General features: G+C 39.4%; 2 protein-coding genes across 3 annotated transcripts; one reads left to right on the top strand and one right to left on the bottom strand.

The window, feature by feature from the left end:
• Positions 1–38,856: 38,856 nt before the first annotated feature.
• Positions 38,857–47,427, bottom strand: LOC149011019 (uncharacterized). 2 transcript variants are annotated; one of them, XM_089161171.1, is made up of 4 exons: positions 47,180–47,427; positions 40,716–40,849; positions 40,453–40,529; positions 38,857–40,306 (listed from the first exon to the last, which is right to left on the bottom strand). In XM_089161171.1, the coding sequence occupies exons 1-4, from the start codon at positions 47,272–47,274 to the stop codon at positions 40,235–40,237; spliced, it is 378 nt and encodes a 125-aa protein (XP_089017297.1). In that variant the 5' UTR covers positions 47,275–47,427; the 3' UTR covers positions 38,857–40,234. The 2 variants fall into 2 exon arrangements, with proteins under 2 accessions (XP_089017297.1, XP_089017298.1); XM_089161172.1 differs by lacking the exon at positions 40,453–40,529.
• A 14,423-nt stretch (positions 47,428–61,850) lies between these two features.
• LOC149011018 (glutathione S-transferase omega-like 2) lies at positions 61,851–69,817 on the top strand. The gene is made up of 3 exons (XM_089162546.1): positions 61,851–62,012; positions 62,781–62,838; positions 69,719–69,817. The coding sequence occupies exons 1-3, from the start codon at positions 61,876–61,878 to the stop codon at positions 69,815–69,817; spliced, it is 294 nt and encodes a 97-aa protein (XP_089018672.1). The 5' UTR covers positions 61,851–61,875.
• Positions 69,818–72,089: the final 2,272 nt, after the last annotated feature.

Genomic DNA, 72,089 nt, shown 5'->3' with positions numbered 1-72,089 from the left:
AGCATATGAAGATCTTCTTGACTCATGTTGATGAGGTCAAGACATTTGATCAAGCTGCCAAGCACCTTGAGCTAGAGGAGGATCGGATGTTGGCCGATGTCCCTCACACTGAAGTTCTTGCTGCTGAAGCAAGTACTAGTAAGGGTGCAGGCTTCGAGTGCAAGGAGAGAGCTCAACCTCAGCGGTCTAGGCAAAGTAACAGAGGTGGAAACAAAAATAAGAGTGGTTTATGAGACATGGTTTTAGATTTTTATTTGAAAACAATTCTTTGGTTTTGTATCTAGGTGATACAGTTTATGGTTATGGTTTTCTTAATAATGGTTTCATTGTATTGGATACAATTGATTATTCATTTAATTCTAGTAGTGCTTTTGTTTGCCAAAATACTGTGTGTATTGATTCTAATTTGTGGCATTCTAGACTAGGACATATTGGCTAGATAGGATGAATAGGTTGGCAAGAGAAGGTCTCTTAGGCCAAGGTTCACTATCTGATTTGCTAACCTGTGAGTCATGTCTAGCAGGAAAAGCAACTTGAAAACCATTTAAAAAGGCTTTGAGAGCCTCTCTTCCTTTAGAACTTATCCATTCAGATGTGTGTTGACCCATGAATGTGCATACTAGAAAAGGACAGTCTTATTTCATCATATTCATAGATTACTATACACGGTATGGTCACATTTATCTAATTTCTCATAAGTCAGAAGCTCTAGAATGTTTTAAGAAATTCATGAGCTTAGTTGAGAATCAGTTAGATAAAAGGATTAAAACTCTTAGAACGAATAGAGGTAGAGAGTATCTCTGCGATATGTTCAAAGGGTTATGTGATGAAAAGGGGATATCTAGACAACTTACTATTCCGGGGACTCCCACAAAAAATGGGGTTGCCGAGAGGAGGAATAGAACCTTGCTAGACATGGTGAGATCCATGATGGCGCAGGAAAATCTACCCATCTCTTATTGGGGAGATGCTTTGCTGACTGTGGCCTATATCCTCAACAGAATTCAAACCAAATCGGTTCCTTCCACACCATAGGAGTTGTGGACCGGAAGGAAGCTAGATTTGAGTTACTTGTGCGCATGGGGATGTGCAGCATATGTTCACTCTACTTCTCACCAATATGGAAAGCTTGGACCTAGAGGATAAAAGTGTATCTTTGTGAGATTTTCTGAAACCTCAAAAGGCCATGTCTTCATTGGACTAGATGAGAATGAGAGGAGAACGGAACTTGAGTCTAGGGATGCAACATTCTTGGAGAATGATTTTCCATCTCTTTTAGAAGTTAACAAAGAATCATCGGAATTCTTTGAGATACAAGATAGTGGTCTTGTCACTCCAGGGATTCAGATTTTGGATAATGAATCTGGGGTTCATCCAGAAGATCTTAGTGGGAGTGGGAGTGCAAATGTGATAGCTACCTCAAAAGGTGAGCAATCTGACATGCACTTGCGCCGTAGTGGGCGCGAGCAAGTTCCTCGTCGACGTTTCGACATAAAGGATGAAGCCTACATGGTAACTCCTAAAGAGATCGACTATGACATGACTTCAGTCGATGAGCATGAACCGAAGAGCGTGCAGGAAGCTCTTGCGGGGTCAAGCTCAAAGGAATGGTTGAAAGCAATAGTGGAAGAGTTGGAGTCGATGAAAGTTAATCATGTCTGGGACTTGGTTGACTTGTGCCGGGCCGAAAGGCAATTGGGAACAAGTGGGTTCTCAAGATCAAGAGAAAGGCGGATGGATCTATTGAGAGATACAAGGCTCGTTTAGTGGCTAAGGCTACACCCAATGAGAGGGCCTTGATTATGAGGAAACTTTTTCCCCTGTGGTTAGGCTTGCCTCAATTCGCCTCATACTAGCTATTGTTGCTTAGTTGGACTTGGAACTTTATCAGATGGATGTAAAAACTGCTTTTCTCAATGGAGAACTTGAGGAAGAGATTTATATGGATCAACCTCAAGGCTTTGAAGCTAATGGACTTGAGTGCAAAGTGTGCAAGCTTAAGAAGTCCATATATGGCTTAAAGCAAGCATCTAGACAGTGGAATGTGCGCTTCCACCAAGCTATGATGGAAAATGGTTTTTCCATGCTTGAGGAAGACCACTGTGTTTACACCAAGAGATCTGATAATAATTATGTCATTTTGACACTTTATGTAGATGACATACTTATGGCTAGCAATAGCAAGGAGCTATTGGAAACCATTAAGAAATGATTGTCCTCCGTATTTGATATGAAGGACATGGGTGAAGCAAGCTATGTGCTTGGTGTTAAGATTGTCAAAAATAGGCAAAAGAGATTACTGGGTTTATCTCAAGAGACCTATATTGACAATGTCTTGACGAGATACCAGATGCACAACTGCAAACCAATTGATACTCCAGTGGAGAAGGGTTTGCATTTGAGCCTTGATATGGGTCCTAAGACTCTAGAGGAGAAAACCAAGATGGAAAGAGTTCCATATTCCTGTGCAGTTGGTAGCCTTATGTACACTATGATTTGTACTAGGCCGGATGTTTGTTATGCAGTGGGTTTGGTTAGTCGGTACCAATCAAACCCAGGCATAGAGCATTGGAAAGCAGTCAAGAGGATATTGAGATATCTTAGAGGAACGAGTAACTACATGTTGTGTTACCAAGGATTGGATTTGCTCTTAGTTGGCTATAGTGATGCCAACTGGGCTGGAGACATTGATGAGCGCAAATCAACCTCTGGATATGCTTTCTTGCTGAATGACGCTGCCATTTCGTGGTGTAGCAAGAAGCAGGCTTGTATATCCCTCTCGACCATGGAAGCAAAGTATGTGGCATGCTCAACTGTGGTTCAAGAGGCTATTTGGTTGAGGAGATTCCTTCGACATACTGGGATTGTGATGACATCCAAAGAGGATGCCCTTGTCTACCTTGATAGTACGGCAGCTCTTAGCTATGTCAAGGACCCCAAGTATCACGGCAAGACCAAACATATACAGTTGATATATCACTTTGTTAGAGACATTACATCAAGGAAGAAAGTTGTACTTAAGCATATATCTACTAGTCAGATGGTAGCTGACCCTCTTACAAAACCTATAGCCAAGGATGTTTTTATTTCTCATGTAAAATCCTTGGGCTTGCGTAGATTGTGACTTATTTTTGTACTGAGAATTTCTTATTATTGAGTAATATGAGTTCATTCCAGCATTTATTTTATTCACTTTCTGTGTGATTGTGTTCTTATAGCATAAAACAAGATATGTCAATAGGCAAGAGAATGTCTCACTCACACGAGCATTCGCCTCTGGCGCCTTGGAGGTGAGCAGAGATGAGACGGATTGTGAATGACTTTGTGTAGGTCAATTCATAATCATGGTGTCGCCTTGATTTGGAACCAGGATGATTTTCTCTATTGTGAAGAGAATCGACATGAATGTTCCCACTATTCATGTTGCCTATAGGAGCTAGGTGCGAGTACTTTATGTGGCGCTAGGGTGGCGACAGTAAAGAAACTCGGGTTAGGTGCAAGGGGTTGCGACTGGACTAAGACCTGTATGGTGTTGAGATGGACATACATTCTATTGTATATAGAATGCTCCACCATAGCACGTATATCATACTATGTGTGCTTAGCGATCATTGGAAATGAGAGGATGGATCCCTGCTCCTCTCATTGTGTGAGTCCTGGACCTTATGGTCCATTAGTGTTCTTAGTAACTTTCGATGACATCATGAAACGAAGGGTTGATGTGGCTACTTTGGGGTGTTACCTATGGTCATGATTGATTCGACCTAAAGGGGCACTACCGGCAAAGGAGTCAATCCTAAGTGTAGTGATGGTCTATGGCGAAAGGAAAGGTTTGATTCAACTGTACCCTAAAAAGTGTTTGCGGGCGCCAACTGTATGTGTTACAGTAGTGAACATTTTAAGGACAAGAAGGTGATCTCATAGAGGGATCAAGATACCTTTAGTCTGGTGAGTTTGAATAAACCTAGGACATTGTGTTATACTAATGCTTATTTGATTTGTTTCTTTGAGTGATGTGCCATTTTGGCCTTCTGGGAAGGTTTCTAGTTTGGGGCTCACGCGTGCAGGTATATCATCGGTTGTACAACCCATTTTGCTAGTATGACTTGTGGATGTTAGTGTCTGGGACACAGATGGTCTATGTATCTGGAATTCATAGCAAAGAGATCAATATATATATATATATATATATATATATATATATATATGTATATCTGGTATATACATGTGTGTTTGGGACACAAGAGGTCTATGTATCTGGGATACATAGCAGAGAGATTGAATGTGTATATCTAGGATATACATGTGTGTCTGGGACACATTGAGAGATTAACACTTGCCCTTGTGCAAGTGGGAGCTGTTGGAATTTATTAATATGATTAATAGTTTAAATGCCCAAGGACAATATTGGAAACTCACTATTAGGGCGGTTACAAAATAGGGTTATATATTTTGGTAACCACTGGATAAGTGAAAGTGTGATTCATTCGTACGAGATTTATCTTAGAGAAACGGCGGCTCCATCTCTCTCTCCCTCTCTCCTAGAATCTCAGGCCAAGGAAGTTTTTTTTTTCTTTCCTTTCCTAGCTTTTGATCTTCATTCCATTAATCCACGGCATTTGGGTTGTGGATATTATTCCCTTTCCTAGTGATTGTGGAATCGCCCCGGTAGAGATTTGGTGGTGGAACGAGAACGTGGATCCAGACTTACTTCCGCTGCGAACACTTCATAAAAGGGAAAGCGAATCCAAGTAAGGAATCTTTTCCCCGTCAATTAAACAATATTGATATATATATATATATATATATGGAGAATTACCTACATTGCACAGTGGATGGAATATTCTTCCGTCCGATTTCAGAGGAGCTTGAATGGATTTCAAGAAACGTATAGAGAGAGAGTGGTCTTCCATAATCCCCAAGATTGTTGTGGAGTTTAATTTCCATAAATTCCCCCAAAATTGTTACCAAGCTGGGTAGCTACTTTAGAGTTGTACATTGCTAGATGAAGGTGTAGAGCTAAACACCACATGGCAAAAGTATTGAACCAGATTCTTTCAATTGGGATTTCTTGATCCCAATTTTGAATGATTAGCAAGTGATTTCAAACTAGTCATAGACCATTGTGTACATGATCATGGCGAATTTCCTCTTGATTTTCAGGCTAGATTAGAAACAAATGCCTTCCCACTTGTTTGACCTCCAATTCTCTAGATAGACTCCAGCCAGAAAACAGGGTGTTTCACACAGTAGGGGCGTTGATAAGTTTATTTGTAATTACCTTGCCAATAACAACAAAATCTCTGCCCAGATGATTCTGAAGCAACAGCGATGTGAAATCAAGAAGATCATACTCTGTTAGGATTATACTGGAGGAAAAACGCTACAGCGTCCTGGAGAGCAGCAATCGCTGAAGTATTTACTTCCGGTAAGGCTTCTCTTTCCTTAAATCTAAAGGGTATTTTGTATTTTAAAAAATCAAGGCATGTGGTTCTCTTCTCTGTAATGTGATTTTATGAAAACCAAAGCACCCAATGGTTCTGAATATATGAATTAGTTTAGGGCCTGTTTGGTTACATGAATCCAGAGATTTCAAATCTCTGGATTCATGAATGTGAGATTTATACCCATTTGGTTGTGAAAATCTCTAGATTCATGAAATCTAGAGATTCATCTTTTTACACTAAAAATGTGAATCTGTAGATTTATGGGTATAGGGTGAAATCCATAGATTTCATGTCTATTATAAAAACGCTAAACATTTGTGCATTCACAAAAATTACAGATAAATCCACAAATTTCATTCCACATATTCAATTAATCAAACAGTTAATTTTATAAATTATGATTCCATAAATTTGAAATCTATAGATTTGAAATCTCTAGATATTTGAAATCTTCAGACTCATGGAACCAAACAGGCCCTTACCACTTTAAAAGGTAAAGTGTGAATTAGCCTTCAAAAAAGCGAAAAATTCCGATCGCATCCGCTATTCAGAAAACTGAGGGAGTTCCCATCTAATTGATTTTGCAATCTACGTACGGTTGGGAGCAATGGAAACACTAAAATATCTTCATTAAAATAGTTCCTCAAACTCGAAGAAAAATAATGGCTATTAAAAGAGAAGACGAATGTATGACGCACCTTATGGTTAGATTACTCAAAAGGAATTTGAAGACAATATTACCTCACAAGGGAATTTGATCACCTCATTATTATTCGGAGGGTTGATTTGGCATTCATGATTTGATCTGCACGATGGCTTTTTGATCAAGATTCCCTTGACGGCACTAATTGTTGATATGAAATCCTGCTCGTCCTTCCTTATTACATTCCTGCAAAACACGTGCTCGACCTTGGGGGTCGAGATACGTCTCCAACGAGCAAGTCAATCAATACTAATGAGATATGATCACAACTACTCAATAGAGAATTCAAGTAATTGATCACACAGAATATGAATACTTACTTTGTTATACCTGTCTAAGGCGTTTATATAGTGTAAACTAATGAAAATTGACTTGGAATATAACTCTGAGAAGAGTTGTATTAGGAACATGACTCTAGAAAGAGTCTTTTACCTGACTTATCCTTTTTAGGAAGTTGGCAGATGATAAAAGTTTATCTTGATTGGGTACTCTTGACACGATGGTCGGACCGTCCATTAACACTATGGTCGAGACAACTGTATTGAACCCGTTGGTTGATCCGGTCAGGGTAGAATGAATATTTTAGTCATTAACAAACTTTATTCATTGAAATTTTCAATATTCATGGATTATTTTCAAACCAAATGTCACTTATCATTGTTGTAGTTCTGATCAAATGACTGATGCATTTTACCATCTTGATTAAGAGACTGCAGAATGAATTGGCAATACTTTGTGCCTTCAATATTCCGTTAAAAGGAAGGAGAATTTCTGATTGTAGAGCATCTTTTATTATCAACTTTCTTGCAGGGTGTCATTAATGTAGGTTTTTAGAAATATATTAATAAAATATATTAAACGTAATATGGAATTTCCTCCACATTCATATTAGGAATAAACTTCTGAGAATGGGAAATAGGGGAAGTTGTCCATAATGCTTTGATGTTCAGACCTTTTTTGTGACCCTTGCATGTAGGGATCTGTTCTGATCAAACTCACCATTGAAATGAGAAGCATATTTTTTTAGTTTAGCCATGTGTTAGGTTATGAAGGGTCATTTTCTGTTTTACATTTTTGCCCTCTAGTTTTACATTTCAATTTTGTCTTTGGAATAAAATAAAGGATGTTTTTTTTTTCAAATGAAGTGTTTTGATGTACTTTATTCATTTACATTTTCATTAAAGCAGTCGTTGAATTTGAAAAGCCTGTGCGTGCTCTTGGTGAGCCCATGTATATCATAACAGCTTACAACTTTGTTTTGAAGAAATCAATAGCCCATAATGGGCTTGCTTGAGGGCTCCATGAAGGTGCTAAGGTTATTGAGAAGCATGCAGCACAGCTCTGTGTGAGGGCTGAAAACTGCGACCAACCAGATTATGTAAAACTGGTCAGAGCACTTTGTGTAGACTGTTGGGGTTAATCTGTTTTGGTTTGGTTCGGGTTGAGCCATTTCTTTGAACCAGTTTCGGTTCATGCTGTATGTATATATCATTTTTGGTTCAGTTGGTTTGATCATAAGTTGTATGCAAAATCAGATTGGGGTTTTGGGGTTTCGCCTGAGGGTTTTCTGTTCTTCTTTGTTCTTCGTTCCCTGGCTTGCAATCTTGCTCGGAGGAAGTGATCGTTGCTGCAAATCGAAGGCATCCCCGGCGTGACAGAGTGCATACGAAGGCTGTAATGGAGGCTTGCTTCGGTTCTCTTTGATTACCCTCTCTATGCTATCGATTTCCTCTCAGATTTGTAAGTTTATAAAGGATTCCCATATTGGATTGGACTCATACCTGAGTTCCGAAGACGTAGGTCTTAGGACCGAACTCCGTCATCAAACTATTGTCTCTTCTTGCTTTACCTATGCAATTCTCAGTCATAGTCACATTTGCGATATCAATTTGGCATTGGAGCTTATGTTGCAGTGACTTTGATGGAACAAAATTAGGGTTCTTGTTAGTTTTCTTTCTAATTCAGTTTGTTTATATCTCATATGGAATATAGGTTTTATTATTGTTCAAATCTTGGTCAATTAATGTTTCTGTAGTTTACCATATGGTATTTAGTTCTCTATTTTTTTACCTATTTTTGATTCGGTAATGGGTTATCTTATTTATGGGATTGTGTTCTATTAGATTAATTACTGAATGAATCTTTGGGTATAAGATGTGCTAGAAATCTAATATATGTTTGCAATTCCTATTCGTTATTGTTAGCCAGGCACTTTATTTGGTTTGTATTGGCCATGTGTGTTAACAATTGTGTATAGTTTGATATTGTTGTCAATTGTACATGCTTAGCCAACAGTTTGTGGTTATATTAATTCTTGTAATTATTTTTTCAGAATTGTTTATATCAGTATTCTTGTATTCTTTCTTGTATATACTGATTGGTGAGATTTTCCAGAGTCAAAGTGGAGTTAAGTAAGGAGGTGTGTCTGCCTAGGGAGGGTTCTCCTCCCAATGTGGTTACTACAAGCTCTAGTAGAGCTGTAGGTCTGGGTAAAAACCTAAGTACCTAGATTTGGGAGCCCCAATGGGGATTTTAGGGTAGACATTGAAAAGTTTGATGGGACTAGGGATTTTGGGATATGGAAGAAGAAGATTAGAGCTCTTATGGCCCAAACAAAGACTTCTAAGAGCTATTGATGATCCTAATGCTTTCTTTGAAAGCATGGACTCCAGTATTGAGGACTGAAGTGATGGAGAATGCAATTAGTTGCATGCTCTAGAACATCACTGATGGTGTTATTAGGTGCTTAGATGAAGAGGATAAGACCCCCATAAGAGTGTGGACAAAACTTAAACAAATTTATCAAAAAAAGAACTTAGGTAACATGATTTATTTGAAGGAAATATTGTATGGTAAAAAAATGGATCCTACTATCAATCTAGACCAAAATCTAGATGTGTTCAAGAAATTAGTTCAAGATTTGGTTAGCACTAGGGAGAAAAGTAAATTAGATGACCAAGACTTGTCTATTATCTTGTTAAATTCCCTTCACAATGATTATTTTGTTGTTAAGAATTCTATTAAATATGCTTGTTAAAATATTACTCTTGACCAATGTATTGATGCTTTAAAGAATAAGGAGTTAAAGTTGTTGGCTTCTGGTAAGGCTAAGGGAAGTGGGGAGAACCTATTTTGTTAAAGGCAAGGGCTCTTACAATTGGGGGAAACCCAAGGGGAAGGGGAAGGGTAAGGGAAATGACAATCATACTGATAACAATAAGAATAATAATGGGAATAATAGATTTGATTCTAGGACCAAGTGATGTTTTTTTCTATAAGAAAGTGGGCCACATTAAGAAAAATTGCTTTGCATTAAAAGGAAAATTGAAAGAAAATGAGACACCTAATTTTGATGTGCCTACTTCTAGTAATGGTCAAGCAAATGTGTATGAAGATATTTGTGAAGTGCTGACTATTTCTAATAGTGATGGGCATGATGGATGGATTATTGATTCTAGTTGTACCTGCCATATGTGCCCTCATTTACATTGGTTTACACACTTTACTGAGATAGAAAATGCTAAAGTTATGATGGGAAACAATGATGTGTGTGATGTGATTGGCATTGACACAGTTAAATTGATCACTCATATTAAGTCTGTTTTCACATTGCATGATGTTAGATATATACCTGGTTAAAGAAAAACTTGATTTCAATAAGTAGCATTGATAGTGCTTGATTTGATACAATTATTTTTGAGGGTATTCTTACAATTTCTAAAGACTCACATGCATGTTTGAAAGGTAAATCTCAGTCTGGTTTTTATATGTTGGATGGTAGTACATACTTTGATGGTGTCTCTAGCATTTCTTGTTTATCTAGTGAGTCTTGCATCATAGGCAAGCAACACAAGTTGAGTTTTGGTGTTGAGTCCCATTTATCTTGTGCTATATTGAAGCATGTTCATGCTGATTTGAGGGGACCAACACTAGTCATGTCTTATGGAGGTAACTCCTATCTTTATCCCTAGTTGATGACTACACTAGGAGTACTTGGATTTTCTAATTGAAGTCCAAGTATGGGAACCTTTGAGAACCCAAGTGCTTTCTTTGGAAGCATAGACCTTACTTTGAAGACCTAGTTATTTGGGTTGCCATTGGGTGTACACTTTGGTTTATCCTATTTTGTTCTTTTTATAAAATGGGGAGTGATTTATCTTATTTTTAAGGTGTTATGCTTGTGTAAGGAAGTTGATTATTAAATAAATTTGACACAACATGTTCAGTGTCTTGTCTTCTATTAGTATTGTTTAAGCTATGCTTTATGGTGTGTGAAGTCTTGACCAATTATGATAGTGTTGGCATGTTGATTGATTATTGTTTTAATGTACTCTCATATATGCTCATATTTGCATTGGTATACTTGCTTGATTAAATTTTGGAATGCTAGAGTGATAATAGGTGGTGTTGACATGGGTGAGATTTTTTTTTTTTGCACAGTTGGTTGCACACACATGATGGTTCCTATTTCACTTGGTATGGCATTAGGTGTATCCTAGGTGTTTAGAGAGGTTTGGTCTCAAGTTCAGCTTAGATAGTGCTGGTCTTGATATATGTGTTGTCAAGAGGGTGTCCTCACATGTTGTTGGGGTTCACATGAGATTTAGGGGGTATGGTTCTGTCAGCTTGTATGGTGTGAGTGGGAGTATTTACTTTTAAGGTTATATCTCAAATTTATGTTGTTGTCTAGTAGGTTGGTTTGCACCAATGTGTTTGCTAGGTAATGTCATGTTTGCAGTTGGACTTTTATAGCTTGTGTGCATTGTGATTAGGCATTATCATATTTAGTTGGAATTTGGTTCATTATTTCGTGTTTCTTAAGTTTGGTCTTGTGGGATCAATGTTGTTGAGTCTTATGAAATTTACTTCTTTTCTTTATCTTTGGTTGATATCTACTCTAGGTGACTTGGGTTTGGCTAGAAGTTGACTTGTGCTCTCCTCGTGGTGAGTGGGTGGAGAGGTCTTGATTGAGTAGTAGTAGTAGTAGACTTGTGATAGAGTTAGGAGTGTGATTACCTTTTGGGTTTGTCTTGATAATTTTCATATTGTTATTAAATGTAAGTCTATAAGAGTGTTTGCTATGTTGAGTTACTTCCTTCATTATTTTATTGGATAATTGGATACTTGTTGTCTTTCTTTACACTAATGTAAATGAAAGAATTATTTGCAACTTCTTTAGGCATTTTAACAACTGAATTGAAAATATGACTTGTTAATGAATCCTATTATGGTTTTATGTGTACTCCATTGGTATTGGTATATAAGACTTGATGTTTGAGTTTAGCATTGTGTTTTGCATTAATAGGTTTGATAGTTGCCTCTAGTTTCTCATTTCTTTTTATGTGTATTATATCTACCATTATGTGGTTTACATATTGGTTGCATTTCCTATTTCTTTGGGAAAATTTAAAATCAGAATTTTGAAATGGAAGTACTTAGATCTGTTAAGAGTTTCTTAGGTTTTGGGATCTACCTGATTGAGGGGGAGAGGTTTATTCGTATTTGTCTAAGTTTATTATTTGACAAAGATCATTATAAATTTAACATGTTGGATTCCATTCAGTTAAAGTTTATTTAGGTGTTAAATATTCATTGATCATTGTCATGGTTTTTATATATTTAAAGGTTGAATTGTTCAAATCTCTCTTCTCTAGTTGTTGAGTTGGCTTATATATTGTGAGCATTTGTATAGATTCATGGGCTATTTTGGCAATATCTATTTTTTGGGGGGGGGGGGGGGGGGGCGGGGGGGGCCCCCCCCCCCCCGGGGGGGGGGGGGGGGGGCGCCCCGGGGCCCGGGGGGGCGGGGGGGGAACCCCCCCCCTGTGATTCAGGTTGTTCCTTTATGATGGTTGTGAGGCTTCGTCTGTCCTTCCCTTTTCTTCCTTGTCGGTCTGGCCATTTGTTAACCTAGTTTGTTTTTTTATTATCATCATGTTCTGCTTTGAAAGATTACAGTTGCTTTGTTTTAAGTCTCACTTGTTTTAAATTATATTGTTATGCTTCTATTGGCATGAGTAAGTCTATGTGATGGTTCAACACATCTTGTGGGAGTGTATTCTTTGTTTTTCCATTTATCTTTGGTATGGTGATGGCCAGGTATGTTTTGTGTGTTTTATCAGGTTTTGCATATGTTGCATTGTTTAGGAAAGATGTTGTCCAATTTTTTACAACTTTTTTTTTTAATGAAATGTATGCCTAGTTTGTGCATGATTACTCTCCATGGATTTCATGCCTAGTTTGTGCATGATTACTCTCCATGGTTGTTTGGTTGAGTTGTGAACATCTTGAGTTGTAGTTTAAGGCTTCTTTAGTTGTTGTATGGTGTGCCTGCAAGGAGTCCTTTATTGTTGCATGTGTTTAGGTATTTTGCATATTTGTATTTGCTTTGTACTGTTGGTTTATTTTCTTTTTGTCTTGCAAGAACATTTGGACGATGACGGTTGCAATCCAATCTCTTTATGGGAATTTTATGCTTACAAATTAATGGGAAGATTTGTTGAGGTTAATCTATTTCGGTTCGGTTCGGGTTGAGCCATTTCTTTGAACCGGTTTCGGTTCATGCTGTATGTATATATCATTTTTGGTTCAGTTGGTTTTGATCGTAAGGTGTATGCAAAATTAAATTGAGGTTTTGGGGTTTCACCTGAGGGTTTTATGTTCTTCTCTATTCTTCGTTCCTTGGCTTGCAATCTTGTTCGGAGTAAGTGATTGTCGCTGCAAATCAAAGGCATCTTCGGCGTGATGGAGTGCATACGAAGGCTATAATGGAGGCTTGCTTCGGTTCTCTTTGATTACCGTCTCTATGCTATGTATTTCCTCTCAGATCTGTAAGTTTATCAAACAATTCCCATATTGGATTGTACTCGTACTTGAGTCCCAAAGACGTAGGTCTTAGGACCAAACTCCGTCATCAAACTATTGTGTCTTCTTGCTTTACCTATGCAATTCTCAATCATAGTCACGTTTGCGATATCGACCATAAAACATGAGCCCGGCATCAGTACCCAATGCCAAAACTCTTGGTGAATGGGCTAATCCAGTCCCATGTTTTACATCAGTTTGTTTGACTGCAGAGGCAACAACCTGCAGAAGCTTCTCAACATTGGTGGTGGAACTTGAGGCTATTAGAGATGACATCTTGAGGGCTAGATCTCAAAACATTCTCCGGTTTGTTCTGTTTTCAAATTGTAAGAGTGTTGACGCTCTTCTTGAATAGCAAGGAGCTCTTAATTGGTTGAGTTTTGGTTTAGTTGAAGAGATTAGGAGACTTGGGCTTGCTTTTACGTATTCAGCTTTCCCATATGTTTGTAGATCTGCACTTGCTTCTGCAGATTTTGTAGCTTGAGGATCTAGAGTTCTTTTTCGAATCAGGTGGTGTTTCATACTTCAGATCATCAACGTTCGAACTGTTGGGTTTGGGTGTCTTGTATTTTGTGGGTCCATGTAATTATGGTTTTGGTTGTATTTGTAATTGAAACAGGGTTTGGGTCAATTACTAATACTGTGATAAAATTGTAATTACATTGGGATTAAGGTTTTAGGTTTCCCTATAAATGGTCTCTGTGGGATAACCTATAGGCATCAATCCTTGTAGGAGATTGGAGGAAATCAATCTCTGTAGGAGATTGGGGAATCAATCACTATAGGGGATTGGAGAACCCATCTTGAGGATAATGATTGGGGGCAAGCAAAGGATAACACTTTGTGGGTGTGAGAGTGGTGTGTAGTTTTTTGGAAATAGTGAAACTCTTTTTCTCTCTGGTGGAAGTAGGTAGGGTTTTGCCGAACCACGTTAAATTTTCCTTGTGTGCTTTGCTTGTGTTCTTCTATGTTTGTAGTTGTGCATCCATTATCCCTAACACAGACTTCAGATCCATCTAAAATGTAACCAAACAGGCAAATAAAATAATGGAAAGACACCCTTCGCCTTCCCCTTCTCGATTTGTTTTCTATCTCTTTGTGATCATCCACTCAACTAGGACTGTTGTAGGCTGTTCGTCATCTGAAGACACCCTTCGCCTTTGCTTTCCCCTTCAAAGATCTGTCTGTTTCCTTCTTGCACAAGAAGTCAGAAGACGAAATGCACTGAGCTTTCCCTCTATGTTGGGATTTTGAAATTTTAGAGGGTAGATTCGGTACTGTAGAATTAGGTTGGGTTGGATTATTTGAATCGTAGAACAGTTTAGCTTCACTTAAATGACTTGAAGTGCATGTGTTACAATTAAACAGCCAGAATTGAGCGAGATGTCATGGCTAAACAGCAAAACAAGGTTAGAACCTATAGTGGAAAGTTGCACCCCTAGCTTGGCAAAATGTGTTCCGAGTTTTTACATGTCATATTCTTCATTTTCATTCTTCTTTCTCTCTTTTCTTTTCTTTCTTTTTATTTATTTATTTTTTTTTTTTTTATGTTTTTTTATTTATTTATTATAATGTTTTCTAATTTATGGAGGGGATTGGGGGGGGGGGGCATTTAAAACATGTCATAATATTGTTGCTGCATCGTAACTTGCAAACCAAGCTCAGCGAGAACATTTGACCCAATAACCCCTTCATGTGTCCGATCTACACGTTACGCAGACATGCCTTTTACTAATTATTTAGCACTATATGGATCTAAGCACTGACGTATGATCATTTCAAATAGTCAAAGTCTTTCTTGGTTTCGCAGGATTTCAAATAATCAAAGTCAACAATAGTCCTAATTGAATTGAATAAACAAGTAATGAAACTTGGACAAACTCCACCATAAATATCCCCAACAATAACATCACAACCACTTCATCCACATTTGCAAATCCTTACCAACCTGAGATAAAATTCTGAAGATGGGTTTTCTCTTTAAACGATGTGCAGAGATATTTCCACCCATTCCATTTCGGTTCTGGGGGTCTTTGTCATGTTCAACTTAGTCAAGGTGGTGTTGACGTGCGTGAGAGATATTGGCTCAAGATTTTACAAGTCTAGATCATCCAATGAAAGATCCTTCGATTTATGAGAAGGCCAAATCAAGTATGGGTTGTTGGCTTGGTCGATTGTCATCAGGGCCAAGTCCTCCTGGTGGTGGAAACTAGTACACTGTACATGCAACATATAAATTTGAAATAAGGTTTGATGTCCATTGGGTTTTTGGAAGTGAATTCATCCGTAGGAAATGCATGATGGAATGTCATTCACAAAAAAGGCGAAGAGAGACAAACACTTCTATATGCATGAAGGATTGTAGGCAACTAGAAAAATTGTACATCGAGATCAAGTTTTGTTGAATTGTAAATATATTTAGGGTAAATATCACTTACCTCCCCTCTTAGCTGGACAAATAGCACTTACACCCCCTCTTAATTGGATAATATCACTTACCTCCCCTCTTACCTAGCAAACATATCAAACACCTCCCCTCTGTTAACTTTCTCCGTTAAATTAAACTTTTACCGTTAAATATTTTTCTAAAACCCCAAAATATCCTTGGTTAAAATTTTTTTTTTTAAATTTTAAACCCTAAATTATTGTAATCATCCTAGTTAAAATATTAAATTACCTTCAATTAAAATAATTGTTAAAAATCAAAACACCATAGCTAAAATTCAAATTATCTTTAATTATTAAAAGCCCAACACACTTCCTCCATTTTTGCAAATATTATCAAACAATTAAAAAAACCCAAAATAGTAGTATGTGTTTAATTTTATCAATATACCCTTTCTTTAATTGCATTTTTTATTTTACTTGTTTCTAATACGTATTTTTTAATTGTTTCATAATTTTTTTTTAAAAAAATGGGTATGTTGGGATTTTAATAATTAAAGATAATTTAAATTTTAACTATGGTGTTTTGATTTTTAATAATTATTTTAATTAAGGGTAATTTAGTAGTTTAACTTTTTAGCCAAGGGTATTTTGGGGTTTTAGAAAAATATTTAACGGTAAAAGTTAAATTTAACCGAAAAATTAGTAGAGGGGAGGTGTTAGATATATTTGCTAGGTAAGAGGGGAGGTAAGTGATATTATCCAACTAAGAGGGGGTGTAAGTGCATAAGGATTGTAGGCAACTAGAAAAGAGGGGAGGTAAGTGATATTTACCCATATATTTATTATTCTTTTAATTTATAAATTAGTTATATATTCATAGTAAATTTATGATGTAAAGAAACTTGGTTATCAATAAAATTACGAAATTGTCTATGTTCCGATAAAGAATTCTACCCAGAAAATGTACTTAATTAGAAGAAATCATAAGGACTCATGTATTTGTGAAACGTATTTTACTTGCTAGCAGTACTCCATCTATTTATTTGAAAGGGTAAAACTGCAAAAGAATCATTTCAAAGGAGAGTTAACAAATCAAACAACTAGATGAAGAGGAAAATGAATCCGTATTTCCAGAGGAGATTGGAAGAGAACTAAGCTCAATGGTGTTGCTTTTATGTCTGAGGCTCTGATGGCTGGTCAGAATCAGCCATCCAGGCATAAATGAAGCTTTACAGCTTTAATTGTTGAGGTGTAAGTCTGACCATAAAAAAAGGTGGTTCACACAAACATCAGAAACTTAGCATTGTGCTAGTGTTGTGCATTTGACTTTGTGGTGCCTGTGGTGCTCACTGTTGGATACACGTCACGTGAATTTTAATAAATCCTAACTACTCCAAATACCAAGTGCATATTTATCCAACTTAACTGAAACAAAATCCTTTTTTTTTTTTAAATGAACCGAACCATGTTTTAACTGGTTAGAGTTTAATAAAACCCACATGACAAGCATTCAATGGTGAGGCACCACCACATCAAAAAGAAGTTTACATGGAATAATCAGCAAGATGGTCCTAGAAGAATTGAAGGAAGGCTGGATAGATTCCTCGTTAATACTCCATGCATCAATGTCCTTCCTGATACTCATGTTCGCCATATATTTACTACTTCTAATCATGATGCTCTATTAGTCAATATTGAGACCCAGGACAAGATTGCCAATACATCTTTTCAGTTTGAATCTTCTTAGGATTGGAGAACCTTCATACCATGGTCTAATAAAAGTGTCAGCTACAGCCACAAGTGGTGGCGAAACATATAACTTGTACAAATCTTTCCATTTTCCAATTCGACCGATTCATTCGTTCGTAGCGGTATTTACTCGATCGCAGACATTTTTGGAACACTCCTAACAGAGGGGCAACTAGTCAATTTTGAAAGAACTTATTGTCAACCTCTTTCAGATATGAATCTATTTGATTCAGAAGGGAAGAACTTGCATCAATATCTCAATTTCAATTCAAACATGGGTTTGATTCACACTCTATGTTTTGAGAAATATTTACCTTTAGCCAGTAACCTCTATTCTCTTTACCATACCCTTATTACTTTGAACATAGAGGCGGTAAGAAACTTGCACTCAAGAGAAAGAAAAATCAAATAGAAATTAAGAAGACATACTTGAAGGGACCAGAGGAGGGATATCAAGGAGATCGAACTATCTATTGGTTGAATTTAGATTGGTGCTTAATCAAACGAAGAGTCTTTCGCATCAAAAGTCAAGGGCAATGTGCATGGATTACACACGGTGACAGGAAGACTCATGTTTTCCACCTTACCACCTTGAAGAGGAGAGCAATAAACAAAATTAAGAGTCTTCATTTTGAAGGGGTGTATCAATTTATGTAACAAAACATGCTCAATTAGCTGAGGCCTTTTGTAAACACTTCAAGAATGTCTACAAATCCTCTAACTAAGGGTGTGAATTTGCAGCTGAACCATTAAAATTGAACCGAACCGGCCCGTTATAGCCCAAACCACCCTAAACCAAATCTTAATGGGCTGTGTTTGGGTTGGGGGCAAAGCTCAAATAGTTTGGGCTGGTTCGGACCAGCCTATGTGCGGCTCCGTTAGCCCGTTAATTCTACTAAATTATAGTTTTGGAGAGGTTTAGTGGACCTCTTTTTTTTTTTCCTCTTTTGGGGGGTGGGGTTGGGGGTTGGGGGTTGGGGGAGGTCTTAATTTTCTACTAAGATATAGTTTTCTACTCAATAGCATCCACATTTTTGAAATATCCACAGGTGTAATTTTGAGCTTTAGTTCTCTAATATATTTCAAGTTTAACTTACTTTCTATTCAAAATTTATTGCTGAAAATGAATAACAACATTTTGAAATGATCTCAAAGCCGTCCCAACCTGAATCCAAATTTTTAACACAAAACATTAGACAATCCGAACCAAAACCATTATTTTGCAAATGGGATGTGTTCGGGCTTGGTGTACCTGTTTATGGTAGTCTACCTGTTTCGAGTTTCCTTATATCCACCCTCCTATAACTTCATCTATTAGAAGCTTGTCTTTGGTTCTTGCTCACTTGAATTTTCCTTTTGTTTTTGACAATAATGCAAGGGAGAGAGTTTCACATGCCACTTGCATGGGAAATAACCCGCTTGCTGCACCAGGTAACATCCTGAAAAGCTATCATCCACGTAGAGAACACATTTTCAAAATAGATGAAATGATATAAACAATAATATATGTGTGGCCCTCACTATCTGTTACAGGGTGTACAAGAGAATCCACCATGGGTGGTGTATGGATCTTTTGCCCATAATACTAACAGTCCGACTTGTGTGCCAATCTGTGAACATTATAAATAACACCTTTGAGTATTCTTCCTTGGTAATATCTTTATCTGTTTCAATTGCAGATTGTTGATGCTTGCCTCCCCATAGAGGATATAGAGAAACAACTGAGAGAAATTGCAATGGATTGTATTAGTAGCTGTCATAAGGAAAAACCTCTCTCTCAACTGTGGCTGATGTAAATTTCTGTTTCGCCCAATGCTGCTGTTAGATTAGTAGAATGTCAATGTGGTTATGATTTTGGTGGGGTGGTCTTCATATTACCAGCCAATTGCTTCAGTATCATATACCATACCTGGGATCTCTAGTGGAGCTTGTCTCAGTCATCAATATTATTGAAGACATCAAGCTGCTGGGATCCTATTTTATGTCTGACCCCAAAAAAAGGGAAAAAGAAAAGTTTTTATTTTATTCCAAGGGAGATTAACAGCATAGCTGACTCCTTGACTAAGAGGGCTGTCTTTTTGTCTGGAAGCTGGAGGGACTGAGTAATTTCTCTTCCCTGGTTATTGGAGTTATGTTCCTTGGACTTGTGTAATTATAGTTGAATGAATCTTGGTTTTCCAAAAAATGAAACAAGTATCTTTGATGGAGTTTTTTTTTTTTTTTTTTTTTTTTTTCCCGGTTTTTTATCCGCTGGTCGGAGTCGCACCACGGCGTGGTGGGTGAGTCTCCCAGCGGGATTTTTTGCATCCACAAGGATTCGATACCGGAACCTTGTTTAAGCGAACCAAGCTGCTTACCACTTGGACCAACCCCCGTTGGTTGGAGTTGATTATTATATGTATCCCAAATATGCTCCTGTATGTGGATTCCTAATGTTATTTTAGTTTTGCTTATGGATGATCATGTATGAACATGTCCAAACTGGCTACTATTTACTATTATGCTGTTGTAATGGAGTTTTTAAATTATTTAAAGGAAACTTATGATGGTAACGAGCCATTTCGAGGGTAGCAACCTCCTGTGAGAAGAAGAAGACTAAGGAAGAAGACTCAAATTGATCTTGATTGCATTATTCGTTATTGCATCCCTTTTATATTCTACTTTCTACTTTTTACTTTCTAATTAATTATGGCTTTTCAGGATATTCTCTGCTATGGAAATCCTTCCGTACAATTCTGTTGTGAAAGCATCCCCCTTGTACTTCTTACATGACCACCTGGGTGTTCTCTCATTTTATGCATAATCCTTCGGTAGAACATTGCGTTTTTAGCGTCTGTTACTCCTAGGAGCATGTACGTCTCCCATCACGTCACTATTTATATTATCACTCGGGAGGTTCAATGAAGGGAACTAAGGGTGAAGGTTGGCACCATCTTCCCGCGTGGTGTTCTTAGATGAGTTATCTTGCCATTAAACAAGAGCCTGATTGATCCACTCGAATCCAAAATGTTGGGGGAGTAATGGGTGATGGGGGCTCACCGATGCATTTCTTCAATGTGGGCTGATCCATGAATTGGCCCAAACTCTTGCTTTCATCACAGATTTTCAAAAATAGGTCATTTGGGTTGCCCATCAAAATACATCGGTAGGGGTCCATCTTTGAAGTCAGATACAAGAATTCGGTCACAACATACAAGTTCCAAATGTCATATTGTGGGCTGGAGGTGGAAGAAGAAAGTGAAGCCAAGGCTAACTCTGTGTGATTAGTGATAGAAGATGGATGCATTGACAACCCAAGACATCCTGCACATAAGTTTTGTCAGTCTAATTTTTATGTTGATAGTAGCTTAAGTAACATGCAAGGGACCTTGGCCAACACTTGGAGATGAATTTGCTTGGGCAATAGACAAACTGTAATCATTTAAATAATTTGGTTTATGACAAGTGTGAAGGGTGTGTGTAAGAAGGAATTGGGGTGGTGGAAATGGTGGTATCATTGAACGGAAGGAGAGTGGTATTTTCACTAGGTATGGAGTCAATGACAGGAATAATGAGGGTGGAAGTGGTGGTGGAGGGAGGATATGTATCACAATCAATTTCAAATGGGGGTAAAGCAAATGCATAAGATGGGATTGGGTAGGTGATGAGTATAATTGGCACCGGAAAATGGTTTCATTAAATGTAACACCATGAGAAATATAGATGGTTTTTTAGGAAATGTCATAAATTCTTAAACCTTTTTGTACATAAGGGTACCCAAGGAAAATGCCAAGAGAAGCACGCTAATCAAATTTATGTTTGATGTTTGTATTTCGACCAAATCAAAGGCATCTACATACTTTGAGGTGAGAGAAGGTAGGTTTTTTGGCTGAAAAAGGATTTTATGAGTAGTTTTGTCTTGGAGTATGGGTGCTGGTAGTTAAGCAATTGATTAGTAAGCAACAGTGAGAACACATTCACCCCAAAACTATAAAGCTAAATCGACTTGGAAACAAAAGGCTCTAGTAATGTTTAGAAGGTGGCGGTGATTCCACTTTACAACAGCATTTTGTTGGGGAGTGTCAACACAGACAGATTACTGAACCACACCTAATGAACAGAAAATGTTTAAGGTATCTTTATTAAAAAAAATTACGTGCATTATCAGTTCGATGAATTGAGGCATTGATTGAGTTTGAACCATGGTGAAAAAATAATAAATTAGGGAATTAGCTTCACACTTATGAACCATTAAATAAACCCATGTATTATGTGAATAATCATCCACTACAGTTAGGAAATACCGAGCCCCAGAAAGCAAATAGGTATTATAAGCACCCCAAATGTCTAGATGCACCAGCTTAAAACATAATTTAGTAGAGATCATACTAGAGGAAATGGTATGTGAGTTTGTTTTGCTAGTGAGCACACGGTGCAAGTGCATTTAATAGGAAAACAAATATCACTATCCAAATTAAATTTAAGGAAAATGGACAAAGTAGGATGGCCAAGGCAAGAGTGTGGAAAATCACAATGGGGACCAGAAGGAGTTGTAGAAGCCATGGGAAGGGATCAATCATTTTGAAAAATAGAGACCACTGTGCCTTTTACTTGTCACAAAAGTTGTCTTTGTCTATTGGTCCTGAAAAAAACAACAATCACTAAGAAAAATAATGACAATTTGATTGGGCAGTAAGTTTAGTAGTTTACTAACAAAGAACAAATTGTATTGAAATGATGGGACATATATGGCATTGGATAAGGTAAAAATTGAAAATAAAGGAACAGTTCCAACATTTGTAATTGGCAATAGACCCATTAGGTAAACCAATAAAAGAATGACGTTTAGATGGGTTATAAGATGAAAATAATTTAGTCTAAGATCATATGGTCTGTTTTACCCATATCAATTATCCAAAATGAGGAATAAGGCAACAAGAAGTACCTACGAAATTAGCTAATGGGTGTGCATTACCGGTTGGAAGCAGAGAAAACAGCTGCTTGATTTGTTTAGTTATTGTTGTAGGAGGGACAGAGACAAATGTTGTTGGTTCACTGGAGTGAGACATATTCACAACAATATGTTGAGTAGATTGATGTCCATGTAGTTGAGCTATCAAGTTGCAATGCCATGATACATTTTCTATTCCAATTTCTCTGGTCTTCACTAAAATTGAGGGAAAGACAATGTCCCAGCAAAGTTGAAGCCCATGATATCTCTCCTTTCCGTTCTCCGCAAGCAACACACATATGGCAAACACTAGGAACACTTGTAACTTCCTAGAGATTTGAGCACTAGCAGATATGTGAAGCCACTGTTTCCACGCTACCAATGTGTGGTGGCGTTAACAAAAACAAGCTGAAAAAATGCACCGCCTCACTGCAAAAGCAAAAACAGGGGTGTCTCTCTCTCCTTTATCTTCTCCTTCCTCTTCTCTCCCTTTTACCCCGACTATCATGCGTAATCTCCTAACCTAAGGGGCATCGATCTGGTGTTGTATATTATTGTGAGTGGGCCTATTGCACTAATGTCCTGAGCTTTGCTCCTTTATTGTCTGATGAAGCCGAATAACTCTGATTTCCCCTATCACCATAGAAGCTACTCGAACTGAACTTCGAGTGAATTAAATGGGGATTTATGATCTGTACGTAGGAGTCTTGCAACCAACCACCACTTCAGTGGGTTTAGGGCGATTTCATCAACATACCCTTTGTTAAAACCCCCAGTCCCCATGCCGATCCTGTACAACCTTTATTTGAGTTTTTCCTCTTTTAGATCTATACTAACCTCTATTTTGTCAAGTGTTGGGCTTGTTTTGGCTTCTTCTTGTAGTGAGAATGGGAAGACAAAGTGACCGTATTCCCCACATCATGGTAACAGGCAACACAAACACGCCTCCCCTGTCCTGTATACTCAGAACCAAACTTCTTCAAAATTCGTGGAAAAAGATGCTTCATATCCGGATACTTTGAAGTATCCTTCAAGTATTCAATCTTCGGCTGGTGGAGAGTCATCTCAGCATAGAAGGACTCTGAGTCACTCCTTGTTTGGGTATGCGATAGGCTACCCACGCGAACACATCACCATCACCTGCCAAAGGCTTGCAGAGGCATGGACCCCTCTTGGAGCAATGGAGGTTGCCAGCGTTGGGAGAGATACTTTCAGAGCTATGTTTCTTTCTGAAGATATGAGGAATGGAGTTGTCTCACTCTCTCTATGGTGGCTAGAGCACTACCTTCTCCACCTCACCTGGAGCCTTTGCCTGAAGGAAGGTGAAATACTCATCACCCCCCCCCCAATATCTTTGTCGATTCAACTTAAAGGCATTAGCTTCGGTTGCTACAATTATGAAAGGATCAAGAAGGCTGTAGTAGGTATTGGCAAAGTCATAGATATTCAGATGCCACCGTATGTGGTTGGGCTCTCAGTTGATGTTGCTAGAGTTAAGATCATGTTCCACATCAATGAAAAGGTTACTCCTAATATTTCAATAAGAAATGCACAAGATGAAAAACTGAATCTACAAGTTCTGTATGAAGTTAGAGTGTTGTGTTCCAAGTGTGGCAAAATAACACATCAGACACGATACTGCAAGTCTAGTGATGATCAAGGGGAGGAAGTGGGAGAGGTTTTGAAGAACATGTCCCTCTCTCGGTGGAAGCAGGACCTTTTGCAGGGCTAATGACTGAGCCTCTCATTGTTGGGGTAGAGAGGCTCCATTCCACAAGAAGCCTGGGAGAGCTGTATAATCTCCCAACTGATGATGATGGCAGAGGCCAATTCAGATCAGCAACAACCTTGCCCAACCTGTGGACTCAACCCATCTTTCAAACCAACTTCAAGGTGCTGAAATTGAAAAAGGTAAGAATATCTACTATGAAAGTAACACTCACAGTGGAAGAGAAAGCTTGAAATTTGTGGAAACAAATAAGAGGGCAAATCCCCTGCAAGAAACTGCAAATCTTAATGATTGTTTACCAGGAGAACCGACTGCTGCTTCAAGCCCAAAAGGAAAAATTGATGAAGTGGTGCCAAACCTTAACCTTCTGTTAGATGGAATTAAGGAAAAAGTTGATGAATCCTCTTAGGTTGAACTCCTTAATCAACCAAAAGTTCAAGAAATGGTGAATAAGATCGAGCTGGAAGGGAAGGGAAAGAAGTGATCCATTCAATCAGGGCAAATACTGTGATTTTTAAATCGATCACCTACTGTAAGCACAAAGTGAAGAAGCTCAGAAGGGCTGAAAATGGACAGGATGAACGGCTGGCTAGGGAAAGATGTGGGGAAATAGAAAGCATATGGTCTACCCATCTCAAGCACCGAAGAGTAGTTGATCCAACACCTTCAATGCATGAAGCCTACCTAATTTGGACCCTATGGACATCCTCCTTTGTAACCTGGAAACAACTCTCATGAATTGCTCCGAATTCATCATTGTCTTGAATAGGTTTGTTAGTGGGGTCCACCTTAAATATGGAAACATCATTGCTCAGGACATCACTCACACCATGGACCACAACCACAATGCTCATGATGGGATGACAACACCAACTCCTCACGCCTCTCAGGTTTTTCCCTATCATCATTATTCCTTTTTCTTTTATTACTGCTTGGTTTTCTTTATTTCATTACTTGCTATCCTTCATTGTTGGAGTATGAAAATTCAATTTATGCCTAGAAATCGATTTTATGCCTAGGCTTGTTTTTAAACATCTTGATTGGGAATCTTTTTGGTTATTTCTCGAGATTGCTATTTGTTGTTGGATAACTGGTTGTTTGAATCTCACGGTCCTGTCTCTTATAAACTTTGTTTTGGGGCCTTATTAGTACAAGGGACTTGTTCTACTAAGCATGGATTCTGAATTTTCTCTCTATTTTGTCGAAAGGGGCTGGGTGAAGAGAAAATGAACATTTTGTCCTGGAATGTTAGGGGTATGAATGGAAGATTTACACAACATTGTATTTCTAAAATTCTAAAAAATTTCCGCCTTGAGATCACTTTCCTATGTGAAACAAAATGTGCAAATCATCTTACCTTTATGGAGTCCCACAAAAAAGTGTTCAAAGGATATGAGCTCCTGGGTTTCAACAACAGCGAGGGGGGGGGGTATCCGTGTTCTCACTAATGACCCAAAATCGGTTTTACTCTTCTATGTCGATAAAGCGTTTTTGTTGTTGTCCATTATTCTTCCAATTCTCTGTCCTGGTACGTTGTATGTCTTTACGCTCCCCCATCCTATGCTGAAAGAATCGACTTTTGGCACAAAATTCAATTTCAGATCGAGACATTGAATAAACCAGTTATACTCATCGGCAATTTTAATGAAGTCACCAACCAATCATACAAAATTGGAAATCAGTTTAAAGCATCTCCAGCTTTACCCTTTCTCAAACACATTATCTCATCCTTCTCTCTCAACGAACTGTCAGGACGTGGGGAGTATTTCACTTGGTCTAATAAGCAAACCACATGGCCTGATCAAAGAAAACTCGGATCCGTGATTTGCGTGCCCAAATTAGAGTGCCTTGTTTCCCCATGCTCAAATCCGTAAGCTGCATGGTATTGGATTGGATCACAATCCAATCATGCTCAGTGTATCAAAAAATCTTTAAGAGGGCGGAAACTGTTTCATTTTCAAAACACTTGGAATTCCATTCGGAGTTTTTGGAAACTGTTAGCCAAGCTTGGCTTTGGAGCAGGACAAGCTAACCTAGAAACAAAGTTGGAAGCCCTTTCAAGATCTCTCCAACATTGGAACATATACGTTTTTGGGAACATTGATAACATTTCCATAACACTTCGGTCGAAATTGAAGCTCTCTTTCTCAAACCTACCCGGATGAGGAAAAAATTCAAGAAAAAAGAAATACTCTCATGTGGGCCTTGTTTGCTGAAGAGCATTTCTGGTTTTAGAAGTCCAGAAGTCTATACATTTCAGATGGAGACAGAAATGCTAGGTATTACCATCTATCTTCCAAAATCAACATACACAGGAACAAAATTGAGTTTTTGGACATTGATGGAGTATCGATCTTCCAGCCACATGAAATTGCAAAAGGATTTGTTGAAGCCATGCAGAATCTATTTGTTTCTTCGAATCCTCTTGACCCTGACTTTGTTGAAAGCCTTTTCCCATCCATATCTGATTCCCAAGGCCTTGAGGTATTTCTTCTATCCTACAACCTGAGGAAATCAAACAAATTGTGTTCTCCTTGGGACCTCACAAAGCTCTGGGTATGATGGTTTCAATGCTTTTTTTTACCAAAAGCACTAGGATTTAATAAAAAGTGATGTAATCAAGTTGGTCACTGATTTTTTTATTAATCTTGTCCTTCCTCTGGAACAAATCATACCCTCCTTTGTTTCATACTGAAGAAAGATCAACGCTCGGTTGTTACGGACTTTCGACCTATTAGTTTGTGCAATGTATCTTACAAAATTCTTGCAAAACTCCTGGCGCGAAGGTTAAGGCTAACTCAGTTTTCTGTTATTTCCCCTTGCCAAGTTGCTTTTGTCCCTAATCGCCAAATCACGGATAACATCATGGTGGCGCAAGAAATATTCCATTTGATGGAAAAAAAAAAAAAAAAAAAAAAAAAAAAAAAAAACGGATTTTTGGCACTCAAACTTGATATGTCCCAGGGTTATAATAAAGCGGAGTGGGGAGTCATAACAAAGCTCATGTCCTTTTGGGAATTTGACTCCCACTTGATTCAGATGATCCAATCCCTAATTAGCTCAGCTTCTTTCTCAATCAAGCTTAACGGAACTCCTTACCACTAGTTTTCAACATCAAGGGGATTGCGACAAGGGTGTCCTCTCAACCCATACCTGTTCTTAACTATCATGGTAGTATTATTAAGACTTCTAGCTGAATATAGGTGACTTGTTCCAAGGAATAAAAGTAGCCAGAAGGGCACTAGAAACCTCTCATCTATTTTTTGCAGATGACATGTTTATTTTCTGTCGAGCTAAAAATGAAGATGTGCTTGCAATTAAAGCTACAATGGAACTTTTTTGAGATCTCATGGGGCAAGAGATCAACTTGCAAAAAAGTGGAGCTTACTTTAGTAGAAATGTGTCGATAGAGAAGAAAAGAGCGCTACTAGGGATCATTGGAATAAGTGAAATGAAAAAAGATGTTCTGTATCTTGGCACAAACTTATTCCATGGAAGATCAAAAGTAAAGAATCTCCAATTCATCATTGATAGAATGATGAGAAAATTATCCATGTGGAAAGCGTTTAACCTTTCTTTTGCAAGAAGGGAAGTCCTAATCAAATCAATTATTCATCCATAAGCCATCTACCACATGCAATGTCTCAAATTTCCACAAAGTCTATGTTCTCAAATTGACTCTATTTGCCAACACTTCTGGCTAGGAAATCCAGCAAAAAGAAAGCACCTAACTTTGATCTCGTGGGACCAATGTTGTAGACCAAAGTAGGAAGGGGGACTTGGGTTCGAAAAAAAACTGCCAACATGAATGAAGCATTATTGCTCAAACAAGGCTGGAGAATGTTAGTAGAAGAGGAGTCTTTGTGGGCCCGAGTCTTGAAGGCAAGATACTTTCCAAAAATATCCCCCTTTGATCCAAAAACAACTTGGAATAGCATATGAGCCATCTTGCCAACTTTACAACAGATGGTGATGAGACACATGAGCAATGGCAAAAACACTTCATTCTAGTTCGACCCATGGATAACCTCCACCACAAATCATCTAGTAGGGGATCCTTAGTTAGGGCCATGGCCAACCAACTCGATAGTAGAGCATGTAGTCAACTCACCTGCATTCAGAAACAAGGAGTACTCTCACCATCTTTCTTTACCCCCCCCCCTATATATTGCTAACCACATGACAATATACATGGATTTCACTTGTGGGTCTAGTGGTGTCCTAACAACAAAACATGCTGGAAAAACACTACATAATATGAGTCCAGCCACAAATATTCTGGAGAGCAGAAGCTAGTGGAATCTTCTATGGAAGCTTTCGATACACCCTAAGTTTAAAATTTTCTTTTGGAGGTTACTAAATAAAGGGTTACCTTTGGCCACACTATTAACATCCTGGATCAATACCTCACCACTCTGTAGACTGTGCAATCTAGCAAATGAAACTTATTGGCATTTTTTTATCTCATGTAAATGGACCAAGAGAATTTGGGCTACAAGACTCCTGGGACTCAAAATGGAGAACATTACAACACAATCAGAATAAATTCTCAACCTATGTGAGACTATGATTCAAGCATGGGGGATGGATACTGCAACTACGAAATGGACAATGTTCATCTTCATCATTACTTGCTACCTTGTTTGGAAGGAAATGAATAATCCCACTTTCTCGGATAAAGTGCCAAATTTTGAATTGATACTTCAAGCCACCTCTACATGGGTCAGGGACCTTCAACTCAAATCGCCACAATTGTCCGGGACCACCCAAACTCAACAATTTCGGAGATGCCTGATGATAGTACAACCATTTGTGTCACATCCACCCAGCCGGTACCCCATTTGGAATACCCGGGATGTGATCCACAGTCCAAGGATCAATGATCTGAGGTCCATGCCTCCCACATACACGGTAACACAATCATGAACAGTAATAATCAATGGTAAAAATAGCTAATACTAAGTATCATGAATAAGATAAGATTAACTAAATCAGAGTGCGGAATATAGATAATAATAAAGTGTGATCAAAATCATAAAGGGTGAGAAGGTGTGGTAGCCACCCTCTCAGAGTAGCGGAAAAGAAGTAAATCAAGTTAGTTACATATCCAAGTGTCACCGGAATAATTCAAAGACAAGTTAATTACAATATCCAAGGTTCCACAAATACACCAGGGAATGGGGCACTATGCTAGGGTTTCTTCTATACTAATGGTAGTCTCCTCAACAGTACGGATGAAGTTAACCCAGCGCTGCCGCTCCCGCACAACTGTGGGGCTAACCCTGGTGCGGATAGTAATCCTCCTCGGCTCCAATATACGGATCCTCACCGACACCACTACCCGGAGGGTAGTATGTGGAATCATAGTCCGCCTCATAGGAGGTGCCATCGTAATCTTCGGTACCTGGAATGTAATCTAAAACATTTGCATAAAAAGGAATGAGTTCGAAGAACTCAGCAAGGAAGTTATTCCATAATTAGAAATCATACACATTCAGAACATATAATAATGCAATGTGATATGGAACATATGATGCAGATATGAGCCTAACTTTATGAATGCTGGTCTCTAGGTTAGACATGCTTTAAGTCATAGCACCGTACTTCTCTGGGTCGTCAGTCACTCTCCCATTTCCATATCTTGGGAATGCCCGGGGAAGATCGGTAAAGTCATCAAAAAGCCGTGGTAAGGGGGATCGGTCACCACTCTCTCACACCACCATTTGGTCAAGTACTGGCGCATGTCACAGTAAAGCCTAGCCCAATGCAAGTCATCTACTCAGTCGGTCAAGTCAGATTCAGATACGTCCATTCCTCGCCCCCGGCAATCCTTTCCGGTATCCTTCACACTAGAGTCAGCGAAATCCTGGATTTCGGACTCATCAACCCTATTGGTCATCCACATATAGTAAACGGGAAGCTCTCACGTCCTCTCACGGATTGGTTACCGGTCTTGAGCGCCCGTGAGCCCAAGTCTATCCATATGCAACTCTACCAATAAATGGCTCCTTTCAGGTATCCGTAGCATGGTTTATGTCCCCTACCGGATTGGTTACCGGCCTAGAGTGCCCATCCAACCATACACTACCACGGGTTGTTCGGTCTCAATGCCCTTCCGATTCGGGTCTGACACGACAAGGATGAACCTAGCCACACAACTAGACAATCCTATGTATGTCATCCAATAACTCGGGAGAGTGTAGATAGGCACCATCGGAGAACATCCCATACTATTCCCTCCGATGCCCAAAAACAGAAGTGTCAGTAGGACACTCCCCAAATCCCAAGTCATACGTAAGCAATCACACATCAAATCTCATCATTTCTCATGCATCCAATGCATATTCACAATAGTAATCAAATCATGATATTGAAACGAATCATTATAATCATAAGCAAATCAAAATGATAAAGTAACACAACAAAAGTATAAAGATTTCAATGCTACTGTTCTAACACATATGTAACAGTCTCATAATGATTGAAAGGAAATTTAGGGATTTCGTTCTTTAAATAAAGCATAGTTCAATATTTGATGACTTATATGTTTATGGATATAATCATCCTTACCTTGGATGAGTTGATGATGAATTGAGAATACCAAGAATAGTCCAATAGAATTGTTAAGGCCCTAAACAAACATCAATAATAAGTTAGAAAAGAAGTTGGGAAGATCGGATGTCATTTGGGTCAAAACTGACCAAGGTTGCTATCAGCAACAACTTTGGTCGATGGTCTTGGTCGATGGTATCGACCAAAAGTATCGACCAAAATTGTCCTCGGGGCAGAATAGTGGATTTTGGGGATTTTGGTCCGAAATGAGTCTTCCGGTGTTCGGATCAATCTGAAACTTGGAGGCATACTTAACAACAGTAGTAGGACACTATAAATCAAGGAATTAACCCAATCCAATGGTCTAATTAAAAAGCCCCAATTTGAGCTATCAAGTTCAAGTGATAAACATCATGGCATGAGTTGGAATTGATTGCATTTATGAGGAATAGCATGCAATAGCTAGAGGAACTAATAGAAATTCAATTGGAATCATATGGCAATGTTAAACATGAACATAATACACTCTATAGCTCAGTTTGATATCAAATGGTATGATGTTAATAGGTAAATCATGGAATACATATGCTAGGCATGAGATATAAGCATTAGCATCAATGAATGGCTAAGGGAATCATGGATTGAGCATGAGTAGGCACTTGGAGTGGTGGTTGCAAGGTTGCAGCACCATTCCAAATGTCCCATCAGCAAGATAACAATAAAAAATAGTAGAAAAGGGTAGGGTAGAGAGTGGAAGGAGGAGTCATACCTTAGTGTGGAAGATGAAGACAAGAATCAATGATAAACTAAGTGTCTTTGATGAGATACCCTTCACACTAACCAAGGAGCTGATTTGGGAAGCTCTCCCCACGTTCCCAGGTGAGAAAAATGATTGCAAAAGGCTCAAGGCTCGAGGTCATATTAAATAGAAAAGGAATATTCCATGGAATCATTAACTTGGCAGACTGGGATATTTTGGTCGATGGTCCTTGGTCGATGGTATCGACCAAAATGATCGACCAAAATATTTTCAACAGAAAACTCAGGTTTAGAACAGCAACTTCAAGTAGGGATTTGAAAGGCTATACAAGGTCAAATTGAGTGAGGTTTTCTTCCACAATTCAATCAAGAAGTCTAGTTTCGGGGCATACCTTCGGATTGTGCACAGGAGGTCATTTGGTACATCAACCATATTAATCTTCTCCAATGCGTAGACTTTCCTTAAACACTGACAATGCATTTAAGCAAGGGGTATCATTGTCAATGTCCATGGGCTCGGTCTCCGAATCATGATCATCAATCAGAATGGTCCATAAATCTCTTCTTCCACCGCTTCGGGTCCTCGGACCTTAATACAACAGTGGATCCGGGTCAGGGTCAAGGTTAGAATAGGGCTGGATATTACAATTTGCATATGTGATAACATTAATAATAGCCACTTACCCATGTTGTGTGCAGGCGTTTACACTCTAGGACTAGACAGAGCAGAGTGGAGCGTTGGGATCATATGGAATGGGAAAATAAAATATCTAAATAAATGTGTTATCAACAAAAGGACAAAATCACAGGTTATAATTCATGGAATTCAAGGACTCAAGTTGGTAGATCAACTAAGAGAAGAGGAGAGAGAACGGAGCTCCAACGAAAACAAGGAAGATCCCAGTTTTCTCATGAATCAGATCTAACACTGGTGACCTTGCTTGTTTCTCTCCCTCCCTCTGCAATAGATCTACAGGCCTCCTCTTCTTACTGGAGTGATTAGGGCTATCAATACTATTTGATAAGGGCAGATCCACTCTCTTGTTCGGTTTTCTGGAGCATGCATGGAACAACTGGCCAACACTCCTTCATCAACTACTCTCAGCAATTCTAAGCTTGTCCCTTCACAGGAACACTTATGCATTGTAGTTTTCAAATCGTCACTTGTACTCTATTAGTGGCAAACATGTCAAGAAAGTTTGCTCTTGGAGAGGAGAGAAGCCATGCAATCAACTATTTTAATGGATTTGAATATTGAAATTTGAAGCATCACGCAACTATGTGTTTCTACTTTCAATGAGCTTAGTTGATGGTTTTTGCATCTCTAGCCACTCATCAACAGTCTATCTCTGGAACTCAGCTACCCCATCTCAAAGTTATGCGCATGGCAGCAAAGTGGCAACAATTACACTTTCTTCAAGCAACAGTAAGTCAATCGACCTATCATCTTCCCTTCTAAGCATGGTTCCTTCGGAAACTCTTTTGCATGCAATTCTTAGTGATGACTGGTGGCATGATCCCAGTCAATTTTCTGATCTTACATATCTTATATGCCAATCGATGAATTTATGGGTGGCAAACAAGATACATGCATGTCTTTTCATCCCTACGCTTGAATCTATGATGCATGTCGCAGTTATTCTTTATCAAATACATTTCTTCGTAGATTGGTGGGATTTCAATGATGGAAATAACAAAGATAAATGCTCTCCTGAAGGTTTATCAAGTGGCTACAATATGCCGTTGATTTCTCCTCCGGCTGAAGTATCTTTTTTCTCTCAAGGAGTTATACGCGGTTCTTCCCTCTTTTCTCCGCAGATCGGGTATTTGCATGTTCATGCACCTGTCGCTCGCTGGTCAATCAATGAATTTCTTCTATGTTACTCTTCTATTTATACTTATCAGATGCAAGCTACTATATCACAAACCCAAAGTGGACCTGAAATTCGTGAGTACTGAGTTACAGTTCTTCACTTTAAATTGAAGATTTTCATTAAGTTTTGTGACACACATAAAGCTATGTATTCTCCTCGCTGCTCATCGTCCTCTTACATCCCTCTTTCATCTGATCGACTAGCAATGGGACTTTGCTAAGGCTGTAAATCCTGTACTTCCCATGGAGAAAATCTCACTGTTTAGTGGCAAGTTGGAGGATATCAAAGAGCACATTCTGTTTATTCTTTTGAGTTGGGTAATTGACGGTATTGTAGTAAATATGTATGATCTGATCAACTTTACTTCCAAGATCTTCAACTCCGATCACTTCGAGATCAAACTGGATGACCTGAATGTTTTGCAATGTACTGAGGCGATGATGACCAGCCGGGAAGGGTCATCAGAGGGGAAATGAATGGTTTAATGCTTAATTGTCAAGGACTTGGCGGATCCTCGATTCAGAAAGAAGTTCTTGTAGTAGTTAAGAAGAAAAGGCCATCTTTTGTGTTTTTATCTAAACTTAAGTCTGTCAGTGTTGATGTTAGTAAGTATTGTTATCAGTTAGGTTTTTCTAAGTGTGTCTTTGTGCCTCCTGAAGGGCGTGTTGGAGGACTTGTGTTTTGCTGGAGCGATAATATAAAAGTGGATGTTGAGTGGTACTCTTCTTGGTGTGTACATCTTATTGTTGGTGAATCAGATTCTCTTTGGTACTTGACCTGTGTGTATTTAAGTTCTCTCCCACAGATTCAAAAGTATAAGTGGCAAACACTTCAAAATATGGGGTCCTTCATTGATAAACCTTGGCTACTGGGAGGAGACTGGAATTTCTTATGTTTCTGTGGATGATAGGATAGGGGGTTGACCTCTATCTCCCTCTACTTTGTTGCCTTTTCAAGACTTCATGCATGAATTTGGTTTAATTAGAGTACCTTCATCAGGCTATAAATTCACTTGGTCGAATAAACAAAAGCACCCTCATCGGATTGAAGGACTTCTAGACAGAGGAGTTTGCAATTCAGCTTGGCTATCCATGTTCTTAGAGGCCAGTATCATTCACATTGTTGTAGCCAACTCAGATCACAAAGCCTTATTTGTACAGATGTCCACCCCTTCCCCTTTTCAAGCGCGTCCGTTAAGGTTTGAGGTTTTCTGGACTCATGAAGAATCCTTTTATGATATTATTCAATAGTCTTGGAATAATCATGTTAAAGGGTCTTCCTCATATATATTAGCTAAGAAATTATCCAAACTATCCTCAATACGGTGAAAAGGCTTGAGCTAAAAGAGACTAGTATTCACTCTTCTATTGTAGCACATGAAAATGTTGCTCTTGCAGATAGAACAGACAGTTGGTATATTGAGGAAAAGAGAAGGGTGGCAATGCTCAAATTGAATCTCCAACAACAATTGGATAAATGGAGGCAAAAATCACGGTCAAAGTGGCTTCTTGAAGGAGACAGGAACACTCGCTATTTTCACCAAAGTACAATGGTGCGTTGGGCGAGAAACAAGATTTGACAAATCACGCACAATGGTCTCACTTTATCTGAGCCTAGGGATATTGCTTCTGACTTTCAACAACACTTTAGGCAGGTATATACATCATCTCAGCCAATGACTTATGCAAATTATTTCTTACCCATTATTAATCGGATCCCAGAAGATGCAAAAGCAAGCTTAGTGAGACTGTTTACTTCTAAGGAAATTAAAAGTGCGGTGTTTAGCATTAATGGGTTAAAATCACCAGGACCGGATGGTTATCCAGGGACATTTTATCAGCAGTCTTGGGAGGTTATCAAAGCAGATGTGGATGCTATGGTAAATCAATTTCATCATTCAGGTACTTTTTCTTTAGCTCACAATACAACCTTCATCTCTCTTATTCCCAAGATTGATTCCCCTCAGGAGGTGGGACACTATAGGCCAATCACTTTGTGCAACACAAACTATAAAATTATTGCCAAACTGTTAGTTAACTGCCTCAAAAAAATTCTTTCTCATGTGATATCATTTCAACAAAATGGATTTGTCAAAGGAAGACACATTCAGCACAATATCTTGATTGCTCATGAACTTCTCACAAAAGTTCATAGACACAGAAACAGAAAATCAAGGCTTATGGCGGTCAAACTAGATATGAGCAAGGTATATGACAGACTGGAATGGGGATTCATCCATCAAACTCTCATGGCATATTGTTTTCCAGCTCAATGGATCGACTGGATTATGTTATGTGTAAAAACGATGAATTATTCTATGCTGGTGAATGGGTCCATTGCAGGGAGTGTTACCCCTTCTCGGGGCCTACGACAGGGGTATCCTTTATCGCCTTACCTTTTTATTCTCTGTGTTGAGTTACTAACTTCTAATTTGGAGCTAGCAATTTTTTTTTTTTTGGATCAAAGAAAAGAAATTACTATTAATTAAATGTCCAGGACGCACCTACAGCCATAGGATAATAGTCTATTACAGTCATCCATTTGATTAGTTGCTGAAAAAGCTAAATGTTCAAAGTTGATTTGGAGCATAGGGTTTGGGAAATTGCCATATATAACTGTTTTTGTTGTGTTGGCAAGCTTCATTAGTTTTTGTACTTCCCTTAGAGGCCATGTTCCTTTTGATGGTTGAGGTAGAAGATCCTGAATCTGTTGATAGTTAATCCATATTTCTTCTATGTCAATTCCATCATTGGTTGCTATATCCATCCCAGTTTGTATCCCAAAAAGAGTTGCTTCCAACAGTGAATTTGTGCTTTGTCTTCCAAAATTGATAGACTCTATAAGTCTATCTCTGCATCTCCCAATGCTCCATCCCGCCAGTCCTAGCTGGTGGTTAAAAATCCCTGCACACATCAGAATATTTTTGTTACTTCTTGGTAGATTAGTGCAAAAATTTAATTCCATTTGTTGCGGCAATACATTATTTATGTACATGGGTACATTTTGTGCATTGTCATTTTCTTCCTTTTGTAATTTTAAAGCTACAATCCAGTGTTGTATATCGCTAACACCTTCATGGGCCAAGGTGTTTTCTGATTGAACACCCTATTGTTTCTTTCTTTCCAAATGAAATAGCATGAGATGATAAATACAGACATAAACCATTTGAAATTGAAAGGGTTAAGTTGTGACCAGATGTTTTGACACAAATTCAGAAAGTTTGTGTCACACCAATTTTCCATGCGTAAGCCCAATGGACTCGCATTGTGAATTCGCGGAGCTAGCAATTATGTAGAAGAAATTGAAAGGCATTTCATTATCTCAGGGAGGGGAGAAAATTTCACATCTTGCTTTTGCAGATGATCTAATCCTGTTTGGTCAAGCAAACAAGTCAGAAGCATGTACTTTTGCCTGAATAATTCAGTGTTATTGTTTTGTCTCAGGACAAGAACTCAATGTCCAAAAAACTCGGGCACATTATAGTAAAAGTACATCAGCAAGCATGAAACGAGCATTAGCCACACATTTCAACATCACTCCAACATCAGAGATGGATATATACTTGGGCATTCCTCTCTTTGTGGGCAAGTTGAAAAAGAAACACTGTCAAACCCTCATTGAGCGGGTATCTAGACGATTACAAGGATGAAAGTCGAGGCTCCTCTCATCACCAGGTAAGCTGGTCCTTATACAATCTACTTTGGCTGCTATGTCATCACACTTTATGTCTTGTTTTAAATTGCCAGCTACCACATTGATGGCTACGGAACAAGCTATGAGATCTTTCTATTGGTCTAGTGGTGATAAGCAACATGTACATACCATGGATTGGAACACGATGTGTGCCTCTAAATCTAAAGAGTGGGCTAAATATCCGCAATCTTCATAATTTCAACATAGCGCTTCTTCTCTCGGAAAGCATGGGAATTACTCTAGACTCCATCTTCCTTGTGGGGTCAACTTATGCTACAGAAATATTGCAAACATTCTTCATTTCTTGAAGTCCAACCACATGCCACAGACTCCTGGGGTTGGAAATCTATCTTGATGGGGGTGTGATCTAATGAAACAAGGTTTGTTCATGCAAGTTGGCAATGGAGAACTTATTAATCCATGGAAGGCAACTTGGATACCAAACACCCTCCTTGACCAGGGTTGTTACCCCTTTGCATGGAAGGGTCCTGTCAAAGTGGCCTAGTTGATTAATCGAGATCTATCACAGAAATGGTGGTCGAGTGACATGGTGGAAAAAATACTAACAATCCAAATACCACATTTTGACATGGAGGACTGCATCATCTGGAGCAGGACTTCATCGGGGCTTTTTATAGTGAAATCAGCTTACAACTTGGCTTGTGCTCTAAAGAAGAGCCACAACAATCGGTAGAGTTCTTCCTGGCATTTTCTATGGAAATTACCACTTCCGCCAAGGGCCATGCTTTTTCTATGGCAACTGCTACATCAAAAACTTCCCACAGCTGACCTTATTGCCACACGTGGTTGTCATATTTCAACATCTTGTCTTTTTTGTGGCAATATGGAGACATCACCCGATCATATATTTATCCACTGCCGATATGCAAACACAGTGTGGCATAATCTACATTTCCCGGCCTTGCTTGGAGCTTCGTCCATTAAAGATGTGGTGGAATAGTCTTTATCTTTGGCTCTGCAAAATGAAGAGGCAGACAAGATCATCAATTCTCTTCTTGCCTTATGGCTTCTTTGGAAGAATTATATGAGCAATATTGCCACACCTAACTCCACTCAACCAGCACAGCTATGTTTCCAGATTTGGAAGGGCTTTCAGTTTTACCACTCTCCTAAGCTGTGAGTTCTTGCGTCTTCTACAACTTATGGAGTTATCAAATGGATTGCCCCCCCCTCCCCACTTTATAAAAATCAATGTAGATGGCTCATTATATCAGGAGCAAAGGCAAGTGGGATATGGTGGCATTGCTAGGAACCATTTGGGAGAAATGTTATTTGGATTTGGACAGGGATCGATATCTCAAGATATTCTTACTTTGGAAGCACTGGCAATGAGAAGGGTATGTTATGGGCGCATGATTTTCAAGTGACAAGAATAATGATGGAGAGTGATAATCAAGCGTTGATCACTATCATTCAAAAGTACCCCCAAGAGGTGCCTTGGAAACTTTATCCCATTATCAAAGAAATCAGCATCCTGGCAGCATCATTTGAATCTATTTCCTTCAAGCATTTTCCAAGAGAAGCCAACTTCGTAGCTGACGCGTTGGCTAAGGAGGGAGCACTAACTCAGGTTGCTTTTTAATATGTACACATACCCCCTCCCTCTATTAGGTTGTTTATGTTATTTGATTTTCTTTCTGTAGGGGTTGTAATCGTGGTTTTTCCTTTTAATCAAGTGTCTAACCAAAAAAAAAAAAAAGTTCGTAAATCAACACAAAGTTGCAATGCAGGAAATTTGGTGCAATGAAGAGAACTTAGTCAGTCTTTATCCTGGAATGACGAACATTAATTGGCCTTTAAATCTTATACCCTTGTTGCTTGATCTCAAAGATTGTATTAAAACCCGTATCACCAATGTTTAAATCCCCAACCCTCCAAATTTTTTTTTCCTTCATAGCTACTTTAGCACATACAAACTGCAATATTCATGTATGTTGTAATTGTGTTGCTTAGCTTTTATAAAACTTTTTTTACTATCAAAAAAAAAAAAAGAAAAAAGTTGCAATGCCGTGGGTCGGATTAGGATGATGACGAACAATTTATCCATGAAGGCCAAGACGAGCGTGAACTAGAATGGAATCTATATCTCAAAAATTGTAGCGTTCGATGCTGCCTTTGGAACCATTGCAAAAAGGATGGTTGGTTTTAGTCCGCATTTGGGGAGATGAAGCGTGAGCATGGACTAGGCTGATACCATGTTAACATTTCCTTTGAAGGGAATAATGGAACACTTACCAAATTATGCTAACTTACCAAATGTTCCTATAGAATACATAAAAAGGATACCACATATGAGTTTACTAATATGAAAAACACAATATATGGTGACCATACCTGATGCAAGTGTCAACTACAGCTAATAACATGTACATTGCCTAAGTGGAAATGAATCTGGTTCTTTCTGTGATTACACTGATTAAGCTGTACATTTATACATAATATCTTGATCAAATTCCACTTCGGGGGAAAATATGCTTATTATTCCAGTGTGGTGACTATGTTATAAATTGTTCATTTATTGCTATTGTTTTCCTGCGTAGGCTATAACAAGGGACTTCCTTCGCATCAAAGTCTGAGAAAGCAAGTGCTGCTCTTGCAGGACCTCTAGCTTATGCACTTAACAACGATTGAGCTATATTTATGGTATTTCTGCAATGACGAGGATCTCAGATCTACCCTGGTCATTGAGTGAAGTCTGCTGGTTTTCTTTCTCTTCTTTGGTCTTCCAAGTTGAAATCTAACACCCGCTTGAATGAATTAATGGTGCAATTCGGTGATGGGTCCTCTTCTTTTCCTCACATACTTACTCTTTCACTGGCAGTTTTGATCCGTTTGTCATTTGCCTGCTTTGAGTCCTTGGGTTTCCCTTATTCAACAATGACTTTTGGCCTGTGCTTTCTTCCTCCTGCTTTTTGCTGTGGCGTGCAAGATCTCTGGCCTGTGCACTTACTCAACAACGATTGAGGTATATTTGTAGTATTTCTGGAATGACGAGGATCTCTGATCTATCCTGGTCATTGAGTGAAGTCTGCTGGTTTTCTTTCTCTTCTTTGGTCTTCCAAGTTGAAATCTAACTCCCGCCCATGATTTAATGGTGGAATTCGTGATGGGTCCTCTTCTTTTCCTCACATACTTGCTCTTCACTGGCAGGTTCGATCTGCTTGCCTGCTTTGAGTCCTTTCGGGTTTTCCATATTCTACAATGACTTTTGGCCTGTGCTTCTTCCTCCTGCTTTTTGCTGTGGTGTCTCGTTTAGATCAATGCCATGGTTCCTTTACTTCTCAGAAAGGTCAGCAGCAGATGTGTCCAGTAATAGGGGATGTGACACTTCAGTTTGAAGCTCTGTAAACCTCATTCATGCATCTGATGGGCTGTGGTGATCCACCAGTGCTGAGTTCAACAATTCCATTCAGGTAGGGACTAGTTAAACCCTCCTGCTTATCCTGCTCTCTGTAAGATATCTCATGTGAAGTTGAATTTGTTGTATCAGAAAGCTGGTCCTGAATTACTGTCCCCTGTCTGTTGTCACTGGCATATACTGTGTGGATGCAGCTCCATCTGTCCAGTCATCTGTTGTTTTTGCTGGTGGTAATCCTCCTGTAAGCCATTTGATCACTTTCAGTATCTACACAACCAAGATGTGACAGGTTCTAACTCCCGTAGCATGCATATAAGATAGTAGTTGGCACGAACATAAAATGACAGTGAAATATGCTAAAGTATTTGCTACGGAAGTTGTCTACCTTGGCTAAGGATGGTATAACCCATGGTCGTTTATTTCTGTAGCAATATTTACAACGGCTCTCCATCTGATAGACAACTACTTGAGTGTAGTCATCCGGAAAAAAAATTTGTACTACGGTTAGGGGCTTAATATTATGTAGCAAAAGCCCTTAACTGTTGTAGTGGCAAGCAAAGCAATAAATTTAAACACAAAGTAACCATCTCCTTTCAAAACTAGTAAGCCACACCACATAATCAAGGGAGTGAAACTCTTCTAACACACCTGGTAAATCGTTGATCTGATAATGCAGCTTCTTGTAAATTTGTTTATGCTTTTTAACCACTTGGAAACAACAATCCTTCCTCTCTCTTCCAAGACTGCTTTTGCCTGGATTGTTGCATTCTTGAAATAAGTTCCTGAACAAACATATATATGAGAGTGAGAAAAATTATTCTTCATCAAAGTAGTACACAAAATAAAAGAAACAGAATGTGCTCATTGAACACCACACTGAGGTTCATTTCATATTAATAACATCATGATGTTCATGCACAAATCCTAGCCAAATGATAAAGAAATAGGCTGAATAGAAGATTGGATTGACAGAAGAGAAACTTTCAATCAAAAGTGCTAAACAAGAAGAAAAATATTCAGCTGCCCACAAAAAAAGCACAAAACACTGTTTTATAGGCCTCCAAGTAACCCTGAAACTGAGCTAAAACGAAAAATAGCAAAATTGCAAAAATGCTACTTATAACAGAAAAATGACCCAAAACCCCTCAAAATGACATTCAAACGCGAAAAAACTATGTCGATCACCGCAGAGCTGTATGTCTTGCTTGCAAACTCGTTTCGGAGTGACGTGTCGAATTTCAGTAGGATCAGAGTCCGAGACCCTAAGGTATTCCGGGTGCATCATCCTAGATTTTAGGCCTGTTTTATATAATGAGCCATCCTGGATTGAACAAGGGGGGAAAAAAAATTTATAGTGTCCAACCAATTTGAGCTTTGATTATCAAGGCTCAAGTACCTTTGGTAATATGATACATCTTGAAATTTTGCTTGATTTGAAGTTTTTGTCAAAAATTCTTAGTCAATTCTCCTACTGAATTCTCTTACAAAGATGTACCAAAGCTTTGAGAAAATTTCTTGCCCAAGTATAAACAATACAAGAAGTCTCAATTTGCTGGGTAACATGGATAGATGTGAGTGTGACCTTGCCTTGAATAACCAAGAATATCTTCCTTCCAATGGTTCAGGTTTAGAAATGAAACTCCTAAGTGACTGAAAATGGTAGAAGCCATACTGTATTACCTTCTGTTATGAATTTTATTGGCGGTGTTATTTTTCCGCCTCTAAAACTCTTACTAAAATTGTTGTACAAAACATTTAAAGAAGTTTGTTTCTACTTTCTGCTAATAGTAACATGTCATGATGGTAAGCAAAGATTAAGCAAAGATTTAACAATTCATATTGTTTCTGTTTCTGTCAATACAGATCCGATAGTAATTTGATTCAGTATTGATCCAATCAACCAATCTTAGCTTGTTTCAGATTGAATAGATTTTATCCCTTTCATTCTAAACTCGATTTGTTTATCTTTCTATACTTTTGATCCCTATCAACCCACTTATCAATGATCTACCAAGAATAAAAAAGCACATTAATGTTTTTGGTAGAAAAATGAACATTAACTGATATCAATAAAAATTTATCAATCCAATACTATTCCTCAAACTACGATGGTAATAATCTACAACCATCAGAACAGAGGTCGTACTATTATTATTATTATTATTTTTGGATGAATAAATAATTGTATTAAACCAACAACACGCTTACAACATAGCAGAAATAAAGCAAAAGGCAAAGAGCACTGGAAAAGCAAACAGTGCAGGACCCAAAGAAGATGGGCCGAACAGGGCCAAAGAGACTAAGTAGCAGATTTTTTTCATAATCTTCAAATTCTTAGAGGACTTGAAGTCAACCAAGAAGTCATCTCCAAATAGGCTGCGCCCCTTAGCAAATCAAATACTCCTTCTACACTCTGCCCGATCAACTATATGCAAAGGGGGGGAGGAAGGAGGTTCCGAATCGAACTTGGAAGAGATTGAGTCACGAGCGGAACAAGGGTTGAAAGACTTAGACCAAGGAGCCATAGGGCCCAATAAGGATCGGTTAGGCGAGCTCTGAGGGAAACATGGGTAGAGGGGCATAGGCCCATGGGCCATTGGGACAAAAAAGGGACATTTAGGGGAGGTAAAATGGGCAAGGTGAAATGATCGTGAGGGGAGAGAGGAGGGATAATAGGGGAGCCGGTGGAATCAGCATATTCAGAGTTTCTTTCACCAAAATAGGAGGAAAGAGAGGCGGAGATGGGGAGGCAGCAATTTCAGTTGTGATGGTTTCATGGAAGAGGAAAGATGCAGGTCGAGCAACAGTGGATGAGGCAGGCCCCCAGGCTTTGACAGGGGTAGCAGGGTCTTCGGTAGCAGTATGATGGTAGAGATCCACAGAGAACTGTGCAGCCAGGGGAGCTGTGCAAGGATCTGTCCCTGTTTGAGTAGATTTTGGCATGGTTCGACATTGCCGGTAAGTACAGGTAACCGGAAGCGAGCGAGAGTCAGGCAGATTTTCGGAAGAGGAAGAAGGGTTAGGATGTTTGATGGTGGCAGTGATTTGGGAAGCAGAGGATGAGGGTATTTCAGAAGGCTGAACGTGAGAGAGGGCCAGAGTTGCAGAGAACATAACAAGAGAGCTTTCACTGGGAGCGTAGGAAGTCTCATTAAGCACAATAGAGGGAAAAGGGACATGGCCAGCGACGATGGTAGTGGTTGCGTCAAGGGTCGAGCCAATAGCAGCAAGAGGAGAGGATGCATGAGCAAAAACCATGGTAGGCAGCAGCGAAATTTCAGGCAGTTGAGAAGACATTTCAGGCAGCAGAGTAGACTTGTCAGGCAGAAGATGAGACATTATCAATGGCAACGGCAAGGGAGAAGAGACGTCAGGGGCAGAAGCAGTGGCAGATGGTAAGCCTTTCGAGCAAGAAGACGGTAAGCCTTCTTGGTATTGGAGGAAGAAGCAGTGGCAGGAAGGCCAAGCACTTTGTAGTGATCCTGATGGCCATTGAGTGCAACAGCAGAAGAAGCAACCACTGGAGATGGAGATCGAGGTTGAACACCAAAAAAATGAAAATGGCTCCTCCTCCATTGGGGGGAGAAGCTGAAGCACCCCAGAGGAAGTGGGTTCCCCCCGGGCACCAGGAGGGTCGCCTTCACCTTTGCCTTCGCCTTTGCCTGTACTATTATTTTTTATATACTTGTCATATACAATGTCGTATATTATTATCCTAAAAAGACTACTTATAGAAAATATCTTCCATAGATCTTAATGTGCTAGAAAATTTAGAGGCAGTACTGTTTTAGCCTAGCTATAAATAGTGAAATGTTGTAGTATCTTTTACTTCTTTAGATTGTCCTTGTCAACTAAACAACGTTTTTAGCTGTCAACGTGCATCCGTTTTTGCAACGAGTCCCCTTTGTAGGCCCCTCCCAAGATTTGATCTTCGCAGTCTTCTTTGATCGACCTCATTTGCGATGGACAGATCCTACCTCAGCTTGAGCATTGTCTCCTTCCATCTCTGGCAAAGGGAGAGCCACAGTCCGCAGTTCTGGTGCTTCCTCATCCACCACGATCTTTTCAAACCATTAGTTCTATGTGATTACATCCAACGAATCCTATGATCTTGAGACCGGCCCCACATCCGCAAAGACTGAGTGCGCCAGAGAGTACTACCCCTTCACAAGTTTGAGTCCAGCCACATCGTCCACATTCGAGTTTTCCACCTCATCAATTTCGTGGGGAAATTGAATTTGAACTGAAGAGTCTACCTCATCTCCACAGGACTCTGAACATTGGTAACCACTTCAATCTTCTTCAAGCATAGAATCCCATTAGGTGGTGGCACCAGAGCACTTTGCATATGCAAAGGACTCCTCTCTATGGCACTTAGAGTTTCAGTGTCACTAGAAGTCTCCGAATTCTCCTCCTCACCTACGACCGGACCTAGCATCTCATCACTGCTAGGAGTGCAGGTTCCTGCCATGGCCACACGATCTAACATGTCACTTGGTAACTTTGACTTCCCTTCACATTGTTGAGTTTAACTGCCCCTCACGATTACACAACGAACACTTTTTAATCCCATCTTTGTAGACCACCATCTAAAGAAAATTGAAGGCACGAGTAAAGCTAGGTTCAACTCATTCTATTAACACCTCCTCCACATGCTTAGCACCACCTTCTAGTTCCACCAAGATTCGAGCATAGTGACCTAAAGATCCAAGCCAAGTTCTTCTGTCCAAGGATACTGGTCTGCCCATCGTCTTTGAAATAGACAGAAGAACTTTTTCATGAAAGTATTCGAGGCTGCAATTTAGGAAATCAAACCCAAACTAGCTTTGACAATGGTTGGGGGGAATGAATATTGAAATGTGGACGCCATCTCTGGAATCAAATGATTTGAGATCCAACCTTCCACCATCCTCAATGCCAAACCTCCGTCATATCACCCTCACTTTTGAATTGAAAAATAATGAACCTAATGAATGCAGCACCACTACCTGACTTAACTTCAAGGATTTCCTTGCAACTTCTTGCAACTCCTCATGGAAGTGAAGCAAAAATAGGCCCCACAACTAGTGAAAAACAATATTGACTTCGCTGCCATTCATACTTCTTGAGATCCTCCAATAAGATCCAGCCTGCATTGGACTTGGTAAGGAATTGATTTCTGGCATTTTCAGACTGTCCACAGCATTAGCATAGGACTTCTTCCATTCCAACCCTCCGGCAGTATCAGTCCCACCATCAAAATCTCCACCCACCACCCTCTACAACTCCCGTGGTTTTAGGTGAAGGAACCCAGATCCCCTAGGGACACCCAAATTCTTTAAATCCTTTTTCTCCTCACTCATTAGAAACTACCCTTAGACCTTTAAGTTGGTGATGAACTTGTAATTATGATGCAAAATATGTGATCCTTCTACAGGACATTTCACAAACCAAAATGTGCCAATTAATAGAATGGTTAGGTTCCATTGCTATTTGGCTTCATATTACCATATAATCTCCATGGCAAAAGCAGAAACATGACAAACACAGATGGGAAAAGAAAGGCAAAATGAACCAATTCCATTGATAAAATATCCTAATGCAATAAAAGGAAGCAGAACAAAAATTCAACACAAATGATATTAATACTAACATGGAGGAAAATAGAAAGAGAAAGGTGGAAATGAATACGAATAGCTACCCAGGGAATCATCATTGCAAGAATTCTTCAATGACTATAATTTTTTTATGATGAATTACGGAGAAGGAATACATTATACAGAGAACTAAAATACACTTTTATTAAAAAAAAATTAAAAGTAGATAATCAGGTATAAAAGCTATGTTATCTACAACTGGAAAACCAAAAACAATGTTTGGTTAATACACTAATGAAATTGGAAATAAATTGATACATTACCTCCAATTTAATACTACATATATAAAAAAAAATTAAGGCAAAGAGGGGATAGTATTTGGCTTCACTTTCCTTTATGTTCAAATAGAAGATTTCACTTACAATGGATCCTATAATACAAGATTTATGGGGGAAGGTAGCTTTCTAAAAACCATATTAGTCCACAAGATGAGAATTAGGTCACCTATTTACAAGGTGTAAAGCATTATTATCGAGTGTCATATTAGTTGGGTGATTTTTAAGAATACAAAGAAGAACAATCATCCTAAGGGGCATGATGATGAATGTTCCAGAAACCAAATCCTTTTGAAACAAGCTAGCATGGGAAGAAAAAGCAAGAAAAACGCCCAGGTTGAACTTTACTAGTGGGTTTGGAGAGCTCAGTTTAGCCACTAAAGGAGGTGGATGCATGGAAAGTAGGCCGTAGTTAATTGCAACAAATGAGCTAGTTCGGCAAAAGAGGTATTTTTCCATCAAGATGAGAGCAGTGCAATAAAAAGAAGGAATTGTAGGATCTCATTTTTGTAAGGTGTGCCCATACTTCTTTACCTTTGGATGAAACTCGTTGATCAAGTTTTTTGTCTTACGGTCAAAACCCTAATAATGTTACTGAATTACTAGAGTGCTAGAAGAGAAAGGCAAGATGATCTCTTTGTGGATGTTCTGCTTGAAGGGCCGTATCTTCAAACTATAATTTGTATGGACAAAAGGAAATATAAGATCATATGATAGTAAAGCATAACCTCGGGGAAAACTTTAATGGTTAATAAAGAAAGTTGAAGTTGAATCCATTCTGCAAGATGGGGAGCTCTTTGTCTTGGTAGAAATTATTAATAGCAAGCAGACCTGATTGGAGAGCATTATTATTCCAACAATAAACAAAGTCTTGCATCTCGTGCATTTGACTAAACTTAACATGCATGAGTCATCCATCCTCAAACCCCAAAAGATGTTATATAATTCATTCAACAGTTCAAACTATGCATGCATAAATCTCATTTTCCATAACTCTGTTACATATTGCAATATTACAAATCCAGAGCACGAGCTCCGTGAAGATAAAATATTTGTTGAGAAAATTCAAAGCAAAAGTAATCAAAAATTTTACCAAACCATCCTATTCCCACTCCATTATCCCATTTCTCAGACTTTTCCAGTTTTGAAGTTTTAAGAACACTAAAGCAAAACAAAATTCAATTAAGAAAGGAACACTTACCACCTGAACGAGATCTCCTCTAGAACTTTTCTTTCAAGACATCCATCAACTTTCTCAGCTTCCTTTTTCCCCCTTGATCCATAGATTATCAACATCCCTTGCAATCTCTCGAGGATCTCTTCCAAATCCCACAAGAACCACTCACCCTTTCGTCTCCATTATTCTCTCCCCTCTCTGCCTCGTAAATTTCTCAACGGAGAAATGTAGAACGGAGGTAAAGTTCCAGTGAGGAGACGTTTTAACCCTATTTTTCTTCTTAGAATCCCTGATATGCCCCTGTGAACGTATCCCTTAACCAATTCCCTCTCTCTCTTTTTTTTTGGGTAAACCAATCCCCTTTCATGCAACTAAGATAAGGTACATTAAACTATTAAAGCTCCCCTTATTGAATTTACAGTCTTAGCCCTGGTGATGTGGAGGGGATTCTTTGAATAGTGTATGTATCTTTGCCCCTTTGTTTTTTTTTTTTTTTTTTTTGATACCAAGAAAAATGTTATATTACTTAAAGCAGTTATATAAATAGGATTGTAGGGCAATATCTTCAGAGCCTACATAGGTAGCAATTGATGGGAATACATCAAACCTCATCGCTAGTGTTATGTTAGCTAGATGTAATAACTTATTTATTACAGATAGAGGCCAAATGTTGTGGTGGGTTTAGGTAGGATTTGTGCTAGTATCCCTTGGTTACTCGGACTGGTCTGGAATTCCAAAATCCTGCGCCTTTGATTCCATTATGCCCTTTGTTGAGATACTTAATGTCTCCTCCCAAAATTACCCCCACAGTACTCCATGTTGTAGTCCCTAGATCTATGTTAAGTACCCCTTCACACAGTAAAATTGGAGAGTATAATGATTTAAACTATTACATAAACAGGGATTAGGTGTGTCAACTAATGTATATTGAGAGCATTGTTGAGGCTATTGCTTGCAACTACCATCGTAGGGAGAGAGTTTTAGGTGTGTTACCCACTTGGAGATTGAGAGTAAAGCTCTATTGCAACATTCTTCTCCTTCCGCACAAAATAACATGTGATTATGAATGTAGAAATAACCCATTTCCTATTTATGTTGTTCAGTCTCCACATCGTGACATTGATTTGCAAAGGTCAAAAAAGGAATTATAAGTCAAGTTCTCCATTTGCAGTCCAAGTGGGCCTGCAACCTATATTCTTTTGATCCATTTGCATGGCACAAATAGGTGCCAAAGTGTTTCTTCACTTTGATCACACAATCCATTTTCTATTGACATTGCTTTCCATCTGGCCAAAACGATATTAAGTGGTAATTCGTGCATTCAAAGACACCAAAAGAATGATTTAAATTTTGGGTGGATTAGGAGTTTCAAAAAATTTCACCAATGGGTATTACTAGTGAAATGGTTGTTTTGTTTCCATGTCACTAGGGCTTTCTCTGCTAATTTTATCGAGAACAACCCATTGGTGGAAATAGTAGAGACCTAATGATCTTTTGATATGGATAAGGTGTAATAAGGCAGAAGAGGTAGAAGAGATAGATACTCCAAGTTTTGATACTAAACTGAAATGATTACTTACTCCACCTTGTAGTAACCGGCCAAAGTCTCTGTTGTGTCTTCCCTACCAAATGATCTTCAGTTGAGGGTATCTAAGGGTCAAACCAGAAGGAAGTTTCCTTTCCCGTCTTCTACTTTTTTCAAAGCCATTTTGCTATAGCAGTGGTAGCTTGCTCGAAATATTGTTCCATGTCCAAGATCCATTACTTTTGAGTCAAAAGGGTGAGGAGCATGGGAAGTATTTGGACTTTAGAATTTTAACCCATAAGGAATTAGTATGGTGAACATATGCCATCCTTGTTTGAGAAGTAGAGATGAGTTAATGTTTTCCATCTTTTTCAAGCCTAATCTCCTTCCTCTTTTGGCTTGCAATAGTGGTCCTAAGAGATGAGAGTATGGTGTTTTTTCTCTTAGGATTCCCGTAGCCAAAACTTCTGACACAAGGAATCTATTTGTGTGGAGATTGTTTTGGGAAATTGGAAACATTGCATATGAAAGTAAGGGAAATTGGAATCTATTAGATTAGTTTCCATTAATCTTCCATTTTGCTAGCTTTCAATTCACCACGACATAGGTGGCTTGTTTCCCTTTTTGATTCCTCCACGGAATTCATGTACTTCTGCCATCTATCTGATATTTACCATGAGTTGTGCTTTATTGACAGCATTTTTCCATCTTTTAGTAAATTTCATCAAATTTCTAATTTGTTGCTGGCTTTCTAGTTTTTTGCCACCTGTGCACAATCTGTTGCAGTTGTTCCGCCATAGGGTCAAGGTTTTGGCTTGGTTAACATGCAAACAACTCCTATCCAATGTACAACCCTATTTTTCCACCCTATACCTTAACCTACCTATCTGTGTTGCACTTGTTCTTCAACCCTCTATAATTTTTGTAGCTACCTATCATTCGAGAGGTGTTATTTGTAGAACCTGAAATCATGATCCAGTGTTTGTATCTATTCTACTTTGGGATCTCTCTTCTCCTCTCTCTTTACCACTTCATCTTTTACTCACCTATATATATGGTCATCCTCAGCCATCAAAATGCAAGGTTTCAAGTATTTGCCTGTGTTGGAGGCTTCCTACCCTTCTCTATCTTGGCAATACATTACTGGAATTTGGCCATGCATCCATCCTCTTCCATCATTTCATCAACCTCCCGTATGGTCCCTACGAAGGATTTCTTGTCCTCTGACTTCTCCAAAAAACTTGATCTCCCGATTTGTAAGCCCAAAATAATCACCATCTCAAGGGGAAACTAGAACATTGAAGGATTCTCTCAAATTCATAGTGGTAGGATGGGACCCAGATGGAATATTAGTCAATATAACATAACTCTAGCATCTTACTAGGCGTGTGTTTGCAAGCTGATGGAGTAACAATAGTGGATTATCATCTTGTGGGGGAAGCTCATCATCGTTTCATACTCAAATTTCCTACCGCTAAAGATATGTAGTGCCTTCTATTTTCACAACCTTGGACATATAAAGGTCACCTAATGTTCATGCAACCTTGGGAAATCTCCACCCCAGCACATGCTATCTCATTCAAAGTGGGTACTGTTTGGGTGCAGATGTTGGATTTACATTGGATGTTCTTCATTAAAGAGGCAATGTACCTATTGTTTTCCAAAATAAGGCACATCCTAGAGTTAGAATGTCCTTATAAAGACTCATCGTCAAGCTTTGTTTTGGCTGTTAGACTACTAATGTAATAAACCCCATAATCCTAACCAAAAACCCAAATTGTAGATCCGAGTACCGGAGCCTCTAGTTGGAAGAAAATGTGGGCCATTTGAATTGAAGCCCATGTTTCGGCCAGCTATGGATCTAGATGGAGTAGGTAAAGAACTTGTCTTATTGGGAACTTGAAGAAGATCCAGTCGGAACCCGGATAGTTTTGGTAGGTGGATATCCAGTGCGAGAGAGTTAAGGTTGGAAGTTGTCAATGAGCAAGGTAAGAGCCTCCTACAGGATGTTAAAGCTTGCAACAATGTTAGGGATCAACCAGGAGTGCAAAGTACCTAAGTACTGAAAAGTATTAGGGTGCAGTTGCTTGAGGCGGTTGATTGGCCAAGAAATTATCACCCTTAGCGGTCGATTGAAAATTATAGCTAGAATTGCTTATTTTGCCTCCAGCACCCTATTTAAACCCCCTAAACCCTATTCTCGCATTATTTTAATGTTGTAGATTGTTGGGGACAGTTGCAATGTCAAAGAACACGTGTTGGAGAAAGAAGACCTAGATCCACGGAGAATCTCGTGGAGACTTTGTTGACATTTGGATCCTAGAAGAAGGTTAAGTAACTATTCTCATATTCTATTAATTCTCTCATCTTTAGAGAGTGATTTTCTTTCAAATCTTTGCTGGAAAATGATTGGAGATGGAGAATAATTAATTTTCTTTTGTTTCTGATTAGGTCGGTGGGAGAATAGATCTCATATCTATTTTAATGGCAATTACTCCTAAAAATAGATATTAAATTCCAGATCCATGATGTATTTAGTTCTTTTATTTCTTGAGATTAGAGAGGCATCTGTGTTGCTATAGGAACATGATTTAGACTTAGAATTTCCCAAAAATCTGTAGAATTTTTTTTATTATATTTAAGGGAGGGGGGGAGGGGGGGGCGTGTAAAACATGTCATATTCTTGGTACAAAGTAACTTAAAAACCATGCTTAGCGAAGAACATTTGACCCAATAACCCCTTCATGTGTTGGATCTACACGTTACGCAGACATGCCTTTTACTAATTATTTAGCATTATATGGTTCTAAGCACTTACCACGTATGATCATTTCAAATAGTCAAAGTCTTTCTTGGTTTTCACAGGATTTCAAATAATCAAAGTCAACAGTCCTAATTGAATTGAACAAACAAGTATTGAGACTTGGACAAACTCCAAGAGCCCCATCACTATAAATATCCCCAACAATAACAACACAACTACTTCATCCACACATTTGCAAATCCTTACTGATGCGGATCAATTATGCTTCTGGATCCGACTGAGCCTCCTCTCGTATCCGGGACGATGAGTCCTGCAAGAAAGGTTAGATGCGGGCCGGCTTGTGTGCCGGCAGCTGCCTCCGATGGCAAAGTCGGATAATGGAGCAGTGAGGTCTCGTGCAAAAGCTACACAAGATTATACTCAGAGTGTATTGGTTGCTTACCAGAGGGGTATGTCTCTGCTTTTATATTGTAAGTGTTACCTTTTATGTATTTGGTAAGTTAGCCCGACAAGGGCTATTGTTTCTCCTAGGGTCATGCTTCCTTGTCGTTGGTCCCATTCAATCAGCTGCTAAGTTGACCTTCTATATCAAGGATGATTGCTATATATGTGGCGTATGTTATGCTTTTGGTCATGGATGATAGGCATCTTTCCCGATTAACTAGCATGTGGAGCCCCATCCGGGTCAGACCTGGTCGGGTAGAAATCTTCCGTATCATAAGCCCCCTATCCCAGATGTTGTTTACATTGTGCAGGATAGCAAGGAAGATTTAAAAAGGTGCAAGTCCTTATGGAAGGTGCAAGATGAATGGGATTGACCCGATTCAAATTATTACCTTAAAAAAGGTGTAAGTCCTGATGGAAGGTGCAAGATGAATGGGATTGACCCGATTCAAATTATTACCTTAAAAAAGGTGTAAGTCCTTATGGAAGGCGCAAGATGAATGGGGTTGACTTGATTCAAATTATTACCTTAAAAAAGGTGCAAGTCCTTATGGAAGGCGCAAGATGAATGGGATTGACCCGATTCAAATTATTACCTTAAAAAAGGTGCAAGTCCTTATGGAAGGCGCAAGATGAATGGGATTGACCCGATTCAAATTATTACCTTAAAAAAGGTGTTACCTTAAAAAAGGTGCAAGTCCTTATGGAAGGCGCAAGATGAATGGGATTGACCCGATTCAAATTATTACCTTAAAAAAGGTGTTACCTTAAAAAAGGTGTTACCTTAAAAAAAGGTGTAAGATGAATGGGATTGACCCGATTCAAATTATTGCCTTAAAAACATTGTTTCATAAACACTGGCTTGTTTTTGGCACTTACGTAACAATGTCCTGTATGTTTTGGGCTTATCTGTTAGTAAGACTTCCAAAAGTCCTTGGTGTGTAATGCCACTCCAAAGTGCGTTGTATGCCACCCGATCATCAAAATTCTCGATCTCAATGGTTACTTCATCGAAACATTTCAGGAAATCCCAAATGGATTCATTCCGCCCTTGCCTTATAGCGAATAAGCTATCAGACATCTTCTTGCTTCCGATCGCACTTCTAAACCGGGCTATGAATTTTCTGGCAAGTTCCCTGAAATTATGAATGGATCCGGGTTGAAGACCACTAAACCACTTAATGGCCGGGCCCTTCAACGAGGCCAGGAACGTTCTGCAGAGTAGCTCATCTTCCCGAACTAGAACAGTCATTCTTGACTTGAAATAACTGATATGCTCCTTCGGGCTCGTTTTTCCTTCGAATGGAGTAAAGGTAGGCATAATGAAATTCTAAGGAAGAGGTAAATTCATGATCTCATTTGAGAATGGTTCTCGATCAACCATGTCCAAATCCTCGTCGCGATCCCGATCCTCCAATTTGCGCTCAACCTCTGCCATCCTCTTCCGAAGGCTATTTTGCCTAACTCCATTCCCGCTGATTCCAACACTGTTTTCTTTTCTGAATTGAGTTCGGGCAACTGAGACCCTTGATCGGGTTGATTGAGGATGATTTTCTCCTTGGTGCTCCATTTCTTCCCGACGGCTTCTTTGACGATGGTCAGGACCAGCATGACTGGACCTCCGACCTTCGTCAGGTCTTCCTTTTAGGATCCTCCCTCTTGGCCGGGATCTTCTTGCATTTTGGAAGGCTCTCAGTAGCCTTCCCGTCTGAGTGTTACGCCTTGGTCCTTGCTCAACTCTAACTTGATGGACCAAGCCCTGCAACACCCTTTGCATCTCGATCATTCCCTTGCGGAGCTTGTCCATATCTGCTGCCGTAGCATACCCCTGAGGGCCTCGGGATGTGCGTTTCCCGTTTGGATTTTCAACGACCAGGTTCCCCTCGAGAGCATCCTGTTCCACTCGGGTTGAGTGGACTCCATCGTCTTGATGTGTTTGATCTTCGGGAATCTAATTCCAGCCAACATTTTCTATTCGGGAACATCCATTATTTCTTCTTCGTCTTGGCATGACTTGAAGATTTTGTCGTTCCCACAGACGGCGCCAAACTGATGCGGATCAATTATGCTTCTGGATCTGACTAAGCCTCCTCTTGTATCCGGGACGATGAGTCCTACAAGAAAGGTTAGATGAGGGCCAGCTTGTGTGCCGGGTAGCCGCCTCCGATGGCAAAGTCAAATAATGAACAGAGTGAGGTCTCGTGCAAAAGCTACACAAGATTATACTCAGAGTGTATTGGTTGCTTACCAGAGGGGTATGTCTCTACTTTTATATTGTAAGTGTTACCTTTTATGTATTTGGTAAGTTAGCCTGACAAGGGCTATTGTTTCTCCTAGGATCATGCTTCCTTATCGTTGGTCCCATTCAATCAGCTGCTGAGTTGACCTTCTATATCAAGGATGATTGCTATATATCTGGCGTATGTTACGCTTTTGGTCATGGATGATTGGCATCTTTCCTGATTAACTAGCATGTGGAGCCCCATCCGAGTCAGACCCGGTCGGGTAGAAATCTTCTGTATCACTTACCAACCTGAGATAAAATTCTGAAGATGGGTTTTCGGAGAAGCATTACCTTGATTTTGGTTCTTGCCTTTGTTGTTCTACTTAGTCAAGATGGTGTTGAAGCCATGAGGATATTGGCTCAAGATTTTACAAGTCTAGATCATCCAATGAAACATCCTTCAATTTATGAGAAGGCCAAATCAAGTATGGGTTGTTGGCTTGGTCGATTGTCGTCGGGGCCAAGTCCTCCTAGTGCTGGAAACTAGTACATTGTACATACAAGATATAAATTTGAAATTAAGGTTTGATGTCCACTGGGTTTTCGGAAGTTGATAGCAATCATCCATAAGAAATGCATGATGGAATGTCATTCACAAAAAAGGCGAAGAGAGACGAACACTTCTATATGCATGAAGGATTGTAGGCAACTAGAAAAATTGTACATTGAGATCAAGCTCTGTTGAGTTGTAAATAAATTTATTATTCTTTTAATTTATAAATTATTTATATATTCATCCTAAATTTATGGTAATTTATGATGTAAAGAAACTTGGTTACCAATAAAATTAATATATTCTACGCAAATTGTCTATGTTCCCATAAAGAATTCTATCCAGAAAATGTTCTTATAAGAAATCATAAGGACCCATGTATATGTGAATCATATTTTACTTGCTAGCAGTACTCCATGTATTTGAAAGGGTAAAACTGTAAAAGAATCATTTCAAAGGAGAGTTAACAAATCAAATAACTAGATGAAGAGGGAAATGAAATCCCTATTTCAGGAGGAGATTGGAAGAGAAGTAAGCTCAATGGTGTTCTGATGGCTGGTCAGAATCAGCCATCTAGGCATAAATGAAGCTTTACAGCTTTAATTGTCATGGTGTAAGTTTGACCTAAAAAAAACAGGTGGTTCACACAAACATCAGAAACTTAGCATGCTACTATTGTGCGTTTGACATTGTGGTGCCTGTGGTGCCCACTGTTGGATACAAGTCACATGAATTTCAATAAATCCTAACTACGTACTCTGAATACTATGTGCATATTTATCCAACTTAAGTGAAACAAAACCCCTTTTTTTAAAATGAACCAAATCATGTTTTGAGTGGTTAGAGTTTAATAAAACTCACGTGACATGCATTCAATGGGAGGCACCACCACATCAAAAAAAGTATACATGGAATAATCAGCAAGATATATGGTCCTAGAAGAATTGAAGGAAGTCTGGATAGATTCCTTGTTAATACCCCATGCATCAATGTCCTTCCCGATACTCATCACCATATATTTACTACTTCTAATCATGATGCTCTATTAGTCAACATTGAGACCAAGGACAAGATCAATGAACGAAAGTTCAATCATCTCGCTCGGTTCGCGAAATGGCGAAATATCGCTGATATGTCGGTGATATTTTGCCCATAAAAATGGTTAAGTTTGCTTGATGTGAATTTAATATTATCCAGCAGGTTCGACTCCCAAGTCCCAAGGTCATTTTTTTATTTAAATATTTGAAATCTAAAATGTCCGGCTCCCAAGGTTTTTTGTACATTAAATATTAAACCTGAAACTAACACGTGAACTACAGGACAAAACAAATGGATAGATGAAAGTCTGAAACTGCATTTAATACTTGAGGGATGAAAATTGAAAAGACACTTGCGTGTGATGGATCAGAAGAAAAAGGCAAAACACATTTTTGAGATTTTTGCATCTTCTTCATTTTGTTGCAGGGACAGGGATGAACTTTAGTGTTTTGGGATGATGGCTCCGGTGAAGTTTATGGGTCAGTATGGCTTGACTCAACCATCATTCTACTTGCAAGTAAGACAATAACAATAAACAGAACAGAGAGCACGGATTTCTTTAGATTTCCGCGATCGGCGATATAATGGCAATGACTGGATTTCTTTCTCTTTCTTTCTTTTTTTCTTTCTTTCTTTCTTTCTTCTCCTTCTTCTTCTCCTTCAACGATCCGGCCATTTTCTTGTGATTCGCCGGAAAATCGTCGATTTTCCGGCAATATGAAACCAATCTTGTTTTGCCCCCTGGTTTTGGTTCGCTAGGGGGCGATATCACCGAATTTCGGCGATATTTCACCGATAAAATGTTCCATGGACAAGATTGCCAATAAACCTTTTTAGTTTGAAACTTCTTAGGATTGGAGAACCTCATACCATGATCTAATAGAAGTGTTGGCTACAGCCACAAAGTGGTGGCGAATGTATAACTTGTACAAATCTTTCTACTTTCCCACTCGATCGATCTATTCATTCGTAGCAGTATTTACTCGATCACAGACGTTTCGGAACACCCCTAACCAGAGGGGCAAATAGTCAATTTTGAAATAACTTATTGTCAACTTCTTTCAGATATGAATCTATTTTATTTAGAAGGGAAGAACTTGCATACGTATCTCAATTTCAATTCAAACATGGGTTTGATTCACAATCTATGTTTTGAGAAATATTTACCTTTTGCTAGTAACCTCTATTCTCTTTAACATACCGTTATTTCTTTGAACAGAGAGGCGGTAGGAAACTTGCACTAAAGAGAAAGAAAAATCAAACAGAAATTAAGAAGAAATACTTGAAGGGATCAGAGATGGGATATCAAGGAGATCAAACTATCTGTTGGTTGAATTTAGATGGTGCTTAATCAAATGAAGAGTCTTTCGCATTAAAAGTCAAGGGCAATGTGCATGGATTACATAGGGTGACGGGAAGACTCATGTTTTCCACCTTACCACCTTGAAGAGGAGAGCAATAAACAAAATTAAGAGTCTTTATTTTGAAGGGGTGTATCAGTGTATGTAACAAAACATGTTCAGTTAGCTGAGGCCTTCTGTAAACACTTCAAGATTGTCTACAAATCCTCTAACTAAGGGTGTAGCCTCCTTTGTTTCTAAAACCCTTAGAGAACGTGGAGAACTCCTCTCAAAGCCTCTCTTGTGTTTGAAGATGATCTACTTGCAACTTTCCAAAGTTTTCATCAATTGTTCCTCAATCAAGGTTAGTAATCTCTCATACTCGTTGATTTACTCTTGCATGATCTATTCTCTGTACTATGATTATGAAGAAGGTATTGCATACTTGCAAACACCTCTTTTACAGTATTCAAGGTTGGGAATAAATCTCCATTCATTCCAATGATCTTCATACTTGATCATAGCAATGATTCTTATGATTCTTCTTGAAGCCATGATCATTCTTTCGATTTGATTTCTCTAGCATGTTAGATCTACTTTCATGTTAGATTCATGTGTAATCTACGTATTATGTTCTACTAGAATGAGATCTTATCACCTCTAGTTCCTCTCTTGAGTTCATAGCTTGTTTTCATTAAAAACTATGTTTTTACCGAATTAGAAAGGCATGTTTCCAAATTAGTAAGTATTTTATTTTTTTTTTGCCATTGTTGGTGTCTAATCTACGCTAGGTAGTCTTAGATTACTGTTCTTAATGATCCCTTGAAATTTCGGAGTGTTTTGAATTCCGGAAGATGGGTTTTGGATTAAAATTTTGATTTCTGCTGCATATTGTTCATGTGGTCGATTGCTTGGTCGATTGGACCAAGATACCACCCAATCGACCAAGGCTGACAGTAGCTATGTTCTTCGTCTGATTTGATTCGTTTGACCTCTAATCTTCTAGGCCTTTTTCCTAATGTTGTATCTATGCTTGTTTAGGGTTTATTTGCTAACTTTGGAACCATTCTCTTTGATCTTCGGATTTCCATCAAAGATATTTAAGGTAAGGACAGTCGATTACATATTAACATAGATTGCATGAATCTTAGTTTCTATTTTAGAAATTTCATAGATTCACTATCATTCTTATACTTTCTTAATATGATGCTACTGCTGTAAGTATTTCAAGTACAGTAGTACTTTGTTCATGTATTTCTTATTTACTTGAATCATGTATGATTACTTACCCTTGTCATTTACATATGATTACCCGGTGAGTTATATCCGTGAGAGGTCATGAATCACATTGTGAGGACCATTTGTGAAACCCAGCCCTAACCTTGACCCTGAAACCCTGTTGTTTGTAGGTCCGACAACCCGAAGTAAAGCAAGAAGTCAACTATGGTTAATCTTGATTTAGTCTTGTTCATGATTATGTTATTGTCTATGTGGGAGGTTGATTACCTCGATACTTGATCTTCGGGGCTGTGGATCACACACTCGGGTATTCCAGGTAGGGTACCTGCTGGGTGGATGTGACACCATTCATTGGTAAGGTTGCAAATAGTAGACTTGGGCTCATGGACATAAGTCATTTCTTCGTTTTCTCGATCTCAACCTTGAGATTTCTACACTCATCCGTATGGTGGCCGTAGTCTTTGTGAAAGTGACAATACTTAGTCATATTCCTATCTTCTGGTCGGGCTTTAAGCTTACCCGGCCACTTCAAGAGGTCTTTATCTCAAATTTGCAATAGTATTTTTGACCTCTTAGTATTGAGAGGTGTAAAGTCCTCATTGGCGAGTCTTTCTTTCCAACTTCCTTTTTTATCATCCTTTCCCTGAGCATTTGAGTTTTGACCTTTTTCTCCGTAATTCTTCTTCTCTTTCACCCCTTTTGTGGACTCTTCGCGGGCTTCGATCACTTCTGCAACCGTCGCTTGCTTTTGGCATTTCTTGAGAAGGGCTCCGTAAGTCTTGGGTTTATCTTGAAGTAATACTTCTAGCAAACGTCGTTGAGTTATTCCACTCCATAGTGCATTGTATGCCACTGTATCATCCAACTCTTCAACTTCAATTGCTACTTTATCAAATCTCAAGAGATAGTCACGAACAAACTCATTCGGCTTCTGTCTAATGGCGAAGAGGAAGGTTCGACATAATAACTCATCTTGTCGGCCAATCATAGCCATGACAGACTTAAAATAACTAATATGTTCACAAGGATCAGACTTACCTTCATAGGGAGTAAACGTGGGCATGATGAAGTTGGGTGGAAGAGGTGCTCTCATGACTTCCTCTGAGAAGGGTTCTCTGTTGACCACATCATAGTCGTCATCCAGGTCTCTGTCATCAAGCTTCCGATCCCGAGACCATGCGCCTCTTGACGCCCTTGCGGAGACCGAATACTTCCCAAATCTGAATATTGGGAAGTAGGTGCATGAGAAGATCCAGATTGGTTGACTACCCTCTCGGGTTATCATCTCTTGTATCCCGTCTTCCATGGCTATCTTCTTCCTATTCTCGAATTTTCATTTCGACGCTCTCTTCTGGGTAAATCTTGAGTCTGCCTAAGACCAGCCAAATGGTTGAACACGCTTCCCCGAGTTCGATTTCCTCGAAGAGGTGGTTCTTCAATATGGACTTCTTGAGATCCTTCTCCAACACGTTCGATTGTTTGCCTGGGTCCTCTGTTATTACGCCTTACTCGAACTTCGTTCACTGGACATTGCCTATCCCGAGTATGTCGAACGGCTTCACGCCTCCGTCCTTCTTGTGTACTTCAAGAGGGTCCGGATGGTACCCCGATTTGATGAACTAAACCTCGAACAACTCCTTGGAGTTCCAACATCAACAATCTCTTTGCATATTTTTTAAATCAGCACCTGTTGCTGGAATTGGGGGTTGATCTGAACTTCCTTCTCCAAATGGAGTCGGTATGGTTCGTGGAGGATTCTCTGAAATTCCTTCTCGAACTTCCTCTGGAATCGGGATTTGTTGATCTGGAGAAGGGAGAACTTGTTCTTCAACACGCCCGTTTTCTATCTCCCTTTCTCTTCCACGAGTAATAACTTGATTGGAATTCGTCACCTGGTTAGTGGTACGTCTCGTCATGAATTTCTATGACATTTCCCACAGACGATGCCAATTTGTTGCATCTAGAACTTTCTCAAGAGCCGGATACTTGGATGACCACCTTAAGACTTCTACAGCCGGATAGGAATGACTGAGATGCCTGCACTCACAAAGAAAACAAGAACGCGCCGGCCAAGTTTTGGCCGGGGAACCGCCTCCGACGCCCAAGTTAGTCTAAGCAACAATAGAAGGCCTTGAGAGAGAGTTCTCAAGGCATAGTGAATAATGGTAAGATGAAAACTCCTTTTTTTCTCCTTGTAGGATGAGGGTTTATATAGAAGATACCTAAAGGCAGCATCTCCTCGCATTTCACATATTCAGTTGAAGAGTGGGTGAGATATCTTACGAATCACATTCCCTTCTTTGGCGGGCCTGATAGAGTCGTTATTCGCTTATTCATCTCCCCAATTCTCGGAACGGATATTTTGAGTAGTTATCTGTAACTAACCCTTTTGACTTGGTGTCTTCAACGTCACTATTGAAGGTCTTCTTACCCGAATGGTTGGGTATGTTCCTCCGTAGGGAGATCTCTGATCCTCCCGAAAGAAGGGAGCATGCTTTGCTCGAGCGAGGGTGTGTATCACTCCCGAGGGGCTCTCTAAACCCCCTGAGGGAGGGGACACACTTCCTTGAGTGAGGGTGTGTGTCTTTCCCGAGGGGCTTTCTGAACCCCCTGAGGGAGGGGAACACAGCTACCCGAGTGGGTGTGTGTGTCACTCTCGAGGGACCCCTCGGGCTATATGCTCTCCACAACTCTAGGTATGATTTTGTATTTAGGCACTAATGAGGAGGAAACAGGAAATTTCTTCAATAGGTTTTAATTTTTCATCGGTGAAATTGTTTTTTATTAAGCACATAATCAGTTTCTTATTGAGTTTGTGGAAGAAGAGAGTTAAACATGATGTTCACGGAGTTGGGTATTGCGTATAATTCTCAAAAATGCAATACCATAGGTCAACCAAATCAAAGAGCTCAAATAACTTGATATTCCGAAATGCATAAAAATTTTTTTTGTCAAACAGGCATGTTTTGAAAAGTTTTAGCTTCAGAATTTGACTTCCCTAATAGTGTTCTGTTCTGTTCTGTTTTGCTTTGATCTTTTTGCTATTTTGATGGATCTTTTTTTGGATCAGAAGCTTGAATAAGCTATCACAAGTACATAGGGGGTAATCTCTGTATTTCATTTTGAAAGCTTTTCTTTTCTAGTTATTTTAGAAGTTCTTTCATTGAGCACATTATCAGTTTCTTATTGGGTTTTGTGGAAGAAGAGAGCTAGACATGATGTTCACCGAGTTGGGTATTGCGTGTAATTCTCAAATATGCAATACTATGGGTCAGCCAGACCAAAGAGCTCAAATAACATGATGTATAGAAATGCATAATTTTTTTTGAAAGAGGCATGTTTAAAGAGTTTGAGCTTTAGAATTTGACTTGCCAAATAATGTTCTGTTCTGTTTCGCTTTGATATTTCTGCCATTTTAATGGATTGTCTTGTCTGGATCAGAAGCCTGAATAAGTTCTTGTAATCACAAGCATGTAGGTGGTCATTTCTGTATTTCATTTTGAAGCTTTTCTTTCTGGTTATTTTAAAAGTTTTTCCCTTAATCTGTCAAGTACTGAATGTTGCTAGTATTTATTGTTTAGATTACTCCTCAAATGGCTCGTTCAGCACTGCATGAGGTTTCTGAGACTGGTGCTTTTAACCGTAGTCCATCAACATTCCGCAATTTTATCTCAAAAGATCCATCCTCTCCGTTGCCTGCTGAATCTGGGAGATACCATCTTTACATATTGTTGGAATTTATTAATTTGATTAATAAATTAAATGCCCAAGGGCAATATTGGAAACTCACTATTAGGGCGGTTACAAAATAAGTTATATATTTTAGTAACCACCGCATTAGTGAGTAAGTAACGGAGTAATTCATTCGCACGAGCGAATCTCCTGAAAACGGCGGCTCCATCTCTCTCTCCCTCTCTCTTAGAATCGCAGGCTTAGATTTTCTTCTTTGCTAGTATTTGATCTTCATTCCATTAATCCACGGCATTTGGGTTGTGGATATTATTCCCTTTCCCTGTGATTGAGGAATCTCGCCGGTAAACCTTTGGTGGTGGAACGAGAACGTGGATCTAAACTTCCGCTGTGAATACTTCAAGTAAGGGAAAGCGAATTCAGGTAAGGAATTTTTTCCCCATCAATTAATTGAATTGAATTACTTTTGACGTATTACCTACATTGGCATCAGAGCCATTGGTTCCCACGTTTTTGTTCCTCCCCATTGTTTAATTTTATTGTATGGATCCAATGGGAGGATCAAGGGTTTAATACGAAACCCATGGGAGAATTGATAGGGTTTTTGGAAACCTTTAATTTTGATTCGGATCCAGTGGGAGGATCCTGTGAATTCTCCTAATGAAGATTTGCATGAATTGATAATCCATGATGATAATTTTTGTTAATAATTATTGTTGGATTTTTTTCATGTGTTTTTGGATGAATTTTTGTAAGAAAAAAAAAAAACGTGATTTTCCGTTTTTTTTGAAAAAAATTTTGTTCAAAGAAAAAAAAAATCGTTAAATGGGGAATTGACGTCTGTGTACCAGACGGATGCTGAGAAGGTGAGCCATCTCGGAATCCGTTTGGTCACGAAGCTGACGGACTCTCGGATGGTGCGCCATCTCGGAATCCGTTTGGTCACGAAGCCGTGAGACGGACTCTCGGATGGTGCGCCATCTCGGAATCTGTCCGGTCCGAAGCTGAGACGGACTCTCGGACGGTGCGCCGTCTCGGAATCCGTCTGGTCCTGAAAATGCGAAGGACTGTCCGTCTGGTGAGACGGCAGTCCATCTGGGCTGATGGACTCCAGACGGAGAGCCGTCTTGGAATCTGTCTCAGACGGATTGTCAGACGGTGATCCGTCTTAGAATCCGTCTGAGTTTTTTGTCCAATTTTGAATGTGTTTCTATTTATTGGACATCAATGGCTCACAATCTATGTGATGTTTGAGCATTAAGGGCCTAATGGGGCCTAGTGGGAGCTAATGAGGTAGAAGTGTTCTGTGTGAACCACCTCATAGCTTTAACATGATTGCATGTTTTATTTTAATAAAACTATTTTTTTATTTATGGGTCTATCAATCATGTTTCTTGCACAGAATGAAGTTAGTGTATAAGTCTATGTGGGTTTGCATGAGAATTTGATTGAATGTTTTTTAGCATCTCTTTTGGTTTAAGTGCTTATCCCATAGGTTGACTATGCTAGTGTGATTTTTGTTGCATGAGTTGTATTTTATGCTAGATTTATTGAACTCATTCTTGTATGTAATATCTCTAGAAAAATGGCTGCTACCAAGAGCATTGTTGCTGACCTCACTAAAGGAGATAAGCTGAATGAGAGGAATTATGACCTCGGCACCGAAAGGTGCAATATCTCTGGAAGAGCGAGGATATGCTAGAGACCATAAACCGGACCATGAACCCCCACGAGGAAGGTACCACTTGCACGACATCGCGGGGACCTTGATATATACAATGCTTGGAAGAGGAAAGACCGGGTAGCCAGGATTACAATCCTGAGCTCCATGAGGGATGACCTGATGCTTCGTTATGAGAAGCATAGGACTGCAAAGTCTTTGTGGGAGGCTGTGAAGTTCCAGTATGGAGGGACTTCCACCACAAGAGGCCGCCGGCTCGGACTCACTTTTGACGGTTATAAGATGCGCCAGGGTCACACCATGAGGCAGCATATAACCATCATGTCTAACATGATTAGTGAGTTGAGCGCATGTGGGCGCCAGAAGACTGATGAGGAGCAAGTCTCCGCAGTCATCAGGTCATTGCCAAAGACTTGGGAGCATATGAAGATCTTCTTGACTCATGCTGATGAGGTCAAGACTTTCGATCAAGCTGCCAAGCACCTTGAGCTTGATGAGGATCGGATGTTGGCCGATACCCCTCAAACTGATGTGTTTGCTGCTGAAGCTAGCACTAGTAAGAGTGCGGGCTTCAAGCGCAAGAGAGAGAAAGCTCAACCTCAGCGGTCCAAGCAAAGTAACCGGGGTGGGAACAAAAACAAGAGTGGGCCCAAGCGTTCAAGGGGGACTAGTCTTGGCAAGAAGAAATCAGCTTTGATTTGCTTCAAGTGCCGAAAGCTTTGGTCATTTTGCTCGTGATTGCACTTGAGCAAGAGGTATGTCTTGTGTGTTATACCTCATCTTGTTATGTAACAAGTTCTACTATGCTTGCTGAACTAAATCCTTTGTGGATTGTTGATTCGGTGCGACAGAACACATAACAAGGGAACGCTCGAGCTTCGTGGAATACCGTCGTATTCCAAGAGGAAGCAAAAGGATAACGATGGGGAACAGCTCAAGCGTGGAGGTTCATGGCATAGGCACATGCAAATTAGTTTTGCGAGGTGGCCGGACGTTGTTACTCCATGATGTCTTGTATGCTCCGGACATTCGGCGAAATCTTGTTTCTGTTATTTATCTTTTAAGACATGGTTTTAGAATTGTATTTGAAAACAATTCTTTGGTTTTGTATCTGGGTGATACGGTTTATGGTTATGGTTTTCTTGATAATGGTTTCATTGTATTGGATACAATTGATTATTCATTTAATTCTAGTAATGCTTTTGTTTGCCAAAATCTTGTGTGTATTGATTCTAATTTGTGGCATGCTAGACTAGGACATATTGGCTTAGATAGGATGAACAGGTTGGCAAGAGAAGGTCTCTTAGGCCAAGGTTCACTATCTCGATTTGCCAACTTTGTGAGTCATGTCTAGCGGGAAAAGCAACTAGAAAACCATTTAAAAAGGCTTTGAGAGCCTCTCTTCCTTTAGAACTTATCCATTCGGATGTGTGTGGACCCATGAATGTGCATACTAGAAAAGGACAGTCATATTTCATCACATTCATAGATGACTATACAAGGTATGGTCACATTTATCTAATTTCTCATAAGTCGAAGCTCTGGAATGTTTTAAGAAATTCATGAGCTTGGTTGAGAATCGATTAGATAAAAGGATTAAAACTCTTAGAACGGATAGAGGTAGAGAGTATCTCTCCGATATGTTCAAAGGGTTATGTGATGAAAAGGGGATATCTAGACAACTCACTATTCCGGGGACTCCACGGCAAAATGGGGTTCTTTGAGAGGAGGAATAGAACCTTGCTAGACATGGTGAGATCCATGATGGCGCAGGCAAATCTACCCATCTCTTATTGGGGAGATGCTTTCTTGACTGCGGCCTATATCCTCAACGAGTTCCAACCAAATCGGTTCCTTCCACACCATATGAGTTGTGGACCGGAAGGAAGCCAGATTTGAGTTACTTGCGCGCATGGGGATGTGCAGCATATGTTCACTCTACTTCTCACCAATATGGAAAGCTTGGACCCGGAGGAAGAAAGTGTATCTTTGTGAGATATTCCGAACCCTCAAAGGGCCATGTCTTCATTGGACTAGATGAGAGTGAGAGGAGAACGGAACTTGAGTCTAGGGATGCAACATTCTTGGAGAATGATTTTCCATCTCTTTCGGGAGTTAACAAAGAATCATCGGAATTCTTTGAGATACAAGATAGTGGTCTTGTCACTCCAAGGAATCGGATTCTGGATAATGAACCCGGGGTTCATCCGGAAGATCCTAGTGGGAGTGGGAGTGCAGATGTGATAGCTACCTTAGACGGTGAGCAATCGACATGCACTTGCGCCGTAGTAGGCGCGGGCTAGTTCCTCTTCGACGTTTCGACATAGAGGATGAAGCCTACATGGTAACTCCTGAAGAGATCGATTGTGAGATGATTTCAGTCGATGAGCATGAACCAAAGAGCGTGCAGGAAGCTCTTGCGGGGTCAAGCTCAAAGGAATGGTTAAAAGCAATAAAGGAAGAGTTGGAGTCGATGAAAGTTAATCATGTCCGGGACTTGGTTGACTTGCCGCCGAGCCGAAAGGCGATTGGGAACAAGTGGGTTCTCAAGATCAAAAGAAAGGCGGATGGATCTATTGAGAGATTCAAGGCTCGTTTAGTGGCTAAGGGCTACACCCAACGAGAGGGCGTTGATTATGAGGAAACTTTTTCCCTGTGGTTAGGTTTGCCTCAATTCGCCTCATACTAGCCATTGTTGCTCAGTTGGACTTGGAGCTTTATCAGATGGATGTAAAAACTGCTTTTCTCAATGGAGAACTTGAGGAAGAGATCTATATGGATCAACCTCAAGGCTTTGAAGCACATGGACTTGAGCGCAAAGTGTGCAAGCTTAAGAAGTCCATATATGGCTTAAAGCAAGCATCTAGACAGTGGAATGTGCGCTTCCACCAAGCTATGATGGAAAATGGTTTTTCCATGCTTGAGGAAGACCACCGTGTTTACACCAAGAGATCTGATAATAATTATGTCATTCACGACACTTTGTACGTAGATGACATACTTATGGCTAGCAATAGCAAGGAGCTATTGGAAACCATTCAGAAATGGTTGTCCTCCGTATTTGATATGAAGGACATGGGTGAAGCAAGCTATGTGCTTGGTGTCAAGATTGTCGAGAAATAGGCAAAAGAGATTCTTGGGTTTATCTCAAGAGACCTATATTGACAATGTCTTGACGAGATACCAAATGCACTGCCTGCAAACCAATTGATACTCCAGTGGAGAAGGGTTTGCATTTGAGCCTTGATATGGGTCCTAAGACTCCGGAGGAGAAAACCAAGATGGAAAGAGTTCCATATTCCGGTGCGGTGGGTAGCCTTATGTACGCTATGATGTGTACTAGGCCGGATATTTGTTATGCGGTGGGTTTGGTTAGTCGATACCAATCAAACCCGGGCATAGAGCACTGGAAAGCGATCAAGAGGATATTGAGATATCTCGGAGGAACGAGTAACTACATGTTGTGTTACCAAGGATCGGATTTGCGGTTAGTTGGCTATAGTGATGCCGGTGGGCTGGAGACATCAATGAGCGCAAATCAACCTCCTGGATATGCTTTCTTGCTGAATGGCGGGGCCATTTCGTGGTGTAGCAAGAAGCGAGGCTTGTATATCCCTCTCGACCATGGAAGCGAGTATGTGGCATGCTCCGCTGCGGTTCAAGAGGCTGTTTGGTTGAGGAGATTCCTTCGACATCTTGGGATTGTGATGACATCCAAAGAGGCTGCCCTTGTCTCTCTTGTGATAGTACGGCAGCTCTTAGCTATGTCAAGGGCCCCAAGTATCATGGGAAGACCAAACATATACAATTGAGATATCACTTTGTTAGAGACATTACATCAAGAAAGAAAGTTGTACTTAAGCACATATCTACTAGTTTGATGGTAGCTGACCCTCTTACCAAACCTATAGCCAAGGATGTTTTTATTTCTCATGTAAAATCCTTGGGCTTGCGTAGATTGTGACTTATTTTTGTCTTGAGACTTTCTTATTAATGAATAATATGAGTTCATTCCAGAATTTTTATTATTCACTTTTCGTGTGATTGTGTTTCTTCTAGCATAAAACAACATATGTCAATAGGCAAGAGAATGGCTCACTCACACGAGCATTCGCCTGCGGCGCCTTGGAGGCGAGCGAGAGATGAGACGGATTGTGAATGACTTTGTGTAGGTCAATTCATAATCATGATGTCGCCTTGATTTGGAATCAAGATGAGTTTCTCTATTGTGAAGAGAATCGACATGAATGTTCCCACTATTCATGTTGCCTATATGAGCCAGTGCGAGTACTTTATGTGGCGCTAGGGTGGCGACAATAAAGTAACTCGGGTTAGGCGCAAGAGGTTGTGATCTGGACTAAGACCCGTATGGTGTTGAGATGGACATACGTTCTATTGTATATAGAATGCTCCACCATAGCACATATATCATACTATGTGTGCTTAGCGATCATTGGAAATAAGAGGATGGATCCCTGCTCCTCTCATTGTGTGAGTCCTGGACCTTATGGTCCATTAGTGTTCTTAGTGACTTTCGACGACATCATGAAACGAAGGGTTGATGTGGCTACTTTGGGGTGTTACCTACGGTCATGATAGATTCGACCTAAAGGGGCACTACCGGGAAAGGAGTCAATCCTGAGTGTAGTGATGGTGCAGGGCGAAAGGAAAGGTTTGATTCAACTGCACCCTAAAAAATGTTCTTTGGCGCCAGTTGTATGTGTTACGAGTAGTGAACATTTTAAGGACAAGAAGGTGATCTCTCGGAGGGATCGAGATACCTTTAGTCCGGTGAGTTTGAATAAACCTAGGACACTTGTGTTATACTAATGCTTATTTGATTTGTTTCTATGAGTGATGTGCCATTCGGCCTGCGGGAAGGTTTCTAGTTTGGGGCTCACGTGTGCAGGTATATCACCGGTCGCACAACCCATTTTGCCAGTATGACTTGTGGATATTAGTGTCTGGGACACAGGTGGTCTATGTATCTGGGATACATAGTGAAGAGATCAATATATATGTATATCGGGATATGCATGTGTGTGCAGGACACAAGAGGTCTATGTATACTGGGATACATAGCGGAGAGATTGAATGTGTATATATGGGATATACAAGTGTGTCTGGGACACATTGAAAGATTAACACTTGCCCTTGTGCAAGTGGGAGCTGTTGGAATTTATTAATTTGATTAATAAATTAAATGCCCAAAGGGCAATATTGGAAACTCACTATTAGGGCGGTTACAAAATAAGTTATATATTTTAGTAACCACCGCATTAGTGAGTAAGTAATGAGTAATTCATTCGCACGAGCGAATCTACGAAAAACGGCGGCTCCATCTCTCTCTCCCTCTCTCTTAGAATCGCAGGCTTAGATTTTCTTCTTTGCTAGTATTTGATCTTCATTCCATTAATCCACGGCATTTGGGTTGTGGATATTATTCCCTTTCCCTGTGATTGAGGAATCTCGCCGGTAAACCTTTGGTGGTGGAGCGAGAACGTGGATCTAAACTTCCATTTGTGAATACTTCAAGTAAGGGAAAGCGAATTCGAGTAAGGAATTTTTTCCCCATCAATTAATTGAATTGAATTACTTTTGACGTATTACCTACACATATCATATGGGTGGCCGGGGGGCCCCATTTTGGGTTGGTTAAAAAAAATAAGGGGGGGGGGGGGCCCGCGGTGGCGGGGGGGGGCCTCCTTCTTAATTTTTTTTTTGGTTGTGTTTTTTTTTTTTTTTTTTTTTTTTTCTTTTCTTTTTTCTCCTCCCTTTGTTTGGTGTGGGCCCAAAAGCCGAGGGGGGGGGGGGGGGGGGGGTGGTTGTTTGTTTGGGTGGGGTGTGTTTTTTTCCTTGGTGGGGGGGGGGGGGGGGGGTGGGGCCGGGCCCGTGGGTGGAAGGAAAGAAGTGGGGGGGGTATGAGCTTGCTAGTACAAAGTACAAACTATTCTGGCAAACACACTGTTCCTGTATGTATTACCCTTCGTTATTTTCTTTTGATGGTTTAGCTTCTTTACTTCAATTGAAATTGTTCCATTAATATGATTTAACTGTCTGAACAGGTTTTGTGGGATAAGAAATTGAAAACAATTGTTAGCAATGAGAGTTCTGAGATAATACGTATGTTGAATACTGAATTCAATGGTATAGCAGAGCATTGATGAGATCAATGAGTGGGTCTATGATGGGATAAACAACGGTGTCTATGTCACATCCTCTCAACCAGTACTCTAACTGGCATACCCGAGAGTGTGATCCACAGCCCCGAAGATCAAGTAATGAGGAAATCATCCTCCCACATATATAATAACATAATCGTTGTTATTTTGCAAATGGGATGTGTTCGGGCTTGGTGTTCCAAAATCGTTGTGCTCAAACCAAAACCAAAACCACCACATACCGCCCTGTCCTTGATGATTCTTATTTGAGTTTTCTTCAAGGCACCCACTTTAGTTGGGCTAAAACTCTTGACTGCCTACTTAAGTGGAAAATATTTTAAATTGGTCATTTTATGTTTTTTGTAAAATTACAAGTTGCCCACTTAACTTGGAAAATGAAATGAATAGGAAGGATTCCTGATTTCATTGCAGATAATTCTGACAAGTCAACCTAGCACTTTCTGTCAGGTGTTGTCAACCACATGAAGACAAAAGTGGAATAAAAACTCTGCCTTTTTTTTCTCTCCTGCTGGTGTGGAATCAGCCGAACGCCTTCTTTGGAACAATTGTTCCATCATTGGAAAATTAGAGTTGACTTCCATCTTTGTATTTCGAGATTGTTGAAGTGGAATAAGGTTCTGCTTGGATGGTGCTCCATTAGTTGTAATGGTTCAGTCAAAGGCGAGTTCCGTGGGTACTGCGTTCTTTCCACAGATGAGGCTGGTGTCGTGTTGTTTGCAATCGGTGGTGGTTGCATGGAGTCCAATATCTTGGTTATGGAACTCACCGCCATTCACAGAGGCTTGGCCGCTGCTACAAAGCACACCATTCCTATGGTTCAAATCCATTCTGATTCGTAGGGTACTATTGCAATGATTATGGGGAAAATACAATGCTCCTTGGTATGCTGTAGAAATTGTATGTGACATTCATGATGTGGCCAAACAATTTCGCCAATGTGTCTTCCACTATGTGGTGTGTGAGCTCAATGCGGGAGCCAATTATTCGGTTGAGTTACAGTCATCTGTTAATACTTTGTTTTTCCTTCTTGGGTCTTTATCTTGTCAAATTGTAGAGGAAAATGCCAACGGTAGGACCTATTTAAGATTGTAATTTTGTTTTCTTTTCCTAATACAAGCTACTTTTTTCCCAAAAAAAAAATTGTAACTATGGGTAACTTGTAATTTTCCGAAAATCATAAAGTGACTAATTTAAAATATTTCTCACTAAAGTGGGTAGTCAAATGTTTAAGCCCAACTTAGTAGATGTTCTTAAAAACACTCTTCTTATTTTGACTCCATTAAGGGTAGACTAACACTGCAAGATGTGGATCGGCTCCTTGCCTAGTTTTTGTGGAATCTTAAACCAAAAATATTGGGATATTGTATCTAAAGAAGTGATCCAGGTTGTGCAAGCTTTGCTTGAGAGAAGAGTCTTTTTAACCATTATCAAATTTTCAATGCCTTTATACCCAAAAAAGAGATGCCTAAAGTCTATTGAAGATTATAGACCTATCAACTAGTGTACATGATGTATAGTATTTCAATTATGTGTCTTCTACATGATTTATGCTCTTTCACGAATATTTCTTAGTTTTCTTTTCTCCATATTCTTCCCTTAAGATGTGGGGATAATGTCTAATAAAAACTAACTGAGACTTAAGGTGTTAGAAATAAGGGGTTTTGACTGATAAATTATGTAACTCTCAGGGATGGTGCTGAAAATTTTATTCCTTTTTTTTTTTTTTTTTTTTTTTTTTTGATAAATAAATGAACAATTAATCAATGAATAAAATAACAAATTTTGGTACATTTTCACCCCATTGGCCTATAAGCTGTATAATATACATGGAACATAAGATTCTATTGTTAGAGCATAGCTCGTGCATTGAAACTCAATATGCCACATAATGGTCTTCCACCTACTACGAGAGAAATTTCACACATATTGATATTCCTTTGCACATTCTTTTGGCATTAGCACAAGAATCACAGTTTCACAGGAAAGAAAAAAAATTCTCCTTTCTGTCACAAATTTTCATTTTCATATGTATTAGTTTCCAGCACCACCAAGACTAGGCCCCGATGATAATCGACCAAGCCAACAATCCATACTTGATTTGGCCTTCTCATATACTGAAGGATATTTCATGAGTTGGTTCCCACTTGCAAAATCATCTGATAACAACCTTGTCGCCTCAACACCACCTTGACTTAATACAACAACAAAGATAAGGAAGACAAAAACAATAATTACAATTCGCCGGAATTCCATC

This window comes from Hakea prostrata, chromosome 7 (assembly GCF_041222555.1).
Source record: "Hakea prostrata isolate BN-2017 chromosome 7, UWA_Hpros_2, whole genome shotgun sequence".
NCBI classification, from domain to species: Eukaryota; Viridiplantae; Streptophyta; class Magnoliopsida; order Proteales; family Proteaceae; genus Hakea; species Hakea prostrata.
This window is presented reverse-complemented; position numbering and strand designations above follow the sequence as displayed.

Bases quoted from the DNA above. Each gene is read 5' to 3' on its own strand.
- LOC149011019 (XM_089161171.1), bottom strand. From the start codon at position 47,274: ATGTTGATAATCTATGGATCAAGGGGGAAAAAGGAAGCTGAGAAAGTT. The intron at 40,850-47,179 runs GTAAGTGTTCCT...ATGTTTGTTCAG, and splicing joins GAGGAGATCTCGTTCAGGTG to GAACTTATTTCAAGAATGCA. The intron at 40,307-40,452 runs GTAGACAACTTC...AATGGCTTACAG, and splicing joins TTATACCATCCTTAGCCAAG to GAGGATTACCACCAGCAAAA.
- LOC149011018 (XM_089162546.1), top strand. From the start codon at position 61,876: ATGGCTCGTTCAGCACTGCATGAGGTTTCTGAGACTGGTGCTTTTAAC. The intron at 62,013-62,780 runs GTTGGAATTTAT...TTTTGTTCAAAG, and splicing joins AGATACCATCTTTACATATT to AAAAAAAAAATCGTTAAATG. The intron at 62,839-69,718 runs GTGAGCCATCTC...CTGTCTGAACAG, and splicing joins ACCAGACGGATGCTGAGAAG to GTTTTGTGGGATAAGAAATT.